Source organism: Aedes aegypti, chromosome 2, assembly GCF_002204515.2.
Source record: "Aedes aegypti strain LVP_AGWG chromosome 2, AaegL5.0 Primary Assembly, whole genome shotgun sequence".
Classification (NCBI taxonomy): Eukaryota; Metazoa; Arthropoda; class Insecta; order Diptera; family Culicidae; genus Aedes; species Aedes aegypti.
Window position 1 is genome coordinate 429,650,738 of NC_035108.1, and position 69,508 is coordinate 429,720,245.

A 69,508-nucleotide genomic window follows, 5' to 3' on the forward strand; every position below is an offset into this window, starting at 1 on the left:
AAACGGGATTGAGTTTCAGAAATACTTAGTCATCATGTTCTGGAAATTTAATATCAAAAATTTTCATACAGGTATGTTTTTCAGGGAGAACATTCCCCAAAAATAGTGATTTTCTAGATCCTTGAAGCGAAACCTCAACCAAACTATGTTTAAACTTGCTCCAATCATAAAACCGTGTTCAACAAAAGTTCTTAGAATTGAATAAACTACCATAAAGTGGTATTTTCGATAAATTCTAATGTTCCGTCCAGTAGTTTCGAATTGTCAAAGCTTGGAAATAGTCCAAAAACACATAATTGATTTGAAGCACATCTAAATTTTCTCTAAATTGACTGAAATTTCGACCAGAAGTTCATTTCAACAAGAAAAATCAAAATATTGGTTGACTGCGAGGAACTTCCAGACATTTGAATAGGTCTACTGGCCATTGTGACAGCCATGTTTGGATTCTGACATGTTTCACCTTAGGGCCCATTCTCAAATTTCACAACGCTGGAGGGGGTGGGTGGGTGTCCAAAAGTCGTTACGGTTCATACAAAAAAAAAAGTATCAATACGAAAAGCGTTACAAGGGGGTGGGTGGGTGTCCAAAATGACCAGTTTTAGCGTTATGAAATATATGAACAAAGCGTTTGGCATAGATTTTAACATTAAGCTCTCGCCGAGCGGTGTCACGAACAGTGTTGCCACAAGTACAGATTTATCTGGAAAGGTACAGATTTTCGAATAGTTTTTGGTACAGATTCTGTACGGTACAGAATACAGATTTTCACCGAAAAGTACAGATTGGTACAGATTTTTGGAATTGGCGATTTTTGTAACACAAAATCCAGAAAATGCTTGAAATTTGAAACTTATTTCCACGAAACTATTATTGAAAAATACTATTTCTGTATAATTTAACATTTAAAGAGTGAATTTATTTCAATAAAAACTGTGTTAGATTTCCAAATACATTAGGATTAAAGTTTCTTTCAACAATTAATGTTGTGTGTGGTACAGATTTTGGGTACAGATTTTCAGAATCTCTGGTACAGATAAAAAAGATTTTTGAGCCTACGGTACAGATATAAATGTGGCAACACTGCCCGGATAAAAAATACAATACAAAAACAATATAACGTATTGAAACAGTACCATTTAATATATTGGAAATACAATACAGTATATTGTAAAATACCAATACAATTACAGTACAATATATTGTTTTGAACAGTTCACTGTATGGTATATGAGATTTTTGCAATATAATGTATGGGTGGTTAAGTATCGTAACAATACAAATATAGATATTTTCTCATACAAACATTTTGAAAACACAATACGATATATTGTTCATGTATTGTCTTGATAAGCAATTCGTGTATTGTTCTACAATACAACAACAATTCAACAAACTGTATCCTGGTTGCATTCGTCGTTACAGCTAATGTCAAGTGACTTCTAAAAACTACTTTTTTTTTACTTTTTGAATATTTTCCACCCAACATTTTTTGCTTTTTGAACTTGTTTTGTTTATTTCTTTTAGCAAAGCTACATAGAAAAAAGCAACAGTTGTTTTACGCGAAAATAGGAATTTGACCAAAATTGTAAGGTATAAAACCAATTAAAAACAATACAATGTTCTGTTACAATATATTATATTGTTTTTGAATTGTATATCCAAACATGAATACTCGAAAACTTATTCATACAGACTCAAGTCAAAAAAGTATACAAACTTACTTTATCGATCCTACGTGTTAATCAGGCGGAATTCTACACGTACCGCTCTGTACCAACTCAACTTTTCACTTTTAGAACGTTTAATTTCCGGATTTACAAAACGACGAAAGTAAGATTTTCAACTTTCGCAACCTAACCACTACTTTCGCCGCCCCGCTGTATGGAGAGACAAAGTGACTTAACCACGAATCAAAACAAAACACTACTTGAGCCGATTTTACACTGGTAGAAAAACGTCGAAAGTAACTGAATGAAACGGCTTATCATTTTCTTATAATTATTTTTGTGGGAAATAATAGAAACTACCTAGTTTTTGAACGTGAGCTGGGTGTATGCAAAATTTGAGCGAAGTACACGGCAAAAAAAATGTTAAAAAGGTGATTCATTTTAAAACAGTTTTAGAAGATAGATTGTAATTTTTCCTTATTAATTTTCTCAAAACCGTATAAAAGTTACTTACGTCGATTTGAAAAAGTAATCGAGAATAATATTGCTTCGACATTCAATTACAATACGCTGTATTGTATCCAATACGTTATATTGTACATTAATGGTTTATTCCATTCACTGAATGATACGTTTTTATCCGGGTGGTCACGAACACATGCGCAAATATGCTGGTTGAAAATACTGCCATTTGATTTTGCTGGGAACAGCTGATCTTTGTTTATATTTTCCACCAGCAATTTTTAAGAAGTGTTGGTGACATGTAACGTGTATGTACACGAGCGCAGAAACCACTATTGCTTTAGAGCCCTATTTAGTAACGTCGCTTTTTTTATGGAACAAAAGTTTCCCGGGAGCTGACCCCCTTGAAATATTCATACCACTTTTCATATATATATACGAACATGGACCAGCTGACAGACATTCCATCGAATTCAAAACAAAAGTTTAGTTTCTCATTTTTCATCAAAACTGCTCAATTTTTACACATTAATGTCCATTTAACATCGATTATTAAGTGTTACCACCAGCAAACAGAATGGGCCAGGTGAAAAGCCAATTCAGCGAAGAAGAGCTGCAGGACTACGAAGACCTAACGTATTTCACAAAGAAAGAAATCCTCTTGTAAGTATATGGCCACTCCCTTGACGCTTGCTTCCTGGTTCCTGTTCTATATTGACTTCCTGGATCGTTCCTCGCAGTGCGCACAAAAAATTCAAGGCCCTCGCTCCGGAGAAGGTCGGCCACAACAAGAATGCCCGCCTGGCGATGACCAAAATCCTCCAATATCCGGAACTGCGCGTCAACCCGTTCGGGGACCGGATCTGTAAGGTGTTCAGCAGCTCCAACAATGGGGAGATTTCCTTTGAGGACTTCCTGGACATGATGTCGGTGTTCTCGGATGCTGCCCCCAAATCGGTCAAGGCGGAACATGCGTTCAGGATTTTCGGTTTGTGGAAAACGAGCTTCCGGAAGGTGGATGGAGTCATGGCTTTTTTGTTTCTTTGTTCCAGACTTTGATGGCGATGACATGATTGGGAAGAATGACCTCAAACAGGTCATCCAGAGACTCACGGGTTATAACAATGCCCTCAATGAAAGCGATATTGATCAACTGATAACGGTGAGTTCAATGGTAAACAGGACTGATAGCATGTCTCTTAGTAGATTGTTCACCATTTCAGAGCAAGTCTCTTTTTTTAAATGAATGGTCCCTAAATTCTCTATTTGAACAAAAATGCTCTCTCAATTTTTTTTTATTTCTTATTCTGCTTGCAGTTAATACTGCTGTCAAATTTTAGAATTTCCAAAGAAAATTGAGGACTATTTTGCGACCATTTTACGGGTGCTTTGGAAATTTCTCCTAATATTCCTCTAGGGAAAGCTTTGAGAATTCTGCTAGTAATTTCTTTGAAGATTTGTTCTGGCATATTTTCATTTACTCCTCCAGAAATTACTCTAGTGATTCCTCCACCAGTTCTCCTAGCAAATCTTCCAGCCGTGTTTCGAGGGATGAACAAGATCAAGATCTCTATTCGAGCAATTCATCAAATAAAATCTTCATGGATTTTTCAAAGGTTGTTTGACCTTCCTTGTGCACTATAGTTATTTTATGTCAATCGGCACTCTTAAGGAGCTGTAACTTTGTAGAGAAAAGAGAAAAGACATCTGAAATTTTGCTAAAAGAAGCTTCCAGGAACCTCGAGAAGCGGCGCCACAAATGCATTAAGCGTCAAAAGTGACCCATGACTTTGAAACGCTCTCAAAAATCAAGTTTTGAACCGATTTTCGTTCTTTTAGCTTTATATGAAAGATATGGAAGCCTACAATGCAACTCCAGACACTTGTGAGTATGGTCGTCTTGGGAACAAGGTTACAAGGGCATCTGGAACCTGTTTCAGAATGAACTGGCACATATTATTTTAGGGATATTTATACAGGGTTTATTCTAGCCAGGAGTTTCTGCCAGAATGCCTCCAGGGATTCCTCTAGTTAAAACTTTACTAGGTTTTCTCCAAGGATTTCCAAGGTAACTTTTGCAGCCATTATTGGACTACGTCAGATATTTCTCTAGAATTTCCCAAGGTGGTTCTATCGAGATTACTCTAGGGATTCTTCCAGAGATCCGGAAACAGAAATTGATCTAGGGATTCTACAAGAAATAATTTCTTGAATTTCTATAGGGATTCCTCAAGAGTTTCCTTCAGAATTCTCACAGGGTTTGTTTCAGGAATTATGCTAAAGATTTTTGCAGGTCTCCAGGGATTCGCCTTGATTTTTTTTTAAATGCATTCTGGGCCGTCAAAAAAACTTCCAGGAATTCCTCTATAAATTCCAACAGAGATTCACCCATGAATTCCTCCAGAGTTATCATCAAAAAAAAAAAAAAAAAAAGGAATTGCCCCAGGGTTTCCTTCGCAAAAATCCTTTCCTGAAGAAGTTTTTTGAAAAATCCCTGGATAAATATTTGGAGAGATTCCTGGAGCAATCTCTTGAGTTATCTCCAGAACAAAATCTAGAGTAATCCCTAGACGAATCTCCGGTTAAATTTCTAGAAGAATCCCTGAAAAAAATCTTGCAGGATCCCGAGGAAATCTCTGGAGCAATTCTTCGAAACATGTCTGAAGAAAAACTGAAGAAATCTCTGCAGGAATCCCTGTAGTGATTTTCCTAGAGAAATCCCTGGAGGAGTTTCTTGAGAAACTCGTGAAGGGCATCTTCGAATGATTATCTAAGTTAATTATTGGAGGACTCCTGGAGGCATCTCTGGAATCCCTGGAGAATTTTTGGAGGTATCCCATAAAGAATCCCTGTAGAGCAAGGGGTTTCAGCATTTTTGGCTCGCGGACACTTTTTGAAATAAATTTGTAGTGTGGAGCACTTTTTCTACATCACCACTCCGTTTAAAACCCTGATTTTTACATGCTTAAATTGACCCTATGTTTTCTATTCAGACTTTGAAGTCATTCAATAATTTAATAATTAAAAGCGTATTTTAAAATGAAAAGTTTAGATATTTCAAGGGCTTGGTACAAATTTTTAAAACGGTCGCGAAGTACCTGCCAAAGCATCAGGGAGCACTAAGTGCTCCGAGGAGCACGATGTGAAGACCGCTGCTGTAGAGATTTTGCTGCTGGAATCCGTAAAGAAATCCCTAAAAAACTTGCAGAGATTTTTCTGGAAAATTTCCTGGAATATTACTTGGAGAAATTTCTGGTGGAATCAAAGGAAAAATTTCTGGAGGATTCCATGAAGACATATCCCAAAAGAAATTTATGTAGAGATTTCCCTAATGTAATCCCTGGAGAAATTTTTAGGATAACTTCTGATGCAATGACTGCAGGAATTCATCAGAGAAACAGTGAAGAAATTTCAACAGGATCTCTTGGAGGAATCCCCGGAGGGTTTTCGGAGGCCAAGAAAGAATTCCTGAAGAATGCTTGGAGAATTATCTGGAGAAATCCCTGGAATGAGTCATGTAACGATTTTCCTGGTGTTAACTCTGGGAGAATTTGTAGAGGAAATTCTTGAGGAATCTCTTGAAGAATTCGTAGAGGGAGTAGAGGGAGTCGCGGTGAAAATACCTGGAGAAATTCTAAGGATAATTCCTGATACCTGCAAGAATACCTGCAAGAATTCATGGGAGAATCTCTGTAGGAATTTCAAGAAGAACTCTTGGAGGAATCCCTGGAAGGTTTTTGGAGCCCAATTCCCTGGAGAATAATGTGGATAAATCCTTGGAGTAAATCATGTAGCGATTTTCCTGGTGGTAACTCTTAATTTCTGGAAAACCCTTGAGGAATTCGTAGAACACCTAGAGGTAGACTCCCTGGAGCGGTCCGTGGAGGAGTTTCAGAAGAAATCTCCGGAATAGTTTATGGATGAATCTCGAGAGGACAACTTGGGAATATCCTTGTATGTATCCGTGGAGGAATCATCGGGGGAAATTCTGGAGAAATCACTAGAGAAATATTATAAGTAATACTTGAAGATATCTCTGCAAGAATCCTTGTAGAGATTTGCCTGGAAGAATCCTTGGAGAAGTATCTGGAAGATTTTCTAGCGGAATCTCTGAAGGAATACCATAAGAAATTGCTTTGGATAAATCTCCGAAGTAATTCCGGAGAAAGAATTTCTGAAACAGATCTTAGAGTAATCCTTCACGCAAACAATTTTTGTTGTATAATCTACCGAATCCATGGTAGAATTAAGAACTGCACCAACGATTTTCAATCGACTACAAAAATCTGTTAAGTGTACTATAATCTGGTGAAAATCACTGAGCAGTGCAGTAAATTTGACTATGTCCATAGTAGCATCCACTACAAAGCATTGTATTTCAATCCGTGACACCCACCGTACAACACAGTGTGGTCAAAAGTATGATGCTAAACTTCTCAAATCAAGAATGTTTCTAGTCAAAAATACTACAACTCTGGTTAAATCAACAGAACAAATTTTCTTGTGTAGTGATGTTGACTATGTTTTGATAGAGTTAACAGATTAATGTAGTCGGTTGAAAATCGTTGGTGCAGTTCTTAATTTTACCATGGATTCAGTAGTTTCTACAATAAAATTCATTTCAGTGTTGGAGAAATTCCTGGAAGAATCCCAGTAATGATTTTATTGAGGAATCTATGAAGGAATCACTGAGGACATTCCTGCAAGAACTCCTTGCAAAATCTTTAAAGTAATTCATGTAGAATTCTTAGAAGGAATCCCTTGTCGAATCCCCTATATTATTTCCGGAGCTCTATCGGAACCACTCTAAAATGCATCATGGCGGAAAAAAAGCTCTTCCTAGATGAATCGCTTGGAGGATTTTTTTTTTCGTAAAATCCTTGAAGGATTCTTTGAAAAAATTGCTGGAGAAATCTCTGAAGATATTTCGAGAGGAAATTTTGAACACATCTCTGGAGGTTTTCCTGGAGCTCTATTGAACAGGTCCTAAAATTGCGACTGCTATCGGAAATTTGTGACCCTCAATGTATAACTATTTCTTAAGGCATTTAGAAGATTAATTATTAGCATTAGCATTGAGCATTTCGCACAAATTCGTAGGTGGTACAGTCCTAGACCATTGTATGAGGGTTGTCTCCTTCCCGTCCGTTACCAAAGTTAGAAATTTGGGACTAACCTCTAACTCTTAGACAAGATTGACGCATCCTCCAATAATCGAGAGCTGTCCTGGCCACGTCCTTGCGAAAGCTGAGGAATGGGAAAGGATGATTGATTGAACACCTACTTAAGAAAGATGCAGAGAACTTTACGACCTCTCATAGGTGTTACGGGATGTTGTGCAATGTTGATGGAAAGGGTAGTGCCATAGGATACGTTCGGTAGACGTTCTGGGCGACAAATGGTTAATATTCACGCACTGTGATCATGCGCTGCTGATCAGAACAAACTCACCAAATTCCTTTTTCAAAACTCCTCTGCAATCCGTCGCTCCTCTAATAATAAATAACAGCATGAGCCGTAACTTAGCATTGCTCATCAAAATGCACGGACCGCACAAAAAATCGATTAAAAACTACAGTTCATAATCCATCCCGAATCGAGCATTCACGAAGTACATTCAATTTTTGAATCAACACGCTTAATACACACAGGAGATAAAAAAAAACGAGTCGCGCGAAACGAATTTAATTGCTGGAGCCATCACAGAACACTCTTGAGCAAAACGCAAGCAAATCGAAAACATGTTTCCACAGAACATTTGTACGTGGCATAACACCATCCGCCGAATTTAATTTTCACCAGCCGAACTCAAAAAAAAAAATAAGCGAACGAGGTAAACGTGACACACAATTCAAAACGCGCCATGCATTTAGAAGATTAATTATGTGCTTTTTTCATGAAGGAGTATTGAAGTTGGTCAATTAATTTGGGACACTTTTGAGGGTTTGACCTACACTTTGAAAGACTATCGCTGTATTCTTTTCACAGATATTATCGAGTCAAACGTTGCATGGTTATGAAAATCCTTAACGATCTACAACCTCCCATGCGAAGGGATCATGCCCCCTTAGGTCTGATTGCTATTTTTACGCCTATGAAAAAATACTGCACGACAATTTTAAATGAAATCTCAAGGAATCAGCCAAGGGACCAAATGGAAGCCAAACGGAAATCCAGTCTAAAATCCTACAGCGAAATCGATGGGAAAATCAGATGATGAACTTTTGGAGGACTTAGCATTTTCTTGAGAGTTTTATGAAATAAACTTTGAAGAATTCCTGAAAAAAATATGGAATCTCTGGAGTAACTTCTGGTGTTAAAGTAAAAAAAAAATCAAAATGAATTCATTCATCTTGAGCGAATTTATAGGGCAATACGTTAAGAAAGCCGTTAGGAATAAATATTTGAATTCCTAAAGAAATCTTCGGAGTAATATTTGAAGGAAACTTTGGGCGATTACCTGAATTCGATTCTGATGAAATTCCTAAGAAAAAGCTTAAAAAAATGCCCTCAGTAATACCTATTTGTTGTATTATGAAAATCATTGAGAGATTAAAAAGCAAAAAAGCACTGGGACAAGACGGAATTCGTAATGCTATCCTCAAGCGGCTTCCTCGAAAAGGTTTGGTTAATTTAACCAAAGTCTTCAACGTTTGCCTGAAACTCACATACTTTCCTGCCAGCAGCCTGAGTAAGATCTTGGAATGGCTAATCCCAAATTGCTTGAATCGCAACCTGGAAGCAAATCCTGTTGTTCCCAACGAACAATTCGGATTCAATAACGGTCATTCAACGAACCATCAACTCGCCAGAATCACGAGGCTTGTCAGTTTCAGATGCTACTTGATTCTCCACTTGGAGATCCATTTTCGCTTCTGTATCTGTATTTCCTTCCCAGGTTTACCAAGCTACTTTTTTCTCCAGTAAAGGAGAGAACTTTTCACTTGGCTGCTGGATTTATAATTACCTTGTACTTAGAGTCCGTGGTTTCGGATAAATATGAACCCTGGAGTGAGCTTTGAACTTAGTTTATTTCGTGTCAAATGTACAAAAGTCATCTTAACTCTACAGGTTACACTATTGATGTATAATTATGTAAAACTAGAATGATGTTGAGTGGAAATTTCCATATCCCTTTTAAGTCCAGGGATTTACAAACTTTTTATTGATTTTACTTGCAAATTTGTTGGTAGTGTATTCTTCCCTGAAGGGACTAGATTTAATTTGTTTTATGCTTATATACTATGTCTCTTTCGAACCTGGTAGAACTCCTAAATTATCGTTGTTTTCATCGTTTTTCTCCGCCAGATCCGAAGAGCCTATTCAAATAAGACGAGGTTCCAAGTGATAAGATTGCGCAACATTTGGGGATTTTTTTTATTATCGTACAAATTGGGCCGAAGGGTCTCAGATTTTCATGAAACTTTTTCCACAGGCAGGGCTCATGGATATATGAATAAAAAAAATTGAGAAAAATTCAGGGTCGCCTATTTTTCCGGAAAACTCAGGTGGAAATTTTTTGTTTTCCCTTGACACTACTTACTTTGAAAAATCATAACTCAAGAACGAAGCATCGTAAAAACAAAGTTTTTATATGAAAATTTAAGCAAATTTTCTCAAAAATCCAAAATTATGAACTGGAAAAAGTTTTCCACAAAATTTTCCACCGTTGGGAAAATTCGTGAAGAAAAGCCGAAAAACTATGCCCGAACTCGTGGAAAATTTTCAAAAAAATATTTTCGAGAAGGTAATTTTATAAGCTTTAATCACTGAAATTTTTGGAATGCACTTTTTTTTCGTTTTTGAGTTATGGCCAATTTTGTGAAAAATGTCCAGATGTGCCATATAAGACTTTTCTTTGAAAAATCATAACTCAAGAACGAAACATTGTAGAAACAAAGTTTTTATATGAAAATTTAAGCAAATTTTCTCAGAAATCAAAAAAAAATATGAACTGGAAAAAGTTTTCCACAAAATTTTCCACCGTTAGGGAAATTCATAAAGAAAAGCTGGAAAATCTATGCCCGAACTCGCGGAAAATTTTTATTAAAATATTTTTGAGAAGGAAACTTTATAAAATTCAATTCTAGTAACTTTTAGGATGTACTTTTTTTCGTTCCTGTGTTATGGTCAATTTTGTGAAAAATGACCATATTAGCCTTTTCTTTGAAAACCCATATTTCAATCGAAGCATCAGAAAAACAAGGTTTTTTTATCAAAACAATTGCAAATTTTCTAAAAGATCTGAAAGAAACGATATGGGATTGGTTTTAATGAAGTATAAGTCGGATTGGATTATATTTTTCATGAAACATTACACCGTTAAGCAAAGCTGAAAAACTGTTTCTTTTCCATTCCAAGGGATTCTTTCTTTTCTATGGAACAAATAAGATTCTTTTTATATTTTTCTTTAATTTTATTTATTCAATTATTCAGTACATAACTTACATTTTATCTTAAAACTATCTATTTTTTTAACCGGAAAGATTGCCTTTGGTTGCTACCACCAGAAGATTTTCGTTTCTTTGTAGTATTAAGAACAAAGCATGCTGTATTTTCTTGGTTTTCATGTGCATCTGAGAATTCACTCGCAAAAATGCTTTGTTCGTTTTTTGGAATAAATGAATGATATTTTTTGTTCCAGGAATTGGAACAAGGTTAGAAAATCTCTCCTGAAGTAATTTTTCAGCCTCTGAATAGAGTAAGGTGGGGCAAAAGTTCGACCTTAGTGGTATAATCAAAGTTTCCAGGAAAACAATAGCAGTTTAAACAAAACAAATACCATGCAGTGAACTTTCAACATATTGGTTATAATTTTGCTGAACAAACTTGTGTCCAAATATTTACCCATTTTTAGTTATAACAGTTTCAAAATTGATTGTCTTATTCGAACTTTTGCCCCACCGGTGGGGCAAGAGTTCGAATCTAGTGTGGGGCAAAAGTTACAATATTCTCGTCGAAAAACAATAAATAGCCATAACTTTTCCAAATCTCAATCGATTTTTATGATATTTGGAGTAAAAGTCTCTTACTTGAATAGCATTCGAACCACAATGACATTTATAAGATTTGTTTTGAATTGAGCTAGAAATCTTAAAAAGAAACTCTTACCCCACTCGAACTTTTGCCCCACTTTACTCTAGTCATTTTCAGTTGCATAGATGAATTCCCAATCTTTTTTAAATTGGTCTTTCACCTTTTGCGACACAGCCCAGTCAAAAAATTGTTTGGCGTTATTAATTTCCGCTGACTTTCTAATACTAGCATCTCTAGCCATTCGCTTAATATTGCCACCGATACCATCACATGGACCTTTTCAATGTGAGGTTGGGAAAAAGTGCCATTCTGCTCTAATTTTAAAATCATTTTCATGATTGTTGAGACATCAATCCAGACGCGCAAGTTGTCTTAGGTACTTTGTTTCAGAGTCTATGAATGGAGAGTTGCGCGAAGAGTGAAACCAAATCTACCTATCGAACTGTCAAACCGTCTACCTATCGAGCAGACCAGCAAAACATGTAGGGGCTGTTTTCGAAGACGAAGAAGAACAACCATTCAAAGAAGTCTCTTCGCGCAACTCTCCATTCATAGACTCTGCTTTGTTTATTTCTCTCTATCGTTACAGTGTTGCCAATAATAGATGTTAATCACAACATATCTCATTTGTTTTATCAAAAGATAAATAGTTACTCAAATTCGTAGCTTACAACAAATAATCCTCGAAACGCTTAGGACGTCGCTTTTCACGTGATGGTCGTTCCCCATCCTTCCCTTCGTGTGCTGTGCTGTTCGATTCTGTTATGTTAGCTGGTACCTTGGTCATGGCCTCGACGTTAGGACTCGCAACAAACGGCCTAATATGGGACGTATTACGTTTGTATAGCTGGCCCTCAGATGTCTTGAGCGTGACGCTATTCCCGACTCTATCGACTACTGTAGCTGGCGTTGTCAGGAATTTTGTAGACAGTTTGTTCTGCGGCAGAAGGTTCTTCATTAGAACTTGATCCCCGACGTCAACCAAAGACTCCTTTGCTCCCACTCTTTTATCTCTGTTTTCTTTGGCCTGGCACTTGACAGTCCAGTCCTTATCCCGCAGTTCTCCATCGTCTAACGTAGCTTCTTGCAGATGAGGTATCAGGTCTCGAAAACGCCTACCAAACATCAACTCAGCCGGAGCAACGCCGGTCGTCGAATGCGGAGTGATCGAGTACATGTAGACATACTCTTGTAAGCCGTCTTTCCAGTCTGTTCCGTTATTCTTGCTAATCCGTAAAACCTTTAGTAGCGACCGGTTTTGTCGTTCAGCTTCACCGTTCGCACTTGGCCAGTAGGGAGTGGTGTGCGTCAGCTTAATGCCACGATCAACGCAAAAATCTTTCAAAAGTTGGCTCGAAAAGTTCATGGCGTTGTCCAATGTTATCACCTGGGGTAGTCCCATCCTGGTGAATATTTCCTTCAGGGTACGGATCACATCGCTCGATGAAGTTTGCTTCATAGGTTCCACAATCATATACCTGCTGTACAAATCGATCAGTACAAACAAGTAGAAACCGTTAGGGAGTGGCCCCAGAAAATCTCCGGCCAAGTGAACCCATGGAGCACATGGCAATTCCCTGATTCGTAGCGGTTCTGGTTTTTCAAATGGCGCAACCACTTGACAGTCGAAACATTCCTTACACGATTTCTTCACATCGCCATCTATTCCCGGCCACCATACAGCTGCTCGTAGCCTTCTTTTCATCTTCTCTTGTCCTGGATGTCCTGTGTGTGCTAATGAAAGCACCGTACTTCGTAGTTGTTTTGGAATCACGATTTTGTTCTTCCTCAGTAGTACTTCGGTTGCAAAGCACAACTCCGACTTGAACGGTACGTACTTTTGGAGTGTCTCGTCCCAGTTGTCGCTATGCAATGCTTTCCTCACCTGTTGTGTTTCACCGTCGTCTTGAGAGCACTGTACGATCTCGTCGAAAGTCACCGCTGAGGGTCTGTTAACTTCTACGATCGAGCAAAGGACTTTCTCAGACTCCTTGTCGAACGTTTTTGCGTTTAGCACCTCGCATAGTCTGGACAAAGGATCAGCAATGTTCAGCTCTCCTGGAACGTGCCGTATTGAATACTGGTATGATTGCATACGCAGTACCCATTGCTCTTGACGCTGGTTTGGAATCGATGTCTCGCAGAAGATATTAACCAGCGGTTTATGGTCCGTTAGGATCGTAAAATGCAGTCCTCGTAGATACATTTGGAAACGCTCCGTGGCCCACACGATCCCGAGTGCTTCCTTGTCCAAAGTAGGGTACTTTTTCTCCGTTGGCGAGAGAGTCTTGCTTGCAAAACTGATCACTCGCGACTGACCATTTACTGTTTGCAGTAGTACTGCACCAAGGCCGCAATCGCTTGCGTCTGTGACCAGAGTTGTTGGGTTGTTAGGACTGTAGTAGCCTAGGTATTTTGGATTCGAAAGGGCTGTTTTCACTTGCTGAAATGCTTCCTTGCGCTGCGCGGTCCAATGAAACTTGGACCCTTTTTGGCTCATTTCACGAAGCGGTGCCGAAATCGTGGATAGATTAGGTACGAACTTACCCAGGTAATTTACTAAGCCTAAAAAGCTTCGCATCTCTTTGGCATCTTGTGGTCGTCGAAAGGCCTGGACTGCCGCTACTTTGTCGTTGGTTGGCAATATTCCTTCCGGTGACAGCGTGTGCCCCATGAAGTCGACGGAAGCCTTACCCAGCTCACATTTTTCTTCGTTTACTGTTAATCCATTTTGTGATAGCCGGTCCAAAACTGCTGCCACTCGCTTATCGTGTTCTTCCTTCGTAGCGGCGTACACCAGGACGTCGTCAATGAAAACTTTGGTTCCAGGTAGACCTTGTAGAACTCGCTGTATTTCGCGCTGAAATATTTCGGCAGCACAGTTCATGCCGAACATCAATCGTTTATAGCGGTAGTAGGCATTCGGTGTAACGAAGGTGGTGATTTCTCTGGATGCGGGTGATAGTTCCAGCTGATGAAACGCTTGAACCAAGTCTATCTTGCTGAAGAATTTGCAACCGTCTAGATGTGGCATGATCTCCTCGAACGTCGGTAATGGATGTCGATCTGGAATGATGGCTTTATTCGCTTGTCGCATGTCGACGCACAGGCGAACACTTTTTCCTCCGTTCTTTGGCGTCACAACCAGTGGTGAAGCCCAGGTGATTCTCAACGGGGCTGGTTCGATAATATCCTGCTGCAACAGTTCCTCCAGCTTGTCCTCGACGGGTTTTTGCAGTGGAATAGGCAACCGCCGGCACGGTTGTTGCACGGGTGTAACGGTCTTATCGATCTTCACGTCGATCTGCACCCCTTCCAGTTTTCCCACCGTCATCTTTCCACGCTGCGAAACGTTGAAAACCTCTCCTCGGATCTCCAAAACTCCCAAGTCGATCGATGTTTGCTTACTGAGCAAGTTGACGCCTTTCTGCTGGTCCACGACATATATCTGATGGTTGACTTTCTTGGACTGCGTTGCAATGTCAGTCTGAATAACTTTGTAGATTCTCAGCTCGCCGTCACCGTATACACGAAGCGCATTCTGAGGCTTCTTCGCAGAAGTGTAATGGCATCCCTTCTCCTTCAGCTCCTTCCATGTTGCCCTGCTGATCACATTCACATGAGCTCCGGAGTCGATCACCCAGTCCAATTTAACGCCACCCGTGTAGCATGTAACGTATGCTTGTTTGCCATTTATAGCATAAATATGACACACATCGCTGTCAGTGTCACTGGCGCTTACGCTGTCAGCTCCGGAGTCAGCTACCATCAGTACTTTGCCGCGCTTCTTATCTTTCGATGAGTCGGATTTTGTCTTGCACATTTTCTTAAAATGACCAACAATCTTGCAACGGTCGCAGATCTTGTTCCTCGCAGGGCAAGCCTTGTCGTTTGCGAAATGCCCAGTCAGTCCACATCGGAAGCAAACCGCCTTCTTCTTAGTCTTGATCCGGTTGATGCTGGATTCTCCCACTTCAGTTTTCATCGCAGCTTCCTTTCCTTCGTCCTTTTCCTTTGCCATCAGCTCCTTATTTCGATGAACGGTTTCAATCATTCGCGCCTCCTCGACGATTTCGTTCACTGTCATCAGCTTTTTCTTCAAAATGACCTCGCGCAGCTCCTCCGAAAGGCAGTGGTCGAAAATTTGTTCCGTAATCCGCATGTCGAGGGCGTCACCATAATCGCACAGTCTTCCTTGTTCTCGCAAACGACTGACGAATTGGTCCACCGTCTCCTCCTCCTTTTGTCTAATACTGCGGAACACAAATCGGTCGTAAGGAACACTGGCCATTGGCGCAAAGTAGTCATCCAGTAATCGAACCACCTCCCGATAAACATCTGATCCCATCGGGGGGGCTGCATCGTGTCCTGCAAGTTCGTAGAAGATGTCCTGCACCGCTGGTCCAGCATAGTGCAGTAAATACGACTTTTTACGGGACGCCAGTGCCACCGAGTTTACCTCCAGGAACAATTCCAACGACCGTTTCCATTTCCTCCATCTCGTGGCAATGGACGAAGTGTCTTTCGTGTCGAAAATCGGCAGGGACGTTCTGTTTGAATCCATCCTCACTTGTCTTTACGCAACTCAGGCGAAATCACTTTTCAGGATATTTTTCTTCGGGTCGTCACCCATCCGATAGTATGTTCACTCACCGACGCGTCGCGACGCTGCTCCCGCACAGCGATGTCAATAACAACTTGTAGCCGACAACTTTCCGGAAAAATATGAACTTTTCCCGGCTTTCCAACGAACAACTCCACGTTATGCCGCCGCTAAATTGATCAAATTAACTGCAGCCGACCGAATTTAAACCGATAAACTCGAATTTAATCAAAAAAATCCCTGAATTCGTCGCCAAATGTTGAGACATCAATCCAGACGCGCAAGTTGTCTTAGGTACTTTGTTTATTTCTCTCTATCGTTACAGTGTTGCCAATAATAGATGTTAATCACAACAATGATTGCATACATTTTTGAAATTTGATTTATTTTTGTACTGCTCTCAGCAACCATCAGAAAGATAAATGATTTTTTCAAGCTCAGGAAATTTATTTTTCAATCTTGAAATTAGTTTTGTTTGAAAAGCATAAACTGATGTCGTGTTATGCTTTTTTATGTCAGCAATTACAACAAAATTTAAGACTTTGATCGAAGATTTGTCTTTGTAATAAATTACAAATGGATGTATTGTTACTTGAGGTCGTACAAAGTAATGGCTTTGAATGGAATCTTGTATCACGCACGAATAATTTTCCGCGAAATCCATCTGGCACATTATTTCTTTGTTTTCAACTAGTGATTCCTTTTTAGCTCTTATAAATTTATTTTGTTTATCTACTTTGAATTGATTAACAAGAAACTTCTCTGTGAGATTTTTCAAGTTTTCTATAAAATCATTTACATTTTCCTCTTTGTTGATAATTTCACAACGAGGAGAAATAATCCAAAAACAATACCTAACTTTTTTAACGTTGTTTTCATCTAAGCGATTGGCAACAAAATCTAATTTCTTTAATTTACAAGCCTCACAGAACCTCAAGTAACAATCATCTGTACTATCTGGACATATCAATTGACTAGTCATTCATGGCCGATGAATCCTTTGTATAAACACATTGTTTTGGTTTAAGTTTTCAGAACGATGTGAATGAGACAGATTCCTGTTCACTCTTACAGGTTTCCAAATATTGTTTATATAAAGTATCCAAAGGGTCAAGCAAAAGGCGTTTTTGAACATTTTGGCGCACTCCATTGGGTAACTTCAAGCCAGGAAATGGCCGACTGATATCATCCCTTAGGTAAAAAATTTGAAACTATGGCTTGGACATCTGATCCTTGCGAGGGTCGTCCTACTTTTGAAAGTGGTTGAATCCCTAAATTGTATTTTTTTTTTGATTCAGTTATAACGTGTTGAGACACGTCAAAATGAGCTTTAACTTTGGCATATGACCAATTCCTAGGAAGTAATTTTAGAAGTTCAATTTGCTTGTCAGGTTCGGCTTTTGTAACAGCTGAGTTCAAATTTAATAAAACGGAATTAAAATCCTCTGTAACATCGACAATATTAGGCGGAAACCAAGTCTTTATTTTACTCAAAATTTGATTGAACATTTCGTCCATAGAAGCATTGCGATAGTTACTACTAGAAGCATCCAAACGTGAAGATTTTACTTGAAAAGAAATTTCCAAGAATTTAGCAAGCTCTTGTATTTTTTGTACATTATTTATAGAACCAACTGACTCACCCGAGGAAGGAGTTTCCTTTGGCGACGCCAACGAAGATAGTGGTGAAACTTGTTCCTCAAACGCCATTGCTTCTGGAAGATCCGTTACGAGAGCCTTCTGGTCACCGGTAATGGAGCACGTCACGCAAATTTTCATCTTTCCGTAATCCACCGAACTCCATTCGAATGAAGCTTACTGATGAAGCCTTAGCTGATATATCGTAGATTTGTCCTTACTGATTTGTGGCCGTCCAGTCCGAAGGGGTTACAGCATAAAGAATTGTATTCGTAATGTTGAACTTTGTCCATTTCAACAGCTTCGGGAAAACTTTTTTCACTTTCCAAAAAATAATAACGAGGAATATACAGCTGATAGACAACACTTGCACTTTCTCACTGCTCTTTGTTAGTTTTTGGTAAACTTATGATTCTCAAGCCATTTCAACGCTTTAAACTTGAATTGGTAAATACCTATTTGTCATATTGTCACCCATTTATTTAACTGTCAATTTTGTAGTTACCTAACAGGAAAAAATTGCCTACATTCTGATTGAAGAAAACTTTGTTTCTATGTAGTTTCGTTCTTAAGAAATTTTGTTTATGAACTTATAAATTTGTAAATATATGGTTCAAACAGCTCATCCTAGCAATATTTGATTATGTTTTAGGAACGAAAAATGAGCGTATTGAAAAATATTGTAGGATTGGATCTTATTGATCGCTCTTTTCAAATATACTTTGTTTGAAAGCTGGAATAGCTAATCGGGTTTTCATTATTTGTTTTCATAAACAGTGAAAAATGTCCTGGGAAACTGATTCCATTTCAAAAATTTCATATTTTTGAGATAATTTGAATCCGGTTCGACAAGTCATGATGAGTCTTGAGCCATGATTTTTAAACGAAAAGGCATGTATGGCAAATCTTTGCATTTTTTACAAAATTGACCATAGATCAGGAACTAAAGAAAAGTACATCCTAAAAGTTACCAGAATTGAAGTTTCTTTCTTAAAAATATTTTATTAAAAAATTTCCGCGAGTTCGGGCATAGATTTTCCAGCTTTTCTTTATGAATTTCCCCAACCGTTGAAAATTTTGTGGAAAACTTTTTCCAGTTCATATTTTTTTTTGGATTTCTGAGAAAATTTGCTTAAATTTTCATATAAAAACTTTTTTTCTACAATGTTTCGTTCTTGAGTTATGATTTTTCAAAGAAAAGTCTTATATGGCACATCTGGACATTTTTCACAAAATTGGCCATAACTCAAAAACGAAAAAAAAGTGCATTCCAAAAATTTCAGTGATTAAAGCTTAAAAAATTACCTTCTCGAAAATATTTTGTTGAAAATTTTCCACGAGTTCGGGCATAGTTTTTCCGGCTTTTCTTCACGAATTTTCCCAATGGTGGAAAATTTTGTGGAAAACTTTTCCCAGTTCATATTTGTTTGGATTTTTGAGAAAATTTGCTTAAATTTTCATATAAAAACTTCTACGATGCTTCGTTTTTGAGTTATGATTTTTCAAAGTAAGTAGTGTCAAGGGAAAACAAAAAAATTCCACCTGAGTTTTCCGGAAAAATAGGCGACCCTGAATTTTTCTTAATTTTTTTTATTCATATATCCATGAGCCCTGCCTGTGGAAAAAGTTTCATGAAAATCTGAGACCCTTCGGCCCAAACCCGTACGGTAATAAAAAAAATCCCCATTTGTAACGCTTAAAGGATCTAATCGTATACTTTCTGAAGGATAAACAGAGATAAAATCTTAACCTATGCTTTCTTATGCGCATTCGTCTCACGCGTGGGCGTGTTCTCTTATCTCGAGCGCGGACCTAAATGCCTATTCGTTCCTAGACGGATGATGCAATTGTGTAAATGTGATCCTTTTTTATCGGAGTTTTCTTTTCATTTAATTTTCTCGTCTTTGGTATCGACATCGAACGGGTCTCGACAGGCTGTTAGAATTTTACTGATTTTATTATCTGGACCGCTGCTAATTAGGCTTGTTAAAGTCGTTCCTTTTGGGGAGGTTTTTTGCTGTATCTGTCAATGGTTGCATATCAGGTGTCCATCGTATTCCATGTGGAGTACCACAAGGATCCGTCCTGAGTCCTACGACCTACACTCTACAACATATTCATCAGTTATGTGCTGATAGTGGACGGCGTCAGCTACGCTTTTTTTTTTGCCGACGACACTGCGTTTCTAGCAACTGATGTTGACCCCAAAATTGTGACCTGTAAACTCCAACACGCCCACAATAAATCACAGGAATTGCAACATAATTGGCGAATCAAAATCAATGCTACGAAATCTCAAGGAATATTTTTCATAAGAAAGCGATCACCGAGATTTATACCAACAGCAGAAATAACCGTCAATCGATCGAACATCCCCTACAAGGCGAAAGTAGAATATTTGGGGCTAACCCTAGATCAAAAACTATTGTTCGATAAGCACGTAATTCGGGTCATCTATAAAGCCAACTGTTTATCTTGCTCCCTTGATTCACTGATAAATCGTAGATCATCACTCCAGATAGCCAACAAATTCCTTTTCTACAAATGTGCGTCACATATGCGCTGTCAAATCCTACGAAGCCCATGATATTGTACAGAAGAGTTGCAGTAAATAGCTTAAACAGATACAATTTTCAGATTTTTAGAGAAAGCTGCAGAAAGATTCAGATTATTTTTTGAAATGTCTAAAAATCCACTAATCGTTGCCATTTCTCCATAAGCATAGCTGTGGTGCTATTAGTTGTAAGTTATACTATAAACTGAACTCGAGTTTTTTTTTTTAAATTGTTTCCTGTTAGTTGAATTTTAGAAATAATAATCGACCTCCTGAAATAGTTATTGACTCGCAGCTGTAAGTGACACGAATCTCTGCGAAAAAAACGGATTTGCAACAACATTAGGTACAATCGTATGAATGAATTTGTTGTATTATCACGAATAATACGAGTAAAACATTCAAAAATAGCCATAGATAAATGTGTGGCCGGATTGAAAAAATCTGCTGAGAACTTTTATCTGATAAAAAATCGTCGAGCGGTTCAGTTGAACAGCTATGAATAAACTAAACCCGAATTTAGTACTTTACCATTCAATTCCACTAGAGTGTGTATCCTTTGACAGATACGCGTATTTCAACCTCAACTGTAAAGCCTAGTACACGACACTGGGGACGAACTTCCAGTTGAGGTCGAAATACGCGTATTTGTCAAAAGATACAAATTCTAGTGGAATAATGTTCCCTAATTGTAAGACACTCAGTCGCTATCAACCCTGATTTTTCATTATTGGTCCTATGCATTTCAGAATATCCTAGAAGAAGCGGATCTCGATGACGATGGGGCACTTTCTTTTGCCGAGTTCGAGCACATCATTGATAAATCCTCCGATTTTACAAAGTAAGTTTGACTGAAGTTTCTGTACAGCTAAGTGTAGGGATTGAGAGGGGTACTATAGAAGATATCAAATAAGCAGGAGGGCATATAGTTCCAGTAACAATGAAAACCTAAGCAAACGGGAAAAGGCGAATGACACGTCAGTCTTGTAAAGTGTTTCGAGCGATGAAGTTGCGATGGAATTGCTCCTGTTGCAATTCGGCTGATTGAGCCATTAGTTTTGAATGTGCCGGTTCCTCCTTCCGGACACTACAATGGCACAGTTGGTAAGTATATTGTGCGCTCTCAAACATTCAAAGTCTCGGCCTGAAACGGAACTACAAAAGTGGTAAAAACTTTGAATGTTTTCAGTTTTGTTTGGCATTGCCGTTGATGTAAACCAAGACGATAGAGGTCGATATTGGAATCATTTGTGTTGGTATTGCAAGCAGAATAAGCACAATAGTGACGTCATATTTTCGTGGTAAATTTTGTTGTTGATTTTATGCTGGATTGCTTTGATGGAATTCAGAGGTCGCGATTCATGTGTTTTTAAGATTTGTTTTTCTTGTTGCTTGTAATAAATTTAAATGTTGGATAAGAAATAATGTTATTTTATATACATGAATGGCCAGTATTATTCAGTATTATTCAGTGTAATGTAAATAATTAAGTTGGAACACAATTGGAAAATGATATTGCGCGAATCCTTCAAATGAGCCCGACTTTATTTTGTTATGCTTCATAATTTGTTATAAGGTCAAATACATCAAGGCAATGCATAAACTCACCTGAAAGGGTAAATCAATTCCCCTGAGAGGGTAAAGTAATTCCCCCGAGAGGGTAAAGTAATTCCCCCGAGAGGGTAAATCAATTTCCCCGAGAGGGTAAAGCAATTACCCCGAGAGGGTAAAGTAATTCCCCCGAGAGGGTAAATCAATTCCCCCGAGAGGGTAAAGCAATTCCCCCGAGAGAGTAAAGTAATTCCCCCGAGAGGGTAAAATAATTCCCCCGAGAGAGTAAAGTAATTCCCCCGAGAGGGTAAATCAATTCCCCCGAGAGGGTATAGCAATTCCCCCGAGAGGGTAAATCAATTCCCCCGAGAGGGTAAAGGAATTCCCCCGAGAGGGTAAAGTAATTCCCCTGAGAGGGTAAATCAATTCCCCCGAGAGGGTAAAGTAATTCCCCCGAGAGGGTAAATCAATTCCCCCGAGAGGGTAAAGCAATTCCCCCGAGAGAGTAAAGTAATTCTCCCGAGAGGGTAAAGTAATTCCCCAGAGGTAAAGAAACTCTCCGAGAGGAATGAGGAGTTAGGAATAAAGAGTGAGGAATGAGCAATAAAGAGTAAAAATTCAGGCATGAAGAATGAGGAATAAGGAATTAGAAATGAGGAATAAGGAATGAGAAGTGAGTTGTGAAGAGTGAGAAATAAGCCGAGGGTGAAGAACAAGGATTGAGGAGTGATGAATAAGGAATGAGAGTGAGAAGTTAGGAATGAAAAGTGAGGAATGAGAAATGCTGAATGAGGAGTGAAGAATGAGTTGTAAAGCATGAGGAGTGAATTATGAAGAGCGAGGAATGAGGATTAAGCAGTGAAGAATGAAGATTGAGGAGTGAGTGTGAAGAATGAGAAACGAAGAATGAGGAGGAATGAAGACCGAGGAGTGAGTAGTAAAGCATGAGAAGTGAGAAGTGAGGAATGAGAAATGAAGTGTGAGTAATGAAGAATGAGAAGTGAGGTGTGGACAGTGATGAGTGAGGAATAAAGAATAACAAATGAGGCATGAGGAATGAGGAACGAGGAGTGAGGTATGAAGAGTTGGGGGTGAGGAATGAGGAATAAGGATTAAAGAATGAGGAATGAGGAGTGAGGAGCGAAGAACGAGGAATGATGAATGAAGAGTGAGAAGTGAGGAATGTGAAATGAGGACTGTGGATTGAGGAATGAGGAGTACATAATGAGGAGATAGAGATGAGGATTGAGGAATGTGGAATGAGGATTGCGGAATGAGGTTTGAAGAGTGAGATGTGAGAAATGAGGAGTAAGGAATGATGAGTGAAGAATGATGGGTGAGGTGTGAAAAGTGAGAAGTGAGGAAGAAGGAGTGACGAGTGAAAAATGAGGTTTAAGGAATGAGGAATGAGGAGTGAGAAATGTGGTGTGAGGAATGAAGATTTAGGAATCATATGTGAAGAATGAGAAGTGAGGAATGATGAATAACGAATGAGGTGTAAGGAGTGAGAAGTTAGCAATAAGAAATGATGGGTAAGGAATGAGTTATGAGGAGTGAGGAATTAGGAACGAGGAATGAGGAGTGAGGAATGAGGAGTGAGGAGTGAGGAGTGAGAAGTGAAGAATGAGGAGTGAGGAATGAGAATGGATGTGTGAGGAATTAGAAATCAGAAGTGCGAAGTGAAGAGGAAGAGATGAGGAATGATGGATGATTTGTAAGGAATAATGAAAGAGGAGTGGGGAATGAAGAATTAGGTCTCAGATGTGAAGAGTGAGAAGTGAGGAATGAGGGATAACGAATGAGGTGTAAGAAGTGAGGAGTGAGCAATAAAGAATGATTGGTAAAGAATGAGTAATGAGGAGTGATGAATGGGGAGTAAGGAGTGATGAATAAGAAATGGAGAGTTAGGAATGATAAATGAGGAATGAAGAGTGAGGAATGAGGAATGAAGAATGATGATGATGAAGTTGTAGATACAAAAAAAAGAAATTCATCAATCTTTTTTTATTTTTTTTGCAGCTCCTTCCGCATCAGACTGTAGGACCACAACCGTTTAGCTCAATTATCCAGGCCAAAAAATGACCGTTTTGTAATCTCCTTTTACGAAAACATCCAAAATACGAAACTCCTCGTCAGATATTAGATTTTTGTGATTTAGAAATTTATTTACGTTGTTCTTACTCGTGTATTATTATTACGCACAATAAATGCTAAGCTTAGTATGAAAATTGAACTGTTCCAATTCAAGGCTGCAGATATCCCGGCAACTTCATGCGCATGAAAATCCAGGTCGTGAAAAAGGACACCAGAATGAAGATGAATCCCATCGAAATCAGCAGGATTTTATTGAGTTTTGGCTTTCCAGGCGTGTGCGTTTGGTCCATGATTATGAAGCCAAGTCCCCCGATTGTAAAGAGAAAACTACTAGCCAGTCCCTCCATGATATACTGTCCATTTACCCGGTACGGCATGAAGGCAACCTGGAATAATCAAGATTAGAATAGGAACACTCCCATGGGCGATATATTCATATTACCGGGCGAGAATGGCCATGCTCGTCGGTTGTGGATCCCACACTTGGAGGCTCAACAATCACGTCGTAGATGATTCCTACAACATTAAAAAATCCACATCAATATCGCTAATCCGAATAAAAAGTAGTTCAAGGAACTTACCTCCGGTGACCAGGAAGTAACTCAACAGCACAAATGAAAACACCGTCATAGCCGACGGTTGCTGGAACCAAGAGGGCCGTTTCAGCTTCAGATTGGGCACCTCGAACAGCATAAACGGAACACTGTACAAAGATTCCATCGTGCACACTGAATAAGACTAGAGAGATTCAAGATATTATTGAAATATTGAAGGATGTTTCCAAGATTTTGGAATTTAGCCGAAAATTTCGGTGTTGCTTTGCGTCTGTGTGTGTCGAGTGACGTGCCGCAAAAACAACGCGAATGATAGCCAGGCAATGAGAATATATACCGAGGTGAGGAAGAAGACATTCAGTGTGCGTGACATCCGTGTACGGTGCAAAATGTTTCACAACTACAAGCGAGCGAGCTCCCATAAGAAGCCGTGTAAATTAGTGACGTAGTTATTTTTGTTTACGTTTTTACTCTTTACTAAAACATAGCCATCGTTTCTTCTTCCACACCTTAGTATATATTCTCATTGATAGCCAGGCGATGCACAACCAACCGAGGGAATACCCACTGTATGCTGTCAGTTAGAATCCCCGGGGAGGATGCAGAAATTACGTCCATTGTTTGAATTAGGGCTTGTTCATAAATTTCATAACGCTGAAGGGGGTGGGTGGGTGTCCTGATGCAGAGTCTATTCGCTCCCAATACGACAATTCGTCCGGTGGGGTGTGCTGCTGTCGTCATGATGATGGTTGACGAGTTTTATTCAAGCGCAAAAATCGCTCAGGCGAAAGTTCCAATGAAACTAACCTCACATTTCCTGGTTTTCCAACCTCAAACTAGTGCTCCTACCAGCCGGATCTCAATTTTTATGGAAGTAGTGCGATAATACAAAAAACAAACGTATGTAGAACATAGAGAATGGATATTCCTACCTTTTCCGCCTAACTGTTTCACTGTGAACCGTCTTATATCAGGAAAATAAAATATTTTTCCCCACAGCGGCATTTGATGGATGCGTGAAAAATCAAATCTCTCATCATCTGACTAGTTGCGCTACCAAAGTATAGATGGCTAACAGTATGTTGCGTTTTGCGATTGGAAGCGTACAGAGAGTTGCGCGAAGAGACTTCTTTGGGCCATTCACAAATTTCATAACGCTGGAGGGGGTGGGTGGGTGTCCAAACGATGTTACAGCCCATACAAAAACTGAATAATATTCATACAAAAAGCGTTACAAGGGGGTGGGTGGGTGTCCAAAAAGGCCAATTTCAGCGTTATGAAATAAATGAATGAGCCCTTTGAATGGTTGTTCTTCTTCGTCTTCGAAAATAGCCCCTATCTGTTTTGCTGGTCTGCTCGATAGGTACACTGAGCTGAATCGCACTGTCGAATATATGTGCAAGACACATATATTTTTGCAATCAAGCTTTGCACTTGCTTTATACTGTTCCTGCACATAAAATTTAAATTTCAACAACACTTATTTTTAAAGGCAGCACTCGTAATAAATAAATGCAAATGCAACTTTGTTTCATCGTTCGCGCTGGTATATTTTATGTGTGATCACTTGCAGTAATTAAAAGATTTACTTTTACCCCATTTCATAAATAGAAACTAAAATAAAAATCAAATTCTCAGCATATTAACATTTATTGAATCTAGCTATTCTAACCATGCTTGAGATTTTGCAATACGAATTCCAAATGTTGATCGTGCGGTGTGAGCAGCAGGGACGATGGGAATCGTTTTTGTTTTTGGCAGCACGGAGAAAACGGGAACGCATCTTTATGGTCGTCAACAAGTTCGTCACGTGGTGTTTGACTCCAATGCGATTCACATATGTCTGGAACCTCTGGAATATGAATAACTTATTCATTAGATTTGGTAATAAATTTATGTTAACTTACAGTTTATCCTTATTGCAACACAAAATCCTTTGTTCGTACTGCATTACATCACATAGAAAACATACTCATCCTTTTTTGTTGAACAATTTACTGCGAAAACACCGCCGCAGAACACGTAAGATGGCGGAATATATTTTATTGTCTGTTGTCACGAGTCTACTCGATACAATCTTGATCTGGCATCTTCAACAGATTGCAGCAATGTGACCACTATTATGCATTGTACTGCAAGTGGAAAATACATGCATTACCATTGAACTTCATTGTTATCAAGTGAAATTGATATGCTGCACATAAAATAAGGTTTGAGGGTGAAAAAAAAGTTCTATATGATTTCCGCACATAAAATATAATGGAGATTTCATTTCAGTGTAGACGGTTTGACAGTTCGATAGGTAGATTTGGTTTCACTCTTCGCGCAACTCTCCATTCATAGACTCTGTCCTGATGATGTTACGGTTCATACAAAATTTATAGAATATTCGTACAAGAACCGTTACAAGGGGGTGGGTGGGTGTCAAAAATAGCCATTTTCAGCGTTATGAAATATGTGAATGAACCTCAAGAATTCCATCAGTTTTTTTCGCTCAAATTTAATGTAATCCCAATGAAAATCAATCACCGCATTAGAGATAGCAAGGGCAATGCAATGATGAATTCTCTTGAACATTGCTTTAATTTTGAAAAACTGGTTTTGAAAATTTGTAAAACGTGTTATTACGTAACGCTAAAATTGGAAATGTTTGAAATGATCTATATTTTTTGTATTGTTACGATACTTAACAATCCATATTGCAAAAATCTCGTATACCATACAGTGAACTGTTCAATATATTGTACTGTAATTGTATTGTCATTGTACAATATACTGTATTGTATTTCCAATATATTGAATAGCACTGTTACAATACGTTATATTGTTTTTGTATTGTATTTTTTATCCATAACGCTTTTTGTATGAACATTTTCAAATTGCATTAGCTGTAACGCTTAAGCCTACTCCCCCCTCCCCCTAGAGCGTTACGTAATTTGTGGACGGCGCCTTATTCCTCTTAACATTTAAGGTGCAAGAAAAAATGACACAAAAGTCAGAACTGAAAAAGCAGTTTTCTCCTTTTAAAACAACAAATTGATGAAAATAAAAACACACAGCCTTTTTATTTGGCAAGTAAAAGAGCTGTGTGTTTTTATTTTCTTCAATTTGTCTATTTAGAAAGAGAAAACTGCTTTTTTAGTTTTGACTTTTGCACCATTTTTACTTGGGCCTTAACGCTCCGTCATTGTAATCATCGTCATTATTGTAATCATTTCGAAAGTAGTTTTTCTGTTCAAAACTAAACATTATTCGATAAAAATGTGTTCACTGTGCTTCGGCTGGAGAATAGAATACTGTGAACACATTTTTCGGTAGATTTTCTTGATTTTGAACGAAAAAACTGCTTTTGAAAATTCCGAACTCAATGACGTATCCTACCCCCTTCATTTTTGACAGGCTTCTGGCACCAATATGGGAAAAAAGCGAGCCACCATCTCTGGTTCCCACGGTTCCCAAAGACAGTTCAATATTAGCAAACAAATAATCGTTTCGGGACAAACAATCTAGAATGGCGGAACAAATTTTATGGGGAAAATGTGTTTAATACTACTTTATGCGGTTTTAAATAGACACACAGTTGCAACCGCTTAATATTGCAGTGTGCGTTCTGTTGGAGAGCAGGAACCTCACACACCCTGTAGTGGAGATGTCTTGGGTAAGAATTGTAGAGGAAGTCGAAATAGATTGTAAATATGAATATGTTGATATCCAGACATGGAATAAAAGAGAGGTGCTGTATCAGTCAGTAGCCTGCGATGTGCAAGGAATAGCCTGGTTGCTTTGTAATTTTTATATCAACAAGTTTGAAATGGAAAAATCAAATGCGGGAATACCTAACGCGATAAGATTTTCCACAAGAAATGCGATGTCAAAGGTACATTTTTCTTGCTAGGTCGGCGGTGATTTATATTTATAATCGTTGCAAGGTGTCCTTTGATTGTTTTGTTTTACCGCTTTTGGAGGACGTTTAGTGGAAATTTGCACCTCAAAGGCAAACAGCAATATATATAGTTAGCTGATTTTTGAACGTTTCCCAGCGCACGCTACCTTATACTCAGAACCACGGATAGTCACAAAATTACTAAATTTTATTAATTATTAACTATTTTCTATCTGCCTCTCTTTAATTCTGCTGGGATATTTTATGCTATCCCGGTCAACCAGTCAGTGATTTCCGAAAGCGATCGATACCGATTGCTTTAATCACAGAGAACATACGTTTATCTTTTCTCGTCAGCGTGTGTAAACCATTGTACTGGTCTTTTCAAAGTGTGTCGTTATGTTCCTGTTACGTGGCGCTGTCGTCAGATTGAGAACGCTACAAATTTGCCGCTTTTTACACTTTGGCGCTAGTGTCGATATCAAAAATTGCCACTTGTCGCTAGCTTTGCTTTGTGTGCTAATCCATTTTGACGTTCACTAGTGACATCGTGTTGTCGAAACGAGTTTGTATGTCGGACTGTCTGCGTTGGCGGCGCTGATGGTTGATTCGAACCTTTACACGTGGTTCAGATGAAATTTTGTTCGAGCCTCCATGTCTGTTCTCTGTGCTTTAATGTTGAGCAATTTAAAAACTAAAACTTTGGAGAGTAAATAACGGTTTGAGTAATTCACACTGAAATGTAACATTGTCTCGTAGTACAGCGGGAATTCGCTGGTTGGAACACGACTGCCTTCCATCTAACGAATCCGACCCGTTAGTTGGAACGACTGACAGCTGGTGAAAATGTTCCAGACCAACGCAACTGGAGAGAAAATTGTCACCAAACGCACATATCCATGCACATTTGTTCTATATATGGATATCTTCTCTTGACATTCGAGTGCTTTTTAGTTGGATTTTTTTTTCCAACCAGCGAACATCCAACCACCGAGTCATTCCATGTAGCGAACCCCCAACGAGCGAATCCCCACTGTATTCACATATTGTTGAACAATATGAAGGTGCTATTTGGTGAGAAATGGTCATAACGTAACATCACCTTCTTGCAAATAGTTTTGTTTCATATTTGCACAACATACTTACACATACTACCGGGTACCCCCATTGGTTTGACCACATTTAATCTGAACACTTTTTAATTTGTACCCCGCTAATTTGCACATCGTTCAGATTAAAAATGGTTCAAACGTCATTCAGCTCATGGAACGGAGTAAAGTGAAATGGAACGCTGTGAAACGGAACGCAGAATCAAAACAAAACAGCCAAAAGGGTAACCAAAAGTACGATTTTCTGTTGATCGTAGGGTGACTAGAAGTTCAAATTAAAAATGAACCCCGATGGTTTGCATGAGGTACCGTTCAAATTAGCGAGGGTGTACGGTACACTGAACTTTACATTACAATTTAGCCACGCGTAATTGAAAAGCAAATTTCCCTCTCTGCAAAATTTCAGTAAAAAATTTCTGTTTTTCGATTTCTGACATTTTGTTCCAAAACCCAGTTTTTTTACCGAACAGATTGAGTGTGTAGAGTTATGAAATTAGTGAATGAACCCCTTTGGCCAATTACATTTTGTCAGATTGTCAAAACCGTTTATGGAACGGTATACTTAGGGTTTATTCACAAATTTCATAACGCCAAAAATGGCCATTTTCGACACCCACCCTCCCCCTCGTAACGCTTTTTGTATGAACATTTTACAAATTTTGTATGAGCCGTAACAGCACGAGGACACCCACCCACCCCCTTCAGCGTTATGAAATTTGTCAATGAGCCCTTATTGTTATTTGGGGTGTTATACGAAGCTGTTCAGGTATTGTTGCAAATGGTCGAGGATAGTATCGGAAACAGTGAAGGAATGGTTTATGTTTATGCGGGTAACTTCGGAAGTGGTGCTTTCGATTCGCATCTGAATGCGCTCAAATGCGCCCTACTTCCGAAGTAGGGTATCTTGCATGGATTCCGAGAAAAATCCAACTTTGGCGAAATGCATTTTCTAACAAATTTCATAACGCCAAAAATTTGCTAATTTCGACACCCACCCATCCCCTCATAACGCTTTTTGTATGAATATGTTACACATTTTGTATGAGCCGTAACATCCCGAGGACACCCACCCACTTTAGCGTTATAAAAATTTGCGAATGGGCCCTTACAATAAAAATAGTCATCTATGCATACGTTTTAGTAATTCGGTAATTATTTTTATTTCTTAGTTTACACGGTAGTTTTCAAAAACCATAAATTCCATATTTTGCCGTTGTATCTGACGGCTGTATGGGACCTTCCTTAGCCGAGTGGTTAGGATTCCGCGGCTACAAAGCAAAGCCTGTCTGAGTTCGATTCCCGGTCGGTCCAGGATCTTTTCGTAATGGAAACTTCCTCGACTTCCCTGGGCATGAAGTATCATCGTACCTGCCACACGATATTTATGTGAGTGTGAAAATGGCAACTTTGGCAAAGAAAGCTCTCAGTCAATAACTGTGGAAGTGCTAATTGAACACCAAGGTGAGAAGTCGGCTTTGTCCTTTCGAGGACGTAAAGCCAAGGGGGTCATGCACAAATTACGTCACGCTCCGAGGGGGGGAGGAGGTCAAGCCAAGCGTGACAAGTCTTACAAAAATTTCGGAGGACTCATACAAAAAACGTGACAAAAAAGTTGAAATTTAGCGTGACATAATTTGTGTACCATCCCAAGAAGAAGAAGATGGTGATCTCGATTTTGTACGGTTCCTCTCGTTCCTCTTCTTCGCCTTTTAGAAATAATGTTGCTGAGTTGATTTTATCAAACATTTGTTTTCCGTGCATGCTGTCGGTTTGCCTTTAGTTCGCATACATCGACAATCAGACGGAAGTGTGCGTTACATCACAATCATTTTCAGTCACCACCTTCGTGTACAAAGAGAAGAATATTACGTCCGTGCGACAGTAGTGTGCGTGAGTGGGAAAAGCAGCGAAGAAAATATTTTCTGCCACTCAGCCTAGTGAAGCACACAGCTCGTGTTTTTCGTAAGTTTTTTTTCGCTCGTGGTCATTGTGCGTTGCGTTTCCACCTGAAAAATAGTCGGAAAATCGCTCGAAATGGTTGAAATTGGTTGCGCGAGTGCGTGCAGTGTGTGATTTCAGTGAAATTCCTTGCAGTGGTATCGAGGTGAGCAAATAAATTGGATTTTAAAATCGACCCTCTTGGTTGGCCCAAGGGGTGCTCGTGGTGCTCCTTTTCTTCGCCATCATCGTCGTCTCGTACCAGAGCAGAAGCAGACAGCAAAAGTCAGATCCAAGGCAGCCATCATAGAGCGCTGCATATGACGAGCCTAACCTCACTTATTTGACAGCTGCTAGTTCCGTTGTTTACGTTTCGGACAGTCGTTTTTTCCATCATATTTTCATCTTCGCATTTCTATCACCAGCATGCTGATGGTGACGATTTTTCACGGTAGGAAGATAGAATAATACGACCCGTGGGTATCTGCAGTGGATTTGACCTCTCCTCGCAGCAAACTTTTACGTAATTAAGAATGATTAGAAAAAAGTACTAAGTCCAAACTGTAAACAACAGGACCAGTACCTGTCAAAATTGATGCGTGGCGTCACAGTGCAGTGGAGTATAGCGAGCAGAGCAGGGCTACGAATCAAGGCACGCACACATTTGCCCCGGTTGGCTGCTTCCCGCACCACTACGAACGTAACTGCGCTTGCTTGATGACTAGCATTGTGTGCTATTCTCACTAACACTACAGTGGGTTATGTTCTTTGTGTTGTCAATGCACGGTGGGCTTTTATCCATAGATCCTTAAAAAAAAAGGTTTTAGAGCAAAGGTTCAATAAACATCGTTCGAAAGTGAAACACATTAATACGTCATTGATCCATCTATTTATGATCAAGTGTGAGGTTAGGTCCGACAGGACAATATTGCAAATATGAATTGATATTTACGGTTCCTGATGCTTTAAATTACATAGAAATATTAGTAAAATGATTGTAATGATTCTGTATAGTTATCGGCAATTACTTTGTTTGGGATGTGTTGAATCAATTTTAGAATAAACAGTGTTTGCCATAGTGGCTGTTCATGTCGAGATGGCTGAATATTTCAACTAGGAATAATGTTTTATCGTTATGTCGCCTCTACAAAGTAAGTAAAGTTACTCTAATTTCGCTCCATTAAAAAAAATCATCAATAAACATCGTTAGTTTTAAATCAGGATGAATAAACTTGATGATTTACCAAACTAAATAATAATATCTATGCTATCCATGTTTTTTTATGATTAGAGATGGTATACAAATTATGTCACGCTATTCGACACCCCCCCTTCTCACGCTTTTTGTATGAGTCCTCCAAAGAGTGTTTGTTAATAATCATGCTTCCTCGCATAGTTTTTCGTTTTAGCGTTGTCGGATTGCTTTATTTTTCGATCAGCGCGTAATTTGGACGATGAGCTTTAAAAAACTACCCAGCAATGAACAAAAACCGGTGAGATCTTTTCATGATCTGATTTTATATACAGTGATACCTCCATGAGTCGATGTTCCATGACTCGATATCGACTCATGGAATCATACTAAGAACCAAATTTCATGGTTACTATGATGGTCCCTAGATGTAGCTTTCTAAAGAATTTCTGTTCCATGACTCGATATTTCCATGAGTCGATGGTCCCTTCAATATCGACTCATGGAGGTTTCACTGTATCTATTATTGTTCGTATTTTGGGTTGGTTCCACCAGAGCACCCGAATGAAGCGATTTGGGCAGGGAGCTTGGGACTGCCTCCTCCCTGTTGTTAACATTTTTGGATTGAGGGCGGCCTCTCAATACTCTGACCCTGCAAAACGTTAATTTTCAAGCTATCGTAATGCCACTGATTTCGGTATTGACGATATGGATTATTTAAGAATTTACGATACTGGTGTCGAAGGGTCTTGATAATTTGTTCTTCTTAGAGATATGCACCCAGTTTGACCATGCAAGCATTGAATGATTGTTATTTTCCTAGAAATTGTTCAGTCAGAGTGAACCAACTCACTGAACGGTGGTCTTTAGTTCAGTCAGAGTGGACCAAGTACACATAGCCCATCAGAAAATCGTTCTATGAGAGGTTTGGATTGTGATTTTTCATGATTATCGCTTCACATTATATTGTTGGAAAGTAACACGAAGATGTGTAGAAATATTGAACCAAATTTTAAACGAGTGCAAAAATTACAGAGCGTTAGACTTTAAACCCATTTTTCTCAAAATGTGAAAAATATCACTTGGTCCACTCTGACTTAACGCCGACCACTTTATAGTTTGGTCTTAATAGGCAATCTTTTGCGTTTGTTGATTGAAATGTCAAAAATTTTCATTCCAATGTTGTGATGTGTTTTTCGTAATTTGATGTTTATATACTTATTAAATATATTCGTTTAAAATGGTTCTCACCTCATTTTAGGTGCCTAGTTCAGAGAATCTTCTTCCTTATGAGCGCTGGGCATAACAATATGGCAAACGTTTGACGCAGCAATGGAATTTTTAATATGTATCTGAAAATATTGGACAATTCCAGCAGATTAATTATTTAATATTTTGTCAATGGAGAGCTTCGTCAAAAAATGAGTTCACATAATAGCTTTTTAAATAAGCTTTTGAAAAAAATGTGAAAAGGTCATATTGACTAGACACATTCTTACTAAAACTAACGAGAGGGAGGATAGAATTCATAAAATCCTGAGCATGACCCTACCTCAATACTGAGAGGAATCCTTGAAGAAGTCTTGCAAAGTCTTGGGATGGATTTTTACGCAAAAATAGGCAGGATTCTATGACAATATAGGACAGGAGTCTTTGTAGCACCAACATTCGACACAAAAATCAAGATCTTACAAAATTTTGCGCTGAACTTTAAAAAAAACTCTAGATTTATGTAGTTCTACGAAAATGTTGAAAAAGCCGAATTGCTCTTACACTCAATTTGTTTACCCATCCGACAACATTCTTCTGAAGTTTTTACTGCGATTCAAAAACGTTTGGCAGGCTTGTCCTGGCTACTTACTGAATCGGCTTTTGCGAAGTTCAAGGCTAATCATGCCATTTGAAGGACATTGTAACATTGAAGGACATTGATTTGTAGCATGGAATATTAATTTAAAACATTTCATCCATTAGTAATGGCTAAGTGATGTGGCTAGCTATGCATTGAGTTGCTGAGGGGCTACTGCCGAGTGAAATCTTAAACTGAAATCAATTACTTAATTTGTCTTCGTCTAATTTCAGTTTAGATCGGCATTCCAGTTAGTTAGACACCTATTCCCGCTTCATTTTACCCTAAAACAGATAGAAAAAGTATTAAAAAATTGGTAGTAATTTTGGTTTTCAGACAACAAAGAGTGGAAAAACTCTGACATCACATCGTCAACATTAGAAATTTTCATTTTCCCGTAGCTTTCTAAGATTGAGCTATAAAAATTGTTTCTTAAAACGGCTTTAGCATTGTACAATAAGTTTTTGATAAATCTTGATCTCTTTTTGGAAATAATGCAAAGAAAATGCATCTTGCCGTATTCTCAATTGGTTCCTAAAATTTTTGATAAAATCTTGTTTTTATTTAACAACACGAAAGAGCATGTTATTTCAACTACTTTAGCAATTTTTCCCGCTCAAATAACGGCTATATCATGTTTAAAATTTAATTTAAAAATTGGGTCCATAAATGAACCATGACACTTGTGATCATGTTTGACGTTCGCTTAGTCGACAAAAACACCACTGGGGTTTTAGTTTTAACACTGGGGTTGTTCCTATCTGACATTTCGAAAGGGACACGGAAAACAAAATACATTCAAAATTTGAGTTTAAGCCAAGGAGTGTGACAAAATCTATGAAAACACAAAAAAATGTTTTTTAGACTTAAGCCAACGGAAAACATAAGAAAATTAGGTAAACATGTGTTTTTGGCCTAAACTTAAGCGTTTGTCACTAAAATCGGGACAGGGCTTTAGGACCCTATCCGTCGTATCGTTTTCATTTCCGTCGCAATCAGTTTCCAGATTCGTCTCACAACTTACCGCTCACTGTGATATAGTGAGTGGTCAAAACACAACATATCAAAGCTATAATAAAATGTTTTACTAGAATATATAGAACTACGGGCTTCTCCCTCCATTCCTTCAGCATGATGGAATATACTAATTCCCTTTAAAATTAATTGTTCGTCATCAAAATTCAGCCCAAACATATGAACACAATTCTTTTTGACCGTACAATTATGGCATTTGCTCCCAGTGCAGCGGAAACAACACAACCAAACAAACCGTATTTTTACGTCGAGCATCGCGCACACATTGATGCGCACAAGCTTTTTATTCTCAGTAGGACGGATTGAAATTTCTTTACATTCTCAATTTTACGTCGGAAATTTCATAAAATTTCGTGAAATCTAGAACTTTTACGGCGTGTGATTAGAATGTGATGGAATTTGAGGCGGACAGGGCTGGGAGAAATGACCAGGACACGGGTTCTAACAATAACGAACAAGGTTTATTCACAGGAAACAGTCTGTACACTTCGGTGTCTTGATGTGGAATAGGGTTGAACAAAAATTGCGCGGGTGCTCACGTCAGTAAACCAACGGCTACTACGTTACAGAATGAAATCCTGAAAGTGAAGAAGTGCAAAGGTTTTCCATAGTGAAAATAAGTGCCTGGCGACGTAAGTCACACAGGGTGGCGGGAAGAACTTTGTATCATGGTGTGAGCGGTGTCGATCGATTAGCATTTCTCTCAAATCGTGTTCGTCCATGCGATTTCGGTGAAAAAGTGCAAAGTAAATAATTGAACTGAAGTTATTTAATGAAATACAGTAGTTTTCTTGCATTTTTGGTGTACAAGTGTACAAATCACGACAGCATTCACAAAAAATACTTGGAAAATTAATTTATGTTGCAGGTAAGTTGATATTCCGCGGTAGTGGAACATTTTAAATTTGATACGACGAATAATAGCGTTTACGACGAAGTAGAACGAAACCATACTTTATTTTGGGTCACTTTAACTTCAAATCTCAAGATACAACTAATGATTTTATTATCAGAACCAGAGTCTATGAATGAAGAGTTGCGCGAAGACTGAAAACAAGTCTACCTATTGAACCGTCAAATCGTCAACCTATCGAGCAAAATAAACAAACACGATTCGGGGCGAGAGAAGTATTGTTATCGTGACGAAATGAAAAAAAAATATTGCTACGGTTTAAGTTGCGGTGTGATACGATGATGTCACAAAATAAATGCTCTTTAGGGCCTATAATTTGTGAATGAACCCCCTTCTTGTTGCATGTAATGTAACGGTAGTGTAAGTAATCGCCCTCCATCAGTGGAAATATAGAACTCCGTTTCATAGTTGAAATGCAACTGAAATTTAACAAACCATACAAAATTGAATGGTTTGAAAACTATATAATAGTTGTACAATCCAGATTTACGCTACAGATGCGACTGCTTTCGGTCAATTCCCAGAGGGGCAGCAAACGGCTAAGAGAAATTCACTGTTTTTTTTTTTCAGTTGCTCGTCGCGCGGAAACCGAAAAAGATCAAGTTTTTGAGTTCATGCTGCTTGTCGTATGTGTTGTTGCAATTCTCTTCTAAATACTTCATTATTATTACTTTATAATTACAAAAACCAGAGATCAATCTTAATTTTGTTCTTTGCGACTTTGTATAAATAAACATTCGAATTGAGAGTGCATTTGAGTGAAGTCACTGGAAAGCGCACACAGTAAAATAGGTAGCCAGAATAATTAAATGATTTGTGATTGGGGAACGTGTTGCCAGTTCTCTTTGCGCAACTCTCCATTCATAGACTCTGATCAGAACTAGCGATAATCTTGGTAGCCCTTCAGATGAGTTGGTATAAAACTATTTGAAATTATTATATGAAACACTGACTGGCCATTTGGCATTATGACCATTCGACATCCGACCATAATAATACTCCTTTTCAAATAGGAAGTCGTTCCTGTTATGCCAAATGGCCCTTGATCATTTAGTTAATTATTGCAAATGACTTCTTACCATATGGTCTCCCTACTGAACAATTTGTCTATATCGTCAATAGGATAAGACTGAAAGAAGGATGCATCACTATAATGTGCAACATATTGTCAAGTTCAATTTCAGTCCTTGGTTGGTTTGTCTCGTATTGTACAAAATTAAACAAGTCATTTGTCGTTTTTTAGATTTAACGTAAAGAAGGGTGTATCATGTCATGTCAATGTGCAGAATAGTGATGAATACCTATTTATTCTGACGAATGTACACTCAGGCAAATGGACTATCGATAAACATAGGAACCCCTTATGAAAATTCGCCACAAGGAATCGGGTTGAAATTCATAAATTTGCCTTAGAAACCGAAATTTAAAAACAAAAATAGTTTTCGCGGCAACCTGGAATCGAACCAAGGACCTTGCGATCGATAGGCTCGTGCGTACACCCCGCGCCTATCGATGCCTTGGTATGGAGTGGTGCTAAAACGATACATAAAGCGTTCGTATTGCAATAATCGTTACATCGTGTACATTATATAGCTAATCAGTTCGGAGATGTAAAACATGTTGATTAAGGCTAAGTAACCCGTCATTCGTTTTGGCATCAATGATGACTTTTCAGCTTGCATTTCAAAGTGATAAAACTCAGTCTTGATAGTTTATATTGACTTGAAAAAGTATCACTGTACGCGCTGACATGCATAAAGTATGGTGATACTTTTTCAGCTGTGTCAGTGAAAAACCAACTGATTTTCTTTGATTCGAAATCGTGAGATGAATTAGCAACAATCATTAATGACGCGTACAAATTACAATGACGGCCTACTTCGCCTTCGCCTACGAACGGCTTTTTTGTACTTGAAATTCGTATGGAGTTTCAAATAAATATTTTTAATTAAATTTTTATTAAATCTGTGGAGTAGGTATATAGTTTTCAGGGGAATGAGTTTCTAGGGAATTGAATTTTGGGGACTGGTTTTTGGGGGATTGTTATAGAATCGTTTGAAAGCGATGCTTTTGCAAGCATTTCCAGAACCACCAGCTGCCATGACCACTTCATGTTTAACGATCCGTCATCGTAATCATCGTCATCATCGAAACTTCAAAAGCAGTTTTCCTGTTCAAAACTGAAAATTATTCGATGAAATTGTGTTCACTGTGTTCCGTTTGGAGAATAGAATGAGCCATTTTACGAAGCAGGTCAAATGACAGGAGACCTGGGATTTTTCAATCATCGTCGTCAGTTTTCGTGATGACGATGGTTGATGACTGTGCGCATTTCTAGCGTAGTTTTTCATACAGGCGAAAACTTGAATTAAGAAAAATTATTAAAATATTTCTGAACACAAAAGTGCCTTTTTATGTGCAATATGGGCAACAAAGAGGTAGCTGATCAGGGATTGAATCCTGAGAAAATTGAGAGAATCTCTCACGTATCGCTCTCTGTAACTATCATAACATGCTGCACATTATGAGAGACTGTTTATCGTATACTGCTACAAGTTTGATCAGATTGGGGGGATAGTAGTGCATGATAAAACCCCTCTAAACATGCTCCAAGCCTGGGGGACACTGTTGTTATTGGAAGTTCGTGGATTGTTTATCGTGCCAGTAAAGAAAAACACCTATCCCCAACGGTAAACAAGCGAGAAAAATGGATTTTATCATCGCTCTCTCGTTGGGGCTCTCGCTCACTGCTTCCATTTATCAGACTTGTTACACCTTGCGATACAATGACGATCGTGGACCGCAACAGATGGGATGTTTTTCTTTGCTTGCTTTGATCGTGCTTCATTCTCAAATGAGAGCGAATTCTGCAACGCCTGTAGCTGATACAATGACTAGGTGTAATGTTGCAGTAACGAACATTTTTGGATCTCTTTTTTGTCATTTTCTCCATGTCACCGTTTGGTAAGATGAGGCGTTGTTGAAAATCACGCTGGATTTAATCCCAGGTCTCCTGTCAGTTGACGCCGTTGCAGCGATCAGCTGTTCCGAAACGTCTCGTAAAATGGCTCATACAGTGAACACAATTTCCTGTAAATTTTCTTGAAGTTGAACGAAAAAACTCCGAAATCAATGACGGATCCTGCCCCCTTCAATGTAGCTTACAGGCGTCCTGAGGGAAGTGAACAATTCGAAACTTGAGGTAACAACCAGTCGTCAAGCAGATTTAAGGGAATCCTTTACTGGAACGTTGGAAAATGAGTCGCTACGTCGAAAGACACATCATCTCGTCATCCTCGATGTTTCCTGGTTCCAAAAGTTTGTGGAACCACCTAGTGGAGAAGGACTTCGGTATACACTCAAAAACACGGATAGTCAATTTTAGTAATTTATGACTGTTTTTTATCTTTCTCTCTTATTATATAAACTTTGGTGTAATTCGATGACTATTTTTATTTCTGAGTGTATTCTTATTTTTTAATATTTTTAATGAGAACGGCTATTGTTTTTGCTTACAAAGCTCCCTATTACCTACCGAAATATTTATTTTTTCCTTTGTTATTTTTTCTTGTAATCTCAACAGGAAGGCCCCCCTTCTCATCAGTGTGGTCGTGGTGATGGTGTACCGTCTCGTCACGTCGTTGTGTTGGTAAAGTGCGTTTGTGAATAGGTGCGAATTGGTGTGTGCGCCCAATCATCACCATCATCTTTGATAGCAGCCAGTCATCAGCAGGAGCAATCATCGATATACGCGTAAACTCACTGACGGACGACGGACTCTACGTACAATACATATTACACACAGTGGTAAGAAAGAAAACGTCCGAGAAATAGATCCGAGAGCGAGACGATTTTCAGAGCCAATCGAATCCAATCCAAGTTTGAAATTGAAATTGCCTTCGCGCATCGACCGACGACGAAATTATTGCCATTGGAGAGCAGTGCTGTTGTTGTTGGTTCGGTAGGCAAGCGAAAATTTATGCTGAAAATCGACAGACGACTATCGGAGGCTTGAAAAGCCAATAGTCAAGAAGTGAAGAAGAGCTGCGGAGGCCATCGGTAGCGAAAGAAAGAAAGAAGGAAAAAAAAAAAACTGGGGCTAACATTTTGACTTTTCCAACCACAGAAAAGTCACACAGGGGAGAAGCGCAAGGCACAGGCAGCAAAAAGTCGGAAGAAGCAGCTGGTGGAAGAAGTGAAATTTCTCCGCAGCCAAGGGAACGGACAAGCAAGCAACAAGGAAGGCATTTCCTGTGTTCAAAGTGCAAGAAGCTCCAGCTCTCTTGGAACAGAACGAGGATCCCAAAAGGGAGAGAACAAACAGGAGCCCAAAAGCGAACTGAGGTAGGTGTTGGTGTGATCGTTTCAGAACGAGAAATTTTATGGGGAAAATGAAATTTGGTTTTATGTTCTATAATTTCCATCGACAGAACCAAAGAAATAGCATCAATAACAAGAAATACACAGATTTCAGCATTTTTTTAAAATTGATTAAGGTGCCGTGAGGCAAGTGGCTAGGGCCCAGATAGCCATAGCGGTAAACGCGCAGCTATTCAGCATGACCATGCTGAGGGTTGTGGGTTCGAATCCCGCTGGTCGAGGATCTTTTCGTAAAGGAAATTTTCACGATTCCCAGGGCATAGAGTATCGTCGTACCTGCCACACGATATACATCGTGTATGCAAAAATGGTCAATCGGCAAAGAAAGCTCTCAGTTAATAACTGTGGAAGTGCTCATAAGAACACTAATCTGAGAAGCAGGCTTTGTCCCAGTTGGGACGTAACGCCAGAAAGAAGAAGAAGAGGCAAGTGGGTAATGGATTTCGCATAGTTAGATTTCTTCAAAGCCTAGAGACTTTAAATTAAAACAAATGAGGTCGTGTATATATTTTAGCTTGACTCTCATCAAATATAAGCAGTATGCTGAAATTTATTTTTATGTAAAATTGAAAAAAGAACAGAAAAGGTTTTTGAAAAACATCTTACTTTTCACTTGCCCCACAAGTGGGGTAAGTGAAAAGTTGATCGTTTCGAACAGTAAATTCAAAAACTAACAGTTATATTCACGTTTCTATTATCTTTAACATTTGCTAAGACGTCCCAATGAACAATAACAAGTAACATGTAAACAAAGAAAATTGTATTCTTGTTACTTGAATTTTCTTCTGTTCAGTTATGTTTGTTGAAATGATTCGACAACATCATAACTGCAACATTTCCAATGATAATAAATCTTCGAGCTGTTGAGTAGAATACCTATAAGTAGATGAAAAAACCGAATTTAGTACTATACCATTTAATTCCACTAGAGTTTGTATCCTTTGACAGATACGCGTATTTCGACTTCAACTGTAAGGCCGTCTTCAGTGTCGTGTACTAGACTCGACTTGTTAGTTGTTAGTTGTTACATTATGGAACAGCAATTGCATTTCTGCTCTGTAGCATTTACACTAGACTGGCCCAGCTCAGTATGGGAGAAAAATAAAGTTGTATGATTCCACGGGGCACCCCCCAGGATTATTTCTTGGGGTTACAGGAAGCGTTTCTGAAAAATTCAGCTCATTTGGTCGTTCTATGAGCTGGCGCATTTGAATTGAAGTTAATATGGTTTTTCAGCTCAAACATATGAAGCACATCATCTACTGTTTGGTTCAAAAAATTGACGATCGAGTTCAATTGGACCCAGAATGTCAAAAATACTACTTGATGTAATAGCGAAGAATATTGTAGAAGATTGTACCATGATCAAAATTAATAGAGTTGGTGTTTTAACCATCTAAAGTATATCATGCAATACTGTTTGCATTTCTTCAACATAGTTTGGAGGTAGCACCTAAGCGCATCATAGCCACCTATGACGCTGGGCGAGCTGAGGCACATGTCGCATGCATATAAGTGACTGTACGGGAGTGCTGATCTAAGCCTAGCTTTCAACAACTGAAAAAGTAATGAAAATGAGATTGAATCTATGTACAACCTTCTGCAATTATGTTCTTTAGGGTATCAATTAGTGTATTTGTCATTCTGGGCTTATTTGAACGCGAGTAATTAGTATACGGAACGAAACAGTGACATAGGATCAGTTTTCAATATATTTGAGACGAATATCCCATACAAACTTCAAATTGAATGCGCCAGCTGGTGGAGCAACCAATTGAGATGAAATTTTGAGAGAGCGTTTTTCTTACCCTAAGGCTCATATCTAGGGGGTGCCCCGTTGAGTTTTACAACTTTTTTGTTTAAGGGCCAGTCTAATTTACGCCGCTCGTTATTTGTTAAGAAAATCGGGTAATAACTCTTCGGGAGAAATCAAACGGAATCCTTCAACAAAGTATTTAGAAACTTTTTTATGTTGATACACCTACCTCATTTTTTATGTTTCGAACTAGCTTTACATAGACATTCCACGAGATTTCCATGCGTTCTCCTATATTGGAACTTTTCAATCAACGTCCTCCTTCTAATCGGCTGTCCGAAGTAAACATTCATTCATTTATTTAGTTAACATCTACACAGATAACACTGAATCAACAATTTCACGCCACAATACTCGGTTCGTGGCCGCATCTCTCCATCCTCGGTTCTGCCCCACGCTCGCCAAATCGATACGCACATGATCCGCTCACCTAGCTCGCTGCGCTCCACGCCTTCTTGTACCAACCGGATCCGAAGCGAATACCATCTTTGCAGGGTTGCTGTCCGGCATTCCAGCTTTGGCCACCTTCTGGATACTGGGTTCGCCGTAGAGTTGGGCGAGCTCGTGGTTCATCCTTCGCCGCCACACACCGTTCTCCTGCACACCGCCGAAGATCGTCCTAAGCACCCGACGTTCGAAGATTCCAAGTGCTTGCAGGTCCTCCTCGAGCATCGTCCACGCTTCGTGCCCGTAGAGGATTACCGGCCTTATGAGCGTTTTGTACATGGTACATTTGGTGCGGGCGTGAATCTTTTTTGACTGCAGCTTCTTCTGGAGGCCATAGTAGGCCCGACTTCCACTGATGATGCGCCTCCGTATTTCACGGCTAACGTTATTGTCAGCCGTCAGCAAGGATCCAAGGTAGACGAACTCGTCGACCACCTCGAACGTATCCCCGTCTATCGTAACACTGCTACCTAGGCGAGCCCTGTCGCGCTCGGCCCCACCAGCTAGCACAGTGGTGCTCAAGCTGGAGCACGTTGCGAGCCAAATCGTGATTTTTCATCAGCGCAGCGGGCCGCATTGGGATATTTGAATCTGAGAGGTGCGAAATTAGATAGTTTCTGACCGTATGTTAGTTAAAAATATATTTCACAAAAGTTCTGAAAAACTTACGCATCAATAATACCAAGTAAACGTTTTTCCAACAGTTTATAGTTTTTGTGTCACATAAAATGTAGCACGATAGATTTCTTTCTATAGATTTTCTCTTCTGTAAATAAAGGAGAGAAGTTTCAAATTTTTCGGCATGTTTCCATCTTAGGACGTAAGATTACTTCGCTGACTAGCGTGAAAAAGGGCAAAGAAACTTGTCACTTTTATTCGCAGAAGAGAAGATCGATGCAAAGAAATCGATTATGTTACATTTGGCCTCATTCATGCACACACTTGATTTAATGATTCAAAATTCCCAAAACTCAGAACATGCAAATGAGATTTATATAATGAAAAAAGAGTATTTTTCATATAAAAAAATAAATAAAAGGACTGATTGACTTTCCCAGCTATTTTTAAATGTATTAACAAAACTCTCCTTATCACTGTTAATTTCTCCTGCTCATTAACTTTTTTTTCTCATGGTAGCATTCATCGACAAATAATAAACAAACAATTGATTTCGATTAAAAATATATATATTTTGAACAGTTTAGCTTCTTTGCAACAACTTTTGCTCAAGAACTTATTTTAAAAACGCCATATTGACAGATAAAATGTCGACCGAAACTGTGAGAAAGGGTTGAAAAATTTTATTGGTTTTGTTTCTAAGAAAACAATCAGAATGATTTGCAGATTAATTGTTTTGATTTTTATGACAGATTCTGCCTGTGAATACAAACATTGAAAATAATTAATTGTGAACGAAACAGATTCAGAATCAAGATCAAATCCAGATTTTTTTAAAAATAATTATGAAAATACAGTTAACTCTCCCTTACTCGATATTGGAGGGACCATCGAGTTAGGGAGGTATCGAGATACAGAACACATATTTTTCAAATTTTAAACATTTAATTATTTTGACAAAACACGTTCAAAATAGTAATATAAATGTGAAATATAATAGAATTTTACCACATTAACCTATGTGAAACTTTTTTAACGGTCGGCAAAAATTGAAAATTTTATCACCCAGGAATAGGCAGTAAACCTCAATTTTACTATCAATTCATTCATAATATTCAAATTCTTGAATTTATTCAACATTTGGAAGACATTTGGAACTTTTCATGAAAATATCGAGTTAGGGAGGTAATTTCACTTGGGAAACTGGAACAGATAGCATCGAGTTAGGGAACATCGAGTTAGAGAGGTATCGACATACAGAGGTATCAAAGCATGCTAAATTGAAGGGACCGCGCATTCCATCGAGTTAGGGGAAATATCGAGATACAGAATATCGAGTAAGAGAGAGATGACTGTATTCATATTTTTCAGCATTAAATCAGTTATTTGTCTGTTACATATGATAATACCATTTTTCCCAACGACGTATTTAACAAGAGATTCCAAAACATTTAAACAAGAACCACAAAAGTAATAATGAACAGTACGAGTTTTTCCCCATTTCTTTGGAAGTATTGAAAGTCCTTACTAAATGTTATGCACTTTTGTAATTGTAGAATAAGAATTTTCTTCTTTTCTCCAAAAGTGTTCCGCGGGCCGCATTCTTGGGCTCAGAGGGCCACATGCGGCCCGCGGGCCGCAGGATGAGCACCACTGAGCTAGCATGTACTTTGTCTTGGCCGCATTCACCACCAGTCCAACTTTTGCTGCCTCGCGTTTCAGGCGGGTGTACAGGTCTGCCACCTTTTCAAATGTTCGGCCGACGATGTCCATATCATCCACGAAGCAAACAAATTGACTGGATCTCGTAAAAATCGTACCCCGGCTGTTAAGCCCGGCTCTCCGCATAACACCTTCTAGCGCAATATTGAACAACAGGCACGAAAGTCCATCACCTTGTCGTAGTCCCCGGTGGGATCCAAACGGACTGGAGTGTTCGCCTGAAACCTTCACACAATTTTGCACACCTTCCATCGTCGCTCTTATCAGTCTCGTGAGCTTCCCGGGAAAGCTGTTCTCGTCCATGATTTTCCATAGCTCTACGCGGTCGATACTGTCGTATGCCGCCTTGAAATCGATGAAAAGGTGATGCGTTGGGACCTGGTATTCACGACATTTTTGGAGGATTTGCCGTACAGTAAAGATCTGGTCCGTTGTCGATCGGCCGTCAACAAAGCCGTCTTGATAACTTCCCACGAACTGGTTTACTACAGGTGACAGACGACGGAAGATGATCTGGGATAATACTTTGTAGGCCGCATTTAGAATAGTGATCGCTCGAAAGTTCTCACAATCTAACGTGTCGCCTTTCTTGTAGATGGGGCATATTACCCCTTCCTTTCACTCCTCCGGTAGCTGTTCTGTTTCCCAGATTGTGCCTATCAGCCGATGCAGACAAAAGGCCAGCCTTTCCGGACCCATCTTTATGAGTTCAGCTCCGATACCATCCTTACCAGCGGCTTTATTGTTCTTGAGCTGGTAAATGGCATCCTTAACCTCCCTCAAAGTAGGGGCTGGTTGGTTTCCATCTTCCGCAGTACTGACGAAGGCATTTCCTCCATTGTCCCGTCCTTCATTGCCTGTGCTCTCAGCACCATTGAGGTGCTCGTCGAAGTGCTGCTTCCACCTTTCGATCACCTCACGCTCGTCCGTCAGAATGCTCCCATCCTTATCCCTGCACATCTCGGCTCGCAGCACGAAGCCGTTGCGGGATGCGTTGAGCTTCTGATAGAACCTACGAGTTTCCTGAGACCGGCACAGCTGTTCCATCTCCTCGCACTCCGTCTCCTCCAGGCGGCGTTTTTTCTCCCGAAAGAGGCGGGTCTGCTGTTGCCGTTTCCGTTTATAGCGTTCCACGTTCTGCCGGGTCCCTTGCTGCAGCATGACCGCCCGCGCTGCATTCTTTCCTTAAAAACCTCCTGGCACTCCTCGTCGAACCAATCGTTCCGTCGACTCCGTCTCACGTACCCGATGTTGCTCTCAGCTGCATCGTTGATGGCTGCTTTTACTGTTCTCCAGCAGTCCTCAAGAGGGGCTTCGTCCAGTTCACCCTCTTCCGGTAATGCAGCCTCGAGTTGCTGCGCGTATGCCGCTGCGACATCCGGTTGCTTGAGCCGCTCTAGGTCATACCGGGGCGGTCGTCGGTACCGTACGTTGTTAACGACGGAGAGTTTTGGGCGCAGTTTGACCATCACCAGATAGTGGACAGAGTCGATGTTAGCGCCACGATAGGTCCTGACGTTGATAATGTCGGAGAACTGCCGACCATCAATCAGAACGTGGTCGATTTGCGATTCTTTCTGCCGAGGTGTATACCGAAACGGTAGGCTGTGCTGATAATATGTGCTACGAATGGCCATATTCTTGGAGGCGGCGAAATCTATTAGTCGTAGGTTGTTCTCGTTCGTCAGTCGGTGGGCGCTGGGCTTTCCAATCGTCGGTCTGAATTCCTCCTCCTGGCCAACCTGAGCGTTCAAATCTCCTTCGATTATTTTGACGTCGTTGCTTGTGCAGCGGTCGTACTCGTGTTCGATCTGCGCGGAAAAGCGTCTTTATCATCATCAGTGCTTCCGGAGTGAGGGCTATGCACGTTGATTATACTAATGTTAAAGAATCGGCCTTAAATTCTCAATTTACACATTCTTTCATTGATCGGCCACCATCCGATCACGCTATAAAAACTGTTCCCAGCTCGCTATAAAAGCTGTTGCAACTCTGGTAGATGGTATGGTTGTATGGTTTAATGGTGTAAACGTACGCACCATTGCTCCTATCCAGTACACCTCCTGTAGTTCCACGTACAGAGTTTCCAATCGGTAGTCCATTTCCGTAGCTGTGGTCTTTGCCGATTGTTCTAGTCCATTCTCTTGTTGACGCTCCTGTGCTGTATGTTTACGGCTGGCTTGCAGGGCCTGACACCAACCCCCTTGAATTCCGGAAGACCTTTCCCCCTAAATGTTTGGAGGGTCATAGTGCACAGTTTAGCTTAGAGTCTCGGACGATGATCATCCGCCCCTGACAAGGGGACAAACGCTGTTAGGAGCCGCTCCAGGTTTGCAGAAATAACAGAAGGAACGTTCGTCGGACCCAACGGATCAACGAGGGACCGCAACTAAGTGACAATACTATCCAGCAAAATAGCCCAATTTTGTTAAGACTCAACGTCGTTAAGTTAACGACAATTGATATTTAAGACTCTAATCTTACGTAAAAGACAGGGGTAATCATTACTAAAAAGTATACTTAAATGACAGATTAATCAAAATCATTTCGACTTGACAGTATTGTAATGACACTACTATTTCAAATAAATTCTGATGAAGTTGTTGATTTGCACAATGCTTCCTTTTCTCAGAAGCAAGGGAATATGCACTACCCTTTTTTGTATTAAATTTAGGGGAGGGATTATTAGAGAAAATTGCAACCAAGCCAAGGGAGTGCAACAAGTTCATCGAGTTGAAGAAACGCATCGCTGGATTATACAAGGACATTGCTTTTCTAAAGCAATGTAAAAAACACAGGCTTACACCCGTAAGTCATAAGGTAATTGTCAAAACAGTTAATATGAACCCAGACATAATTAAAGACATAGAGATGCAATTATTGAGACGATCAATAAAGGCACTCTACGGTAGAATTAACGTGAAAACTTTGGAATGCTATTCTCTACATCTAAAATTACCAAAAGAGTTCCAAGATAATTTTCAAATTTTCCTAACAATAGTAAAAATAGCAGAATACTATGAATCAGAGAGAAAACGTAAATCTTTAACAGAAAAATTTAATAAATTAAAGTATCAAAATCCAAAGTTTTAACGTCTTTCTCAAAAACCTAACATACATAACATACTCTTTAATGAATGTTCGAATCCTCTGAGCAGAATCTCAAATAGAGAAACTTAAAAGTAGATGGATTACCGTGTACCTTTTAATTCCGCTCCTAAATGGTTATCATTGACAGATACGCGTATTTCGACTACCACTTGCAGTCTTCTTCAGTGTCAGTTACTCGATGGAATAGTGGTTAATCGATCATCTGAACAATTCACAGATGGACAATTGACCCTACTCAACAAATGACCTATTCATAGGCCTATTCACATGACGTTCCAAAACAGCTGATCGGGAAGCTCTTTGACAGTTCTTCTATGAAAATGACAGCCTAGTGTATGCACCGGTCCTCCACCGTTGTAAACAAATGCATAGACGGATCTGTCACATGAAACAGCCTATACCAGCAAAACCTGACACGACACAAACAGTCACAAGCCAAGCGTGACAAGTCTTACAACATTTTTGGAGGACTCATACAAAAAACGTGACAAAGTGGGGGGGGGGGGCGTAGGTGGTCAAAAAAGTTGAAATTTAGCGTGACATAATTTGTGTACCATCCCTTAGGGGCGATCCATTAATTACGTAAGACAATTTTCGGGGTTTTTCAACCCCCCCTCCCCCCATGGTAAGATTTTTTGTATGAAAATTTAAAATAAATTGTATGACGCGTAAGAAATCTCAAAATCTCTGTTCCATTGCCAATTATTGATTGGACATACTTCTAATCTTCATTTTTCAAGGAAACCAATATCCAATGAAGCTCTTTTGAAATTGCATCATACATGACCTCCGGCGTCATTATGTTCGGGATATTATAGCGAATTTTTAACAAAAATGTATCCAACGCCTAAGTTATTCCATGCAATTTGAAAAAAAGGAACATAGTATTTTATGACGCATCTTATGGCCCCGCATATTACTGTACCATTACAGCACATAACATATGTGGAACTTAGAAGCCACAGCAAGTTGAAAAGTTGTATCCACTTTCAGCTGCTGGCAAGTGGTATATCTAGTATAGAAGACATCGAACTGTCATAGCCAACTGCAAACAAAAACCATATGATTCGAGCAATAGACCAGTTGCTGCAAAGATTGCAGACATTATGATTGGGGTACGCTGAAAAGCAATGTCTAACGATAAAACACTTTTTTTTCATTATATGTAAATGTTTTCTTTCATAATTTCCAATATTCATGTTTCATAACCACAGAATGTGATCTCATTGAAAATATTATTTCTTGTCAAAATAATTTCTTTTTACTAACGTGAAATAGCTTTTGTTTTTCAAAATCCTTCCGTTCATTCTAAAATGCTTTATGTTAGAAACAACATAAATAGCTTATACATTGACTCAATTATCTTGGATATGAGAGGCCGAAATCTAATTCTAAAGCTGTACCAAAAATAATTATTTCCATTCCGTTCGTAGCCACTCTGAATATATGTTATCTTTGATTCTTTTCAATACAACACGCTTAACTTGTATCCACTAACCTTAAAACTTCCGCAAACTAACATAGTTTTTAAAATAAGTTCAAATTTCAAAATGTAAATAATGTAAAAAAAAGAAAAGATTTCGGCTCTGTTATGCCCTACGGCGCCTGAGCCTGCCAAATAAACGAGATATGTAAAAAAAAACACGCTTAACTTGTTCCGCTCAAAAATGAGTGCCGACCGCACAAAATCGGCCTCTTTTCGTGCAGCACATATTCTGTGCAAAGGGGGCTGACACAGTTTTGTGCAAACGGTGATAAACAAAACTGAATTAGTTAATTGCGCACAAAAGAGGAACGCTTGCGGAATTCGCTTCCATTTTTGTTTTACTTCTAAAACATAAAAAAAACATTCAAATTTTATAAATTTTAAGGGATTTTTTTCATTTGAATAGCCGAAGCGGAAGTAAATGGGGAAAAACTTTTGCATTTGCGATCATCTTCCGGCTTTTCGCTAGAAAAAATCCCAGAAAACTCCCCATCTTATCAACGGCTAATGGATTACCTGTTTTGCTAATGTCCACAGTTGATCAGCAGATGTTTACTCATTTCATTTTGTATGAATGAGAATGAGTGCGACCTACACTGAATTTTCACTCAGTCAGCCAGTTCTGCATTGATTGCCTCATTCTGTGTAGTTTGAACAAATGCGCTGCGTAGAGCTGGCTTAGCGTGAATGTCGATTGATGTATTGGTGGTATAACTCTTTTGACATTTCGATGTCCCTATACCAGCATGCAAATATCAAAGTGGGTATCACTTCTAAAGCTCGAGTTCCACTTATGTTATGTGATTACAGTATCTTCCTTTTTCAAATTATGCCAAATGACCATTATGCCAAATGACTATTATGCCAAACAACTGTTATGCCAAACGACTGTATGCCAAACGGCATTATGCCAAATGACATTATGCCAAACGGGGTAGACCCCTTTGCATGGAAGAAAACTATTTTTCCTTTAGAGATGAAACTTATAAACAATTAAATGAAGCCCCAATGGGAAACCCTCTTTCTCCATTTTCAAGTGAGATTTTTATGACAAATTTAGAGAAACGATTAGAAGATAAAAACCACCTCCCTGAAATCTGGTGGAGATACGTTGATGATGTTTTCAGCATAGTTAAAAAACACATCTTACCCCAAACTTTAGAAACAATTGATAAGGCTCACAAAAACATTGAATTCACTTACGAAGTGGAACAGGATAACAAATTGCCTTTCTTGGACTTACTTATTGTAAAGGAACACTCATCACTTACATTTGAAATCTATAGAAAACCAACTAACATTCAACGTATTATTCCAAACACATCAAATCACTCACAACAACACAAAATGTCTACCTTCAATCACATGATACATCGAATGCCAACAATCCCCCTCAGTGAAACTGGTAGAAGAAAGGAACTTAACTACATTTTTGAAACAGGACAATTAAACGGTTACACAAGACAAATACATAATACAACAACTCATTGACAAAAGAACACGAGAACAATACAGACCAACAATACCTACACTCAAACTATACAAGGCAATCCATGAGATAGCTGCGATCAGCTGGTTTTTTTGTTTACCATGTGCTTTTGACGTTTCGTGACTTTCGATTACAATAAGGAAAATGTAAAGCCCCGATAACACTCGCATGATTTGTTTACTCTTTCATTTCGGTTGCATTCACACTTTTAGTTGTCAGTCCTATCACGAAAAGTCCTCATGGATAGCCTTATAGCCGTCAAGTACAACGATGAAACGATGCAACACATATTAGAGTTTAAAGGTATTTGCTCGCCTTACTAGTGATTTTAGTATTTCAATACAGTACCAGAATAACGGCCTAACTGACAAATGTAAACAAACTGAGTTGTATGCACCTAACAGTATATTTGATAAATTAGAATCATAAAATGCGCATCTGATCCTCAAAAATAACGTTTTTCACGAAATAAGTAAGAAAAACATAAAGGCGTATTTGATATTGTCTTTCGATTCGAACTCTGATGTCAATTTCGCCCATCTTCCCCCACTGCGGTAACCGGGCGCATTTGAGATTGAGTGTGGCAGCAGGGCGCGTTTCAAACTGAGTGTGCAGAAGGGCGATAGTGATAAAGGTTCGTGTGAGAAAGCGTAGCAGAACGACGAAGTTGATGATAGTCAAAACAGAAGGACGAGGTCAAAAGGCGCAATCGCTTTTGTCAAACTGAAGAAGACGAAAAACCGAGGGGCGCGCAACAGCTCTTAATTTTGATGAATGGCGCATGATGGATTTTTATTTATTTTAACATGTTATTCATAATATATAAATTAATAAATGTTTTGCTGCAAAAGTAATATTGTAATAGATCCTACAAAAATACATCATGCGATTAAATCGATCAGAAACATCATATAGAATTAAAACTACATCCGCTAAACTTCAAACCGATTTTTCTGAGAATGTATTAGTCTTTACATTCGCCCTAATTCTGACTCTGTATTGATTTTATTTATTGCAAAAAGTGGAGTGTTAAAGTTCAATATAGTTTAAAGTAGTTTAAAGGGAATATGGGCTATCACGTCACAATAATGAATACATATAAATAAAACAGTGTTCAAATGGGCACCATCCGTATGAGTATTGGTCCTAGTAGAAGGGAAAATTGGCAAAAGCCAGACCAAGGGATCAACCTTCACAAGTAAAGCTGTCAGGCAGCTCCAACTGAATGCCATACATCAAAAATATTACTCTAATGATTGAGTTACTCCAATTACCCCAACCCAAATACTAATTCAGTATTTTTCTGATTTTTTCAGATCGTGTAATATCGGAAGTAAACTTGCTGCAGTGAGGCAGTGGCAACAGCGGTGTACATAACGAACTAAACATACAACAAATTGAACCCAGCCATGGAGCTACGCGTAGGCAACAAGTACCGGCTCGGACGCAAAATCGGCTCCGGTTCGTTCGGTGACATCTATCTGGGCACGAACATTTCCACCGGCGAAGAGGTAGCAATCAAACTGGAATGCATCAAAACCAAACACCCACAGTTACACATCGAGAGCAAGTTCTACCGGATGCTGCAGGGAGCCGTTGGTATACCGACTATCAAATGGTGCGGCTCCGAGGGCGATTACAACGTGATGGTAATGGAACTGTTGGGACCCTCGCTGGAAGATTTGTTCAATTTTTGCTCAAGACGATTCACACTGAAGACTGTGATGCTGTTAGCAGATCAGATGATTTCCCGTATCGATTTCATACACTCGAGAAACTTCATTCACCGAGACATCAAACCAGACAACTTTCTCATGGGACTGGGGAGGAAAGGGAACCTAGTGTACATAATTGATTTCGGACTGGCGAAGAAGTATAAGGAATCCAAAACGTTGGCACACATTCCCTACCGGGAAAACAAGAATCTAACCGGAACGGCACGTTATGCCTCCATCAATACACATCTGGGCATTGAACAGAGCCGTCGAGATGATATGGAATCGCTGGGCTATGTACTGATGTATTTCAACTTGGGAACGTTACCGTGGCAAGGATTGAAAGCCGCGAACAAACGGCAAAAGTACGAACGGATCTCGGAAAAGAAGCTATCGACCCCGATCGAAGATCTTTGCAAGGGTTTCCCAGTGGAATTTACCTCATATTTGTGCTACTGCCGCCAGTTGGACTTCATACAGCGCCCAGATTACGGTTATCTGCGGAAATTGTTCCGAGTACTGTTCGCGCGACAAGGTTACGTATATGATTACGTGTTCGACTGGAACATGTTGAAGTTTGGAGGAACCACCCGTAACAACAATGCCAATGAGCGAAATAAAACCAATGCCGCTGTCCAGCAGAACGACCCAGCTGCCCTTGGTTCCAGTATGGTAGCCACTGCTGGTGGTGGCGTAGTAACAACCGTAACCGGAACGACTGCCTCCCTAGCGAAGAATAATGACTCTTGCAAGCAGCTCACCAACCGGATGGTCCAGATGATGGCCCAGCGGCCGCCCGGTGCCGATCAGCAACAGGCTCCAGTGCCCGGATCACAACAGCAGCAGCAACCATCCCACAACAACAACGCCGGAAGTACGAATCCGGAACCTATCGCTACTTTCTCCCGGCATGACACACCCGAACGTCGCTCGTCTATTCGTTTGCGTGGCCAAAATCTAGACTCACGAAATATTGAATAATATTAAATTCATTATTTAAGTTTTTATTTACATATATAATTTTAATTATATATCTATAATTCTGTCATATGAGTCATGCAAAACCAGTAACGGCTTCAGGCCCGACTGGCAAATGGCTGATAGGGCGAATCTAGAGAAACCGTCTAGGTGTTGCCGCAGTAATGGATAAAATGCGAACGGGTCACATTGCTTTACCTTATTTTTTATTCTCAGTGCAAATAAGGCCCTTTTCGCAAACAGATTTACACAAAAATAGACTAGCTAGTGCAAAGATTAACATACAACCCACGTAGGGATACGAGATATGGAGGCGATACAAACACACTCAAAACATTTAGAGCATTCAAGAAACTGGCCATTTTCGGGAGACAGGCGGCAACGCGTGCAAGAAAGGAAAGCTAGAGCGAAGATAGAGAGAGAAACAAATGATGTAGTAGAGATCAAGTTAGGTATAATGCAATTATTAATTAAAATCATTAATTAATATCGTAAATGTAGTGATGTTTGAGCTGGAAGAGTTGAAAATACACAAGGAAAGTGAAATTGAAATTGACAGATATAAGCACCACTCACTTATATGAACACACGAAGATCACACAGAGCGTGATCACATACATACATACACACAAACACACTCACAGAAAGAGACTAAAACGAATGAGTGATAATAAAACTCGTACGTCTTATACATGAAACAAACAAAACCGTAGAATTTTGCGTGACAAATATTTGAAAGAAATGAGTAGAAGTAGGACCTAAAACCAATGCATATATAGCCGTATGTTTAGGAATAGCAATCTAACGAACCGTACACACGAACCAGTCCTCAGCCATACCAGTCGCGAGTTGCAGCTCGGCTATCCATCCTAAAACTTTTTATTTGTTAAGGTTTCTAATTTGACTAATCCAAATATCTTCCTCGGAAGGCCAGCTTCGTTTCAATAGGAGTCGTGAATTTCTTTGGTAGAAAGGTCGATAATAGGGTAATAGGATGGTCCACTCTTAGTTATTCACGGAAACAGGGATCTGGGGTCTTCCTTAATCGTCCACGGCTACGAAGCAAAGCCATGCTGAAGGGGTCTGGCTTCGATTCCCGGTCGGTTCAGGATCTTTTCGTAATTGAATTTTCTTTGACTTCCCTGGGAATAGAGTATCATCGTGCTTGCCACACGATATACGAATGCGAAAATGGCAACTTTGACAAAGAAAAAAGGGATTCCCGAATTTGGAACACAATTCTCACAAAATTTAGGATAGAGTTCCCGCATAATCATAGATGGGTTGCTAACTGAATTATGAGGGGGTTCTTATGAAATCTTGGACAGCATTCTTACCGAAGCCGATTGGTTTGAAAATGAGTTTCGGGAGTGTTTCTTATGGGAATCCAAGCAAGACGCTTACGTATCCCTGAGTAGGACTCTCGCAAAATATAAGGCAAGGATCTCACGTAGGTACCATCAGTGCACCTGTATCCGCTCATGTACCAGTAGCCCGCTCACACCGAAAAAAGATAAGTTTAAGGGGGCAGGATCCGTCATTAATTTCATAATTTTCAAAAGCAGTTTTTTCGTTCAAAATCAAGAAAATTTGCAGGAAAATGTGTTCACTGTATTCTGTTCCCCTATCGAAACACAGTGAACATATTTTTATCGAATATTTTTTAGTTTTGAACAGAAAAACTGCTTTTTTAGTTTCGAAGATGACGATGATTACGATGACGGAGCGTTGATCGTTAAAGCTAAGTAGCCCGTCATTCGTTTTGCCAACAATGATGACTTTTAGCTTGCATTTCAAAGTGATAAAACTCCGTCTTGATGGTTTATATTGACTTGAAAAAGTATCACTGTACTCACTAACATGCATAAAGTATGCTGATACTTTTTCAGCGGTGTCAATGCAAAACCAACTGATTTTCTTTGATTCGAAATCGTGGGATGAATTAGCAACAATCATCAACGACGCGTATAAATTTCAATGACGGGCTACTTCGCCTTAAACAAAATAATTATGAAAACTATAGCCACTAGACGATTCAAATCGACAAATTGAATTATACTGTGGACAATCTTTTGCGTATTTACTCAAATTACCTTACATTTAAAACTCGTGAGCGGGCTACTGGAACATGAGCGGATACTGGTGCACTGATGGTACTTGATTTGGCAATCCTTCGCTCATTTATGACAACACTCTGAGTTGATTCTTATAAAATCCTGGACATTATTCTCAAAAATTCAAAGCCGTATTATAATCTAAATCAGAGTCTAATTTTCACAGAATCCCAGGCCAGATTATTACCTTTAGCTGGGAAGCATTCTCACGGAACGCTGAGCTGGTTGTTCTGCAACAATTATCTGTTTTTCAGTATCTCCAGTAAACCTTCTTCACTGACTGAATTTGATTAGATTTTACGAGAATTTTGAAATGAGAACTTAAAACTTTGGGCTACCGCATAATGGGGTTTGTCATATTTGGCCCGCAATTCAAAAATGTTGGACAGGCCTCCAATAGGGTTACAAATCATGTGGATATCAACTCATCCTCAGATGAAAAGTTTATCAACAATAAGTTTTTTAAAAGTTGTGATCCTATACAATCTAGACACTGGAAACTGAATTGATTAGTAAAGCTCGAATTGATTAGCTCTCGAATTTCTCGAGGAAAAAAATATATTCCTGGAGACCCTTGGGTTTATTCTACGAGTGGCGTAAGTTGAGAATTGTTGGTCTCGTATAGCGAGGTGACCCCATTGTGAACTGCATAGGGGCAATGGGGCAATATGAACATACTGGGCAATATGAGCCACCTCGGAATTGACCTCAAAAACGTTTTTTTTTTTCATAATTTCACCCATAATTTGTCCATCTTTACCACGCGTAATAAGTTAATTACCTCAAAAACAGTGTTTTAATGTCTAGTGTCATTATGATCTGCAAGAGGATGCTTCGAATAGCCACCACACTTAAAACCGTAAAAATATTGGTTTTAAAACTCGAGATATTCACAAAAATGTACATATTTGTCCTTTGTCATGAAAAGCTTATAATTTTGGCAGTTTTCAATCGGTTCATTAAAACTAGAGATTTGCTTCTGCAAAGTTTTGATAATTGTTAGAGTGAGACAATAGATACGGAAAATAACACGGTCTCCCGTGTCACCTTAAAAACAAAGTTTGACCTTTTCTGGTTCTTCCGCTTCTGGACCTATTCTTCCTTGGATTTGTCATCTTCCTTTCTTTTGCCGCTGCAAAGCTGGTCTTTCGAAATTGATGCTTCATGGGATTTGCTTCAATCAAAATCAACGGTACTTCTCGAAACTGTAAATTCAGGTCAAGTTCATTCTAGTTCCATGTTTTTTGTGTCCACACATCTAGAGCAAAATTATAACAAAAACGCATTTATCGTTCAAAATTGTTCAACCAGTAATAAATGCGATAACGTGTCCTAGATCCATGACCTTAAAGTGTATGTTAGATAAATATTGTGCATAGGACATTGAACAGAGACAAAAAATAGGAACCGCAACTATTAGCAAAGAAAAACTAAAACGGCTCCAGTAAAAAATGTGAATAAACAATGGACAGTGACGAAAATGATGGCTTATAGTGACTAAGAAAAGTGTGCATGTGAGAGAGTATGTGATGTGAGCAATGTGCGAAAGATGCTATTTTGCTTATTTTTTTGTAGTTTCAAATTTCGTTTTCTATGCATGAAGTGATATATGAGAGATTGTTCTTCATTTTTCGTCTCTTTTGTGTAATTATATTAACTACCAGGACATTATTGAGAACCCACACTACACGATGTATTTGAGCAGCGAATGGAGGGATATCGCATTAGAGTGATGCAAATTTTGAAATGTTCGCTCCCCTATACTTAAACGATTTTAATTATGTTAAATATCATCCTCCCGAAGCGATTAAGCTATTCGGAAAACGCCTATGGAAAACGCCAATCTTTTGTGTTCAGCCCTCTATCTCTTCGTCATAATATTTTATGGAAAAGTAAACAAATTCTTCTAATGTGAAATCCTCCCAGCTACAACTTTGCCGAAGACCACATTTTGATTGGACCTCAGGATAAATTGTTATTCATCATCATAAAGTTGGTTTGCATGTAGCATGCTTCATCAACTGTTCGACAGGCAACAGTTGTGCTCCTGGCGGGAAGAATAGATCAAAGTAATCCAGGCTACTATGTTCTACAGCAAAAAAGCAGTGTTGCACTGAAAGTAATTGAATGATCTTCTCAGCATGATGTTGACTTTGTTATCAAAAATAACAAATTATCCTTACGTCCTATCGAAATGTGGTCTTATTATTATTTATCTTTATTAGAGTGGCTTTTCGCCCTTGGCGAGTTCACCACTCAAATGTGGTCTTGGGCAAAGTTGTAGCTGGGAAGTTTTCACATGAGATGAGTGTGTTCACTTTTCCATAGATTATTATGACGAGCAGGAGGACTGAACACAAATGGTTTGCTAGTAATTTCCATACAAACTTCAAATAGCGTGTGCACAACCAAATTTCTTCCGAATCACTTCAAATTTTGGGAGGATCATTTTCATCATAATTGACATCGTTCAAGCATAGGGGAGCAAAAACTTCAAAATTTGCATCAGTCTAATATCGCATGCTTTCCAACTAACGGAAGGCCGTGAAACGAAATATTAAACTAATAGTAGTTATGATACTATGATTTAGTACTATATACAACTAAGAGTAAACAAAAAAATACCAATCGTGATAGTAGAGATGTAAAAAATAAAAACTAGATATGCAGAATCTTTTCTCGGGCAGGATCGAGCTAGAATGATAGCTTACCGAGGGCCGGAAAACCATGCAGGCCAGAATCATTTTTTGGCTTAAAGCTTAAGAGAGAAAGCTGCTAGCAATAGCACGACGAATCCCCAAAAAAACGACTGTATAGTACTGTTGAAAATAAAAAATAACTTCTTCAAATCATAAAATTATTGGGGTACAGAAAAAAAAAAGAATTTTGTCCGTAAATTTTGTATGTTTTGGATCGGTACATTCATGCTGTCATTTAAACTAGTTGCAGAAACAAACAAAAAACCGTAAAATTTCACCAACTTTTTGAAACTATAGGAAAACGAGGGCTGAACGAGGGAGGAGAAAATAAAAAAGCTTCTGCGTATAACTTATAGCGATGTTTATCGATAAAAAAATCAATACCTATAAATATAGTGCAGTATGGTGAACATCAAAGAACATAATGAAAAACAAATCTAGAACAAGAAAAATAACGTTTCATGATGACTTTACTACAACATGAACATGAAATGTAAAACAGACTACCGCTAGCAAACAAAAGTAAAACTAAGAAAAAAGAAACGATACAGTTTTAGATTGTGAAAATATTGTAACGAGAATGGAAATAACTGAACCATTTGTTGCCGTAGAGAAAAAAAAAGCAATGAATGAGAACAAAATCATTGTTTTTTGTTTTATTTTTCATTTACCTTAATAAATAATAAATGAAAGTAATATTTGTTTTTCTTGTTCAATAATAACGAACATACTTACAGCTCGGAAAACGATCCATATTTTTGAAATGTTTTATTGTAGAAAAATTAAACTAACTTAGGTTTAATAAAAACAATCGCAGTTAGTTTTCCGAGTTGCAAAGTTGTTCTAAAAGAAAGAACTATTCCATCAATGATTCGTCCATATACCACGTGAACATAAAAACCCCGATTGAGGACAACGTTGGATTCGCTACTCACCACATGGTAACGCAAGAAAAATCGCTAAAAGGTAACGCGGAAAATATGACGTGTTTGGAGAAATGAAACTTCTTCTTCTTCTTGACATTACGTCTGTAGTAGATAACAGAGTCTATGAATGGAGAGTTGCGCGAAGAGACTTCCTTGAATGGTTGTTCTTCTTCGTCTTCGAAAAGCAGCCCCTACATGTTTTACTGGTCTGCTCGATAGGTAGACGGTTTGACAGTTCGATAGGTAGATTTGGTTTCACTCTTCGCGCAACTCTCCATTCATAGACTCTGGTAGATGACACAATGAATAAACAATAAAAAAAAAGTAAAAAAATATTGATTAAGGATGGATTTTAGTTCTGTTGGTATGGCAGGACTTATCCAGAAAGAAAACAAGAGAGAGGGAGAGAGAGCGAAGAAACAGGAGAAATGTTAGGCTTTCCTGAAAAGCGAGTCAGTCTTAAAATCGATTTTAAAACGGAAGAACGTATCGGTCGGTGTATGGAAATCACGTTTGATCAGGAGGAATAGGGTCCTTAAGCCCTGTCCCGATTTTAGTGACAAACGCTTAAGTTTAGGCCAAAAACACATGTTTACTCAATTTTCCAATGTTTTCCGTTGGTTTAAGCCAGAAAAACATTTTTTTATGTTTTTTTTTTAGATTTTGTCACACCCATTGGCTTAAACTCAAATTTTGGGTGTATTTTGTTTTCCGTGTCTCTCCCGAAATGTCAGATAGGAACAACCCCTGTGGTGTTTTTGTCGACTAAGCGAAGGTCAAACATGATCACAAGTGTCATGGTTCATTTATGGACCCAATTTTTAAATTAAATTTTAAACATGATATAGCCGTTATTTGAGCGGGAAAATTTGCTAAAGTAGTTGAAGTAACATGCTCTTTCGTGTTGTTAAATAAAAACAAGATTTTATCAAAAATTTTAGGACCCAATATGCAGGACCAGGATCCGGATCAGGAGGTCCAGAACACGACAAATTCCTCACTGGGACAGATCCTGCTTCTCAGCTTAGTGATCAATCCAGCTTTTTACGAGCGCTAATGGCTGCTGCCAATAGGCTCGCTTTCTGGTAGGGACCGGTCGATTTGACGTTTGGCTTGGGTCCGCTCAATATAAAACGACCCAAGCCAAACGTCAAATTGACTGATCCCTACCAGAAAGCGAGCCTGTTTGCGGCAGCCATTAGTGCTTTTAAAAAGCTGGATAGGCCTTTTCATGTGACAGATCCGTCTATGCATTTGTTTACATCGGTGAAGGAGCAGTGCTAACACGAGTCTGTCATTTTCACAGAAGAACTGTCAAAGTGCTTCCCGATCAGCTGATTTGAGACGTCATGTGAATAGGCCTATGAGCACTTCCACAGTTATTAACTGAGAGCTTTCTACGCCAAAATTATCATTCTCGCATTCGTATATCGTGTGGCAAGTACGATTATAATCTATGCCCAGGGAAGTCAAGGGAATTTCCATTACGAAAAGATCCTGGACCGACCGGGAATCGAACCCAGACACCTTCAGCATGGTTTTGCTTTGTAGCCGCGAACTCTAACCACTCGACTAAGGAAGGCCCCCAAAATCTGAAATGAATCTATGTAAATCTATAAACTTATTGATTGATATTGGACATTATTTGCTAAGCAATATTTGGTACCTTTTTAATGTAACGAACCCTTTTAGCAGAATCTCAATAGAGAAGAAAAAAAAATGAATTTGAGTACCTTTTACTTTTTAATAACGTCTAAATTGCGTATCTTTGACAGAGAGGCGTATTTCGAGTACCACTTGTAGCCTTCTTCGGTGCCAGTTATTCGTATTACATTACAAAACATATTTGTCAAATTTTAAGTTGAAGCTTATTATAACGACATCCCATGAGACCGTCGTAAGGGTTCATTCATTTATTTCATAACGCAGAAAATGGACATTTTGACACCCACCCACCCCTTCGTAACGCTTTTTGTATGAATATTCTACAAATTTTGTATGAGCCGTAACATCATGAAGGCACCCACCCACCCCCTTCAGCGTTATGAAATTTGTGAATGAGCCCTAATAGAGAAAAACTCGTTTTGTACGGTTAATATTTCAAATTTATCTCGTTATCGAATTATAGAATCATATAGTAAAAGTGGGTTTTCATGGCAATCTCGGCGGTCCCTCGGATCACTGATTTCGTGTTCTAACTCGATATCTCTCTAACTCCATGCTCCCTTCAATATCGAGTTCTGGAGAGTTGACTGTAACATTAAAATATTTGATGAGGAATAAAATTGTCGCTATAGAAAGCTATTGTCGCTAAGGAACTTGGCGTTAAAACGAGTTTCGACAATAAAATAGCGATTCTATATTTACTGACCCAGGTAAAAATTTCAGGTTTTGTCATGGTTTTATAATTGACTTAAAGTTAAATAATAGTCTATGCAATCGTAATAAAACCAAAAAAATTGTATGGTTAAATAGTAAGTTCTCCATAACTCGATATTAAAGGGACCATCGAGTTATAGAACACAAAACCATTGCAAATGCGATCCAAGGTACCATACACTCAAAAAAATTGTGCGGTAAAAACTACCATTTTAGGAGGTTGACTTAAACGCTCGCACCGGAAATTTTCAGCAGACCAGAATTGCGCTTGATTTTACCATGTCTGTAGTCTTAATTAGATTGTTGTAAATTTCAAATGTACCAGCAATGTGGTGGGATGTACCGTAAGCATAGTAAATAGGGTCCTAAAATTTTTAATGAAATATTGTTTTTATTTAATAAGACGAAAGAGTATGTTCTTGCAACCACTTTAGCAATTTTTCCTGTTCAAATAACGGTTATATCACATTTAAAATTAAATAGACCATTTCCGTGGAAAAAAAAATTTGATCATGAGCTTTCTTTTAATTTACTGAACAAACTCTCCAAAGGAACTCATATGTTTTGAAGCCTCTAACTATTGAAAAACAACGAAAAACTGGCGGCACACTAGTTCACCCAACGGTCCCCTACAATTTATATCTCTCCGATGTTTTTAGGAACCCCTTCTTCCCCTATGAATTTATCTGCACGTTGTGGTGAATTTTGATCAGCTGTTCCTCCGCGGTCTACACTTTGTTGTTCTCCGGATTCATGCATGGTGACGTCACAAGAAAAAAAACGCTATCTCTGTTGCTCTTTCATTATGGTCAACGTGGTCAACTAACTATCCTGCTCTTTGACATTCTCCGCAGGAATTGTTTACATTTTTATACGGAGTTGACATTCACTGCGGGTAATTCATCTAAAGTTTCGAGGTTATGTCGTGCAACATCTATCTCATCCTATTATGCCACTTCCACGGTGGCTGGAATCCCCACATCCATCCCGGATACCATCTTGCTGGTGCTGGCCGTCGGAATTTCCATATGAACAGGTTCAACGGAGCTAAAATTTCATTGCGACATACATATTTTCCCGTTTTTGTTTTTACCCAAAACATTTGCCATCATCAAAGTGGAAGAGAACCATCACGACGAAATCCTTGACGATCAAAATCCTTTATACTCGTCGCATGAAGCTGCTGTGGCGTTCCGGTTAAATAGTTCTCAAGAAGGGTCCTGCTCTCCTGGTTTTGTGGCCAGTGGAAAAATGGCTGTTTAACCCAACTGTAAATCCGGAAGAGTTCCCGTTTCGAGGTTGCAAGAGCTCCTCGATTGGCATATGGTTTGATCCGGATTCCTGCTGAGTATCGATTACCGATTAATAACAACAATATGGTATTTTCCACTGGTCACAAAACCGGAAGAGCAGGACAGTTCTCGGAATCCATTTCAAGGACTATCGCGGAGCCCAACAGCAGCTTTCAGCAACGAGATCAAGGCGATGTTGGATTTCGTACTGGAATACAGGTACGATGATGGCCATTTCTCAGGTAATCCTTAGTCCTTGTCATTCCGGTGACGGTTTGAGGCAATAAATAGCAATTTTCTAAACAACGAAAATAATTGCTACTCATTTTTCATATGGACGAGCGAGCCAGTTTTGTTGCATGTGCGGGAATCGTGGGTTTTGATTTTGACACTTCATCATGTCTACAAACATTCAATGCAGGGGTGTTTGTTATTCAACGTTGTGGAAAAATCTCCACTTTGTATGCTCATAGGGTTGAAACAACTGTGCCGCACGACGATTTTTATCTCAAAATGTGGTGAATATCCATGTTTTCAAAAATTTATAAGAAAATCAGGAGTGAATATAAACAAAATCTGAAAGTGTTAATATTCATTAAAAATGATTGTCTTTCGAAGAAAAATACAAAAACTGGGGGTTAGATCTGACGGAAATGGTCTATTACAAAAATAGGTTCAAATTTGAACCTTGACACTTTAGATCATGTTTGACATTCACTGAGTCGGCAAAAACGCCACAGGGGTTCATCTTTTTAACATTGGGGTTGTTCCTATTTGACATTTCGGAAGGGACACGGAAAACAAAATACACCCAAAAATTGAGTTTAAACCAAAGAGTGTGACAAAATCCCAGAAATCGGAAAAAAATGTTTTTTGGCCGTAAACCAACGAAAATCATACAAAAATTGAGTAAACATGTGATTCTGACCTAAACTTAATCGTTTGGTACTAAAATTAGGACAGGGCTTTAGGACCCTATTGGTCTGAAATTCCATGGTAGTTTCACAGACAAACAGACGTCACACTCTCATCATTGTCCATCGACCACCTTTTTAACGGTCGAATCAAAAATATAGTAGTTGGCCAATCGACCACCCGCAGCGCTCGCATCGGTTTTGTTCGCGTATGACGTTTACAAACTACCGCCATCTGTTGGCCTGTTGGCCAAACAAACTTATTTTAGCATTGGGTCATGTCATGTCGTACATGTCCTCGTGACTATGATTTTGATCGAGATTTGTTCTAAGTGTTACGTCTGTTTGTCTGTGGTAGTTTCAAGAATGGGCATAGTCAGCTAAAATAGTTATTTTTACCACATATTTTTTCCCGTGTAGGTACACTGAGAACAGCATTGCAGTTGAAAATACTAGGGTTAAATTAAATACACAACGCCACTTGATTTGTGCAGACTAAATTTGCATTTATTTCAAATATATTGTGCATTCATTTTACCATGGTACTATTTCGACAGTAAAAATTACTATATCATGGTTAAAAACTTGCAGAAAGCCAGAATCGAACCGAGGATCTTCCGATTGTGAAACGCGAACGCTTACCGCTCGGCTATCGATGCGGTAGGATCGAGAGGAACCAAAACGCAAAAAAGCGTTCTTGATAGCTCAATCGTGATTGGATTAGTAAATTTAAAAACTTGTTCATGGTTCTCATTACTTCAACGCTTGTTTCAGTGTAGCTATGAAAACCGACTTTTACTATGGTTCTCTAACCTGATGTCGAGCTAGGACAGGACGTGACAGCTCAACTAAAACTGCCCCGTTGTTTTTCAGTCGATTACTTTGACGATGCAAATGCCAGTGCTAAGAGTATCCTTTTTAGGCAAATCTTCTGAGCAAATTTAAATATCAAGGCTCATAATTTGGAAGTATTTTGCACGCTGCATTCATTCAATGCAATAGAGAATGCTAGCTTTTAAAAAATATCAGGTTTATTTAAAAAACCGGAGATATTTTTAGAGAAAATTTAAACAAATACAATTATTTTGCTTTCAATTAAGTATTTTGTATCTTTTTAGCATTGTTAGAGCACATGCGGTAAACTTGACTTCGAATTTTGAAAGATTTGAAACAAAAAGATCTCATGCAAAATGTTCAAACTTTTGAGAGTTGAGGCCCAAACGCAATGATAGCGGAACGGCAACGGAATGCGGAACCGGTTCGCCAGCATGTATCACAACATCTCGACTGAGCTGACAACGAATGAAATTGGATCAACACTGATTCGACAAGCTGATTATAGTTCATGCTGGCGAACCGGTTCCGCATTCCGTTGCCGTTCCGCTATCATTGCGTTTGGGCCTTTGATTGTTAAACTTTTTAGTCACCAATCTAAATATTCTCCGTGTGTTGCTCCAACAAAGGAAAAAATTCGACTCTGCTAAACGCGAAATGTCAAAATTCGTACCGGGGCTCTGACTCCAGAATCGACGAAACAGTGCATCGCACATGTTCGACGTAAACAACGCTTCTCGAACCCGGACACAAATTTCTTTCCTCTGAAATTTCACTGTTTTTGTAATCTTTTAAATGGAGAAATGAACAAATTTAGTGGGTTCAGTGATTTATGTGTGCCGTACAACAGTTCCACCAAAGAACTCCTAGGAATATTAAAAGAACTCGATGAACGTAAGTTGTTATTCCATGCGCAAAACTACGTTCCCAACATTGTAAACAGAACGACACTAGGGTGGATCTAATTTATTTATTTTTTTTCAGTGGGATTCAAGAATGTTGCGATTGAACAAATTTACAATCACGATAGTTGCGATAAGAAAGGTGATCCAATTCCAGACCCCATCGATCTGAAACCCTTAAGCGTAAGTTTGCAAAGAATACTTAGTTTGATATCGAACTGGGTCTGGGTCATGTGGCATAAAAAACATTCCAACACTGATTCCTCTCTTTTGCTAATAACTTCGCCAAATTAAAGGGATTATTTTAGTATTATAATTCTTATTCATGAAGCAAGATGGATTCTTTATGCTTACATTGTAAGTTAGAAACATTGCGGAAGTATTTATTTTTGGCGAAGTTATTAGCGAAACAGAAGATCGATGAAGTCAAATATGCCCTTATGAAGCATCAGTGTGTCATAACGGCATAACATTTTTTCATCAAGACCTCTTTTGAAAGAAGAGATATAATTCTGTTGATGCCAAATGGCCCGCTCGCTATTGATCTGAAGTACTCAATTTTCTAAACTTCTCAGAAAGAGCTAAACGGTCGACTGAGGTTGCTGAACCGATTGACCATCGTCTATACCGAAGCAAACGTTACACTAGTAACCACACGTTCTGCTAAGCTCCGCGGCTACCATTTGGTGGCTGTTGTTCCCAAAACGGAAGATGCCTTTCAACATGCCTGCCAAACAATGCCGTGCGATATAATTTCGTACAACTCAGATACGGTGCGGAGTAAAATGAGTAGGAAGTTCTACTTCGTTGCGGTAAATCGAAATATAATGTTCGAGATCAAGTATGCCCCGGCCATCGTCAATTCCAACGATCGAAAGGATATTATCAATCGAGCCCACAAGTACCATTCGTATGGAAAATCTAAGAACGTCATCATTAGCAGTGAAGCCAGGGATCGATTCCAGGTGCGAGGACCGTATGACATTGCTAATCTGTAAGTGCAGCCATTTGGTAATAACTAGTTTAAATATTAACATTTTTAATGTGTTTACTGACAGTGGTCTTATTTTTGGACTAAGCGAAGAACAATCAAAGAACGCAATTTTGGCATTGTCCAGAAAAGTTTTCATTAATGCGGAGGCTCGAAGGCATGGAAAAGCAGGAATAATGGTAAGGGTTCGTCAGGCGGCTGCAGTTGACAGCGACGACTACTCAGATTCGGAACTGAATGAACCAATCAGCGATAGTTCGGAAGAGGAGTCCGAAGAGGAGATGGATGAAGATGAGGATATGCAGAGTGATGGGGGCCAGGAACCACCTCGAAAAATAGCGAAAGTTTGATCAGTGCTCATGGTGTCGCTTTTCGTTCGAACAATACTGCTTATTGTTGGTTATAACATGTAGTATAGTTGAAATACGATTTTTTCAGTTTTGTTAATAGAAAGAAATTTCCTTTTTTTTACCTCGGCTCATTCATTTGCTTAAAAACGAGCTACACACTTGATTACCTGTGATTTTTAGAGTGAGATCGAATGTCGTTTAGGAGAGGTCCAGTTCGTAGTATGGGTTCACTTGTATTAGACACGAAAAAGATGTAAACAAAACGATCAGCAGATGGTGACGAGAAGTTTTGGTTCGCAGCTTGCCATGGCAAGTCAGCAGGCATAGAGTGATCCTCGGCAACTTCGTGAACTTTCAGCTCGCCGAAGTTAACATTGCACAACACAACTTCAAAACTGATGATATTATAATTTGTTTAAGCAAAAAAAATCGTAAGGCCAAAAATGGTAATTATTGACACCTACCCACCCAATCGTAATGCATAATGTATAAATATTTTACGAATTTTGTATGAGCTGTAACACCCACCCACCCCTTGCAGCGATATGCAATTTGTGAATGGGCCCCTACTACACCTCCTTCTACTCCACATCAGGGCGGCTGTCAACTGGGAGTAAAGCCTGATTCGCGGCTGACAAGTAATGCATTGAAAATTCCTGCAAGGTATCGATCAAGGAAGCACTTTTTTCTGGTCGCAGTACGCAGTTGAGCAATAAAGAGCCGTCAGTACCACCCTTGCTCCACATCGGGCGAGACCATAACTGTACAAACATTTAAAAAGGGCACATCGACATTGGTAATGGTAAACATTGGCTTTGCAAGCCGCTGTTGAGCCCAATTAGGCATTTCATGGCGAAATTCTCTCTCTTTCGCTCTTCAAAAAAACTTAAAAACAATAGTGCCAGTACCTGTCAACTTTGACAGGTACTGGCACCGTTGTTTTTAGATTTTCCGAAGTAGGGAAAGAGAGCGATTTTCTGATGACGTCACCGTGCAATGGGCAACTCGATCACTACTACCAATGCCACTAGGAAGATGTAACACCAATCTTTCTGATAGTGGTGTTAGTTTGCGTAGGCGGGCTAAAACGGGCTCAACATTAACGTTGCTGAAAAAATGCTCAAGACCTCTTAAGCGCTTTTCAAATGTTTATCAAGATAATATCTTGCATAACAAATAGAAATAATAAACCATAGAAGAATAATGTCGCTGGTGTTCCCTTTGTTCTCGCTCAGGAACATGTTGGGTACATAAGTGTCAAACTGCATATTACATTTTCGCGTTGACATTTATAGCCCCGCCTATCTCTGCCAGCAAAAGATGTTCCTACTGCGACGCCAGCGACATTCTTCTTCTGTGCAGAGTCTATATCCTGATTTGCTGCTGAACAGGAATCGCTAAAAAAATTTCTCGCCGATTTCTTGCAGAAATTTTCAACAGCGACTCCCGTTTGAACTGATAGGGAAAGTGTACCAGTTATGGCCATAGTGGTTCCCTATTTGGCCATATGTGAAATTTCGATGACTTTCACATTTTTAATCTTTTCGAATGTTTCAACATCAAGATATATCCTATATCTTACTAGTAAAACACACACAACTTTTCAAAATGTGAAGACATTCAGATTATCACGTATGGCGAAATAAGGAACCACTATGGCCATAACTGGTACACCTACCCTAGTTCTTTTCAACTGCGTACTGCGATCAGAAAAAAGCGCTTCCTTGATCGATTCCTTGTAGGAATTTCCCATGCATCAAGATAGGCCAAGAAATTACTTGTCAGCAGCGAATCAGGCTTATGAATGGAGAGTTGCGCGAAGAGTGAAACCTTCGGGCTTCGTAGCCTTGCGGTTAGCGGCGTCAGTCGTTTAGGCGTATTGTGCTACGGAGTGTGGGTTCGATTCCCGCCCCAGTCGGAGAAAACTTTTCGTCAAACGAAAAATTCTTCACTGGTCCATTGGTCGTTCCATGTGTCCGTTGTCTAATGTTAGTTATGTTCAGTCTGTACAGCCTCTGGCTGAAGACGGTGTAAATTGCCTTTTTAAATCTACCTATCGAACTGTCAAACAGTCTACCTTCGAGCAGATCAGCAAAACATATAGGGGCTGCTTTCGAAGACGAAGAAGAACAACCATTCAAAGAAGTCTCTTCGCGCAACTCTCCATCCATACACTCAAGAAAATGGCTCCCTTGAATTAATGTGGATTTGCACATACGTTGCTTAAATTTCCAAAATCATTAGTTTTATATGTGCCATATACA

The 69,508-nt window shown here is 39.1% G+C and overlaps 4 protein-coding genes across 6 annotated transcripts; 3 read left to right on the top strand and 1 right to left on the bottom strand.

The window, feature by feature from the left end:
• Window positions 1-2,563: 2,563 nt before the first annotated feature.
• LOC5573937 (calcium and integrin-binding protein 1) lies at window positions 2,564-23,742 on the top strand. The gene is made up of 5 exons (XM_001654923.2): window positions 2,564-2,795; window positions 2,873-3,120; window positions 3,185-3,294; window positions 20,713-20,804; window positions 23,534-23,742. Exons 1-5 carry the CDS (start codon window positions 2,710-2,712, stop codon window positions 23,553-23,555), a joined length of 558 nt encoding a protein of 185 aa, XP_001654973.1. The 5' UTR covers window positions 2,564-2,709; the 3' UTR covers window positions 23,556-23,742.
• Window positions 23,654-24,473, bottom strand: LOC5573938 (putative oligosaccharyltransferase complex subunit CG9662). The gene is made up of 3 exons (XM_001654924.2): window positions 24,190-24,473; window positions 24,051-24,124; window positions 23,654-23,994 (listed from the first exon to the last, which is right to left on the bottom strand). The coding sequence occupies exons 1-3, from the start codon at window positions 24,326-24,328 to the stop codon at window positions 23,758-23,760; spliced, it is 450 nt and encodes a 149-aa protein (XP_001654974.1). The 5' UTR covers window positions 24,329-24,473; the 3' UTR covers window positions 23,654-23,757.
• Window positions 24,474-31,064: 6,591 nt separating this feature from the next.
• On the top strand, window positions 31,065-54,550 carry LOC5573939 (casein kinase I). Of its 3 annotated transcripts, none has more exons than XM_021847694.1 (4): window positions 31,065-31,258; window positions 39,665-40,140; window positions 40,208-40,425; window positions 52,467-54,550. In XM_021847694.1, the coding sequence occupies exon 4, from the start codon at window positions 52,560-52,562 to the stop codon at window positions 53,844-53,846; it is 1,287 nt and encodes a 428-aa protein (XP_021703386.1). In that variant the 5' UTR covers window positions 31,065-31,258; window positions 39,665-40,140; window positions 40,208-40,425; window positions 52,467-52,559; the 3' UTR covers window positions 53,847-54,550. The 3 variants fall into 3 exon arrangements, with proteins under 3 accessions (XP_021703386.1, XP_021703387.1, XP_021703388.1); XM_021847695.1 differs by having other exon boundaries at window positions 39,665-39,888; XM_021847696.1 differs by lacking the exon at window positions 40,208-40,425 and having other exon boundaries at window positions 39,665-39,888.
• An 11,141-nt stretch (window positions 54,551-65,691) lies between these two features.
• LOC5573941 (ribonuclease P protein subunit p30) lies at window positions 65,692-67,323 on the top strand. The gene is made up of 4 exons (XM_001654927.2): window positions 65,692-65,895; window positions 65,986-66,086; window positions 66,479-66,897; window positions 66,962-67,323. The coding sequence occupies exons 1-4, from the start codon at window positions 65,805-65,807 to the stop codon at window positions 67,242-67,244; spliced, it is 894 nt and encodes a 297-aa protein (XP_001654977.1). The 5' UTR covers window positions 65,692-65,804; the 3' UTR covers window positions 67,245-67,323.
• Window positions 67,324-69,508: the final 2,185 nt, after the last annotated feature.

Excerpts from the sequence above, each read along its gene's own strand:
- LOC5573937 (XM_001654923.2), top strand. The coding sequence starts at position 2,710 with ATGGGCCAGGTGAAAAGCCAATTCAGCGAAGAAGAGCTGCAGGACTAC. Across the intron at positions 2,796-2,872 it reads ACAAAGAAAGAAATCCTCTT|TGCGCACAAAAAATTCAAGG; the intron begins GTAAGTATATGG and ends CGTTCCTCGCAG. Across the intron at positions 20,805-23,533 it reads AAATCCTCCGATTTTACAAA|CTCCTTCCGCATCAGACTGT; the intron begins GTAAGTTTGACT and ends TTTTTTTTGCAG.
- LOC5573938 (XM_001654924.2), bottom strand. The coding sequence starts at position 24,328 with ATGGAATCTTTGTACAGTGTTCCGTTTATGCTGTTCGAGGTGCCCAAT. Across the intron at positions 24,125-24,189 it reads TTACTTCCTGGTCACCGGAG|GAATCATCTACGACGTGATT; the intron begins GTAAGTTCCTTG and ends TTAATGTTGTAG. Across the intron at positions 23,995-24,050 it reads AGCATGGCCATTCTCGCCCG|GTTGCCTTCATGCCGTACCG; the intron begins GTAATATGAATA and ends TGATTATTCCAG.
- LOC5573941 (XM_001654927.2), top strand. The coding sequence starts at position 65,805 with ATGAACAAATTTAGTGGGTTCAGTGATTTATGTGTGCCGTACAACAGT. Across the intron at positions 65,896-65,985 it reads ATTAAAAGAACTCGATGAAC|TGGGATTCAAGAATGTTGCG; the intron begins GTAAGTTGTTAT and ends ATTTTTTTTCAG. Across the intron at positions 66,087-66,478 it reads TCGATCTGAAACCCTTAAGC|AAAGAGCTAAACGGTCGACT; the intron begins GTAAGTTTGCAA and ends TAAACTTCTCAG.
- LOC5573939 (XM_021847694.1), top strand. The coding sequence starts at position 52,560 with ATGGAGCTACGCGTAGGCAACAAGTACCGGCTCGGACGCAAAATCGGC.